The sequence below is a fragment of the Rhinatrema bivittatum genome, chromosome 19 (genome assembly GCF_901001135.1).
Source record: "Rhinatrema bivittatum chromosome 19, aRhiBiv1.1, whole genome shotgun sequence".
Lineage (NCBI taxonomy): Eukaryota > Metazoa > Chordata > Amphibia > Gymnophiona > Rhinatrematidae > Rhinatrema > Rhinatrema bivittatum.
This window is the reverse complement of record NC_042633.1, coordinates 15,414,204-15,484,179: the sequence shown is the minus strand read 5'-3', so window position 1 is coordinate 15,484,179 and position 69,976 is coordinate 15,414,204. Positions and strand designations below refer to the sequence as shown.

The 69,976-nt window shown below is 48.4% G+C and overlaps 3 protein-coding genes across 6 annotated transcripts; 1 reads left to right on the top strand and 2 right to left on the bottom strand.

Annotated features, from left to right (window-relative positions):
* Positions 1–11,949: 11,949 nt before the first annotated feature.
* Positions 11,950–20,502, bottom strand: LOC115080838 (zinc finger protein 782-like). Its single transcript, XM_029585279.1, has 7 exons — positions 20,244–20,502; positions 19,609–19,735; positions 18,398–18,511; positions 17,930–18,043; positions 17,429–17,536; positions 17,045–17,155; positions 11,950–16,418 (listed from the first exon to the last, which is right to left on the bottom strand). The coding sequence occupies exons 1-7, from the start codon at positions 20,265–20,267 to the stop codon at positions 15,010–15,012; spliced, it is 2,007 nt and encodes a 668-aa protein (XP_029441139.1). The 5' UTR covers positions 20,268–20,502; the 3' UTR covers positions 11,950–15,009.
* Positions 20,503–20,858: 356 nt separating this feature from the next.
* On the top strand, positions 20,859–24,182 carry LOC115080839 (protein ZNF783-like). 2 transcript variants are annotated; one of them, XR_003853682.1, is made up of 4 exons: positions 20,859–21,093; positions 21,692–21,818; positions 23,002–23,166; positions 24,075–24,182. XR_003853682.1 is itself a non-coding variant. In XM_029585280.1 (3 exons), exons 1-3 carry the CDS (start codon positions 21,070–21,072, stop codon positions 23,112–23,114), a joined length of 264 nt encoding a protein of 87 aa, XP_029441140.1. In that variant the 5' UTR covers positions 20,859–21,069; the 3' UTR covers positions 23,115–23,206. The 2 variants fall into 2 exon arrangements, 1 of the variants encoding a protein (XP_029441140.1); XM_029585280.1 differs by lacking the exon at positions 24,075–24,182 and having other exon boundaries at positions 23,002–23,206.
* Positions 24,183–32,092: 7,910 nt separating this feature from the next.
* LOC115080985 (CD209 antigen-like protein E) lies at positions 32,093–61,390 on the bottom strand. Of its 3 annotated transcripts, XM_029585480.1 has the most exons (7): positions 61,104–61,386; positions 60,089–60,175; positions 42,126–42,221; positions 41,223–41,306; positions 39,641–39,792; positions 34,025–34,131; positions 32,093–32,581 (listed from the first exon to the last, which is right to left on the bottom strand). In XM_029585480.1, the coding sequence occupies exons 1-7, from the start codon at positions 61,207–61,209 to the stop codon at positions 32,425–32,427; spliced, it is 789 nt and encodes a 262-aa protein (XP_029441340.1). In that variant the 5' UTR covers positions 61,210–61,386; the 3' UTR covers positions 32,093–32,424. The 3 variants fall into 3 exon arrangements, with proteins under 3 accessions (XP_029441340.1, XP_029441341.1, XP_029441342.1); XM_029585481.1 differs by lacking the exon at positions 34,025–34,131 and having other exon boundaries at positions 61,104–61,390; XM_029585482.1 differs by lacking the exon at positions 42,126–42,221.
* Between the last annotated feature and the right edge of the window lie 8,586 nt (positions 61,391–69,976).

Below are 69,976 nucleotides of genomic sequence, written 5' to 3'. Positions count from 1 at the left end.
GGTTTATGTAAGGAAACCAAAATGGATTCTTCCTCGGCTCCGACACAGCATCCATACCAGGGACACCCAGCTGTTTCAAGGTCTGGGAAATCGGGACCGGCAGTTCATCTCTATGAAAGAACCGCATCATGGTTCGATACGGTTCCAGCCCTGGAGGAATTTCCCCATCTTCCAGGGAATCTGGATCAACCTCATCAGTGCCATCCGGATTCCTATTGGGAACATCCACAGGGAGCCATGGTGAGCTCCGGCACTTAAGCATAGGACTGGAAGGAGGAGCCACCGGCTGAGGGTCCGACCAGACAGAAAAGAGGGAATCGCAGGACTGCGCCTGGAGAAAGGCTTGTAAGCCTTGAAAAAATTCCACCCAAGAAAAAACAGCCTTGTCCAGACCAAGCCCAGAAGGAACTGAAGCTGGTCCTACAAAATTGTCCTCATCAACCAAGGAGCCAGTCAAGGGAGAACCAAGATCTGATGCACTTCCAGCCAAAACTGTAACCAGACCATCATCAGAATGAGAGGATCCATGTTTAGCAAAATGCTAGGAAGACAACTCTCCCTGAGCATCTGTAAAGCGATGACACAGGTTAGAAGCCAGGGCAGGCTGAGAAGCCCTAATATGACAGGCAACACAGATAGGAAAATGCTTCGGCTTCTTGTTTATTGGTGCCATAAACGGCAGTAACTGTGCGTCCAAATGGCTCGCGCTCAAAAATGTTAGGTGCACAAATTATAGCAACAAGCATGGCAAGGCACACGCACTACTAGTGCACCCTACTGGAGCATATCACCATACAAAGTTATGCACATAAACGTTGCGCCTACCGCAGCATGCACAATGAATGCGCAGAGCTAATGCACTGTGCACACCGCCGTTCTGTAGAGAACAGAAAACATGCACAAGCGCTCAAAAACGCCGCTGCGGCCTACCATGCAGCATGCCAAGAAAAGCCTGCTGCAGGGCCTAGCCCACCTGGGCCGTTCAACCCACCAGGCTGCCCAGTTCCCCTAACCCCAATGGGAGCGGGAACGATGTTGGGATGCTATGCCAAATATAGAAAAATACTGTAATCCTTAGGCTTATAAATCCTCTTACTGTAAATCTACAAATTCAACAACCCCAATCATTCATTAAACACTCTCAAAATTATTTTGGGAAATTGTATCAGAAAAGCAATGTGCTCTTACAGTCGTCTGGCTCTTGCCCACAAAGGGCTGCAACCAGTTTCATGTATATAGCACTCACAGTCACCTCATTTACTCTTTCCCATCAATTCCAACTTTTTTTTTTTGTTTTTTTAAAACCCCCACTCATGTGACCCAAATTTAAAACCACTTTTGCACTACTTATCTTGACTGATGCCCAACACCTAAGTGCTCCTGACATCGGCAATGTTTCGGCGCTTGTGCCCGCCTTCTTCAGGGGAATCTCCTATCACGTAAGACACATTGAACTTACTATTCACACAAGAAAGCATTTTAAACAATTTTTCTTTTCGACTAATGGCATTGTAACGCAAACAGTCCGACTTACTTTCAGTTTTTCGGCCGTACCCGGCACCTTCCCACCGCCCACTAATTAAAAAATGGCGCCCCTTGCTCAGACCCTCCCCACCAGAACCAAGTCCTTTTAAACCGATCATACTCCTCTACTTCCCACCAATCAGCTTCCTGTTAAATTTACCGACCAATCGACTTCTTTGTTAAATCCTTCTGGCTGGACCGTCCTTAATTTGAACATCCACTTTTGTTCTTTCTGCACCAGCCTTAAGTTAACATCGCCCCCTCGTTGATCCTTTTTCACAACGTCAAGCAATGTACATCTAAGCTCTTCAAAGGTATGACCCTTTTCTGTGCAATGCTGCACTAAGGGTGCTTCCATTTTTGAACATTTTAAAGCTTATAGAACATCTATGGAAGAAAAACTTATCTTTCCAAATAACACTAGAGCTTAAGAGCATTTGGCAGAGCAGAGCCAATGAGCTCTTAAGCTCTAGCGTTATTTGGGAAGATAAGTTTTTCTTCCATAGATGTTCTTTCATAATGAAATTGTTGGAGCGAATGTTAAAATTTAATATATAACAAATAAAATTTAAAAAAAAATTCTTCTTTGCCTAAAAATAGTGGCATATTCTATGTAAAATGAAGTGCGTCACCCCATGATTATATTTTGAGCAAGCACAATAGCAACAAGTGCATAAACGTTAAAACGCTTTGAAGCGTAAGTGTGCAATTGCTCATTTATGAGGGTTTACCACGTTCAGTAATTCACGTATATGTGATTTTTCTATATTTGTCATACATTTTTTATCACATATAATACCGGCTTTTCTATTTTTGGGATGGTATGCCAAGCACGGAGACTGAAGGAAGGTGTAAAAACCCCCTGTAGGTAAAAGTTCTTTTTCTTCTTTCCTTTCCTTTTTTTTTGCAAACTTACCAGAGCTCAATGCTTACCGGCTGAGCACAGAGACAGTCTCCAGCTGCGGGGGGAGAGGGTATCTGCCATCACCACCGTGCCTGGCCTTCTGCACCCACTGCCTTTCAGCTGTACAAACAGCTTAGTCCACATCAGGAACCAGCTACCAGATCAAGGCACACCTCTGAGGGACCACGGAAATCACCTCAGGAATTGTCAACTGGGGGAGGGACCCGCAGGAGAGAAGGGCTTTCTTTTCCTCAATTTAGAATTTCAAATTTCTCTTTCCAAAAAGCTCAAGGCAATCCTTATAGGGAGATGCACATCCACCATCTGCTGGAGACGGAGAATACTGGCAAGCTGGGGTCACTGCAGGGCTATATATACTGTGACGTCAACTTGCTCCGTCTCCATCTGTTGGCAGGGAAGCATACACCCACTGGTCCTGAGTTCATCTGATTACACCAGCGCTTCTCAACTGGTGTGTCGCGACACACTAGTGTGTCGCCAAACACCAGCAGGTGTGTCACATCTCCCCGTGTCCCACTGCCTGTTGCACTTCCCTTCTCCATTTTTCCAGCCCCCGTGGGCCAATTGGATGCCTCCTTTCTTCCTACCCCCATTGCCCAATGGGAAGCCTCCTTCATTCTGCCTGCCCCCGTACAGGCCAATCAGAAACCTCCTGCCTTCTACCTACCAGTGGGAGTAGGAAGAAGGGAGGAAGCCTCTGATTGGCCGGTGAGGCAGGCATCACCTAGCCCAGGGGTGGGATGGCAGAAATAGCAGTTTCGAACTCCGAAGAAGCAAGACTGCCACAGCCCGTGGCAGCGGAGGAAACCCGACCCTGCCCAAGGCCATCACGGGAGCCCATTCCCATGGTGGCGCAAAAAGAAGGCCTGCCGGAGTAAAGCCGCGGCGGAACTGGATCCCATCCCTGCAGTGAAGAAAGAATATGTTTTTGGTAAGAGCGGGTGTGTCTGTGGGTGTGAATGAGTGCCTGGGTGTCTGTGTGTGAATGGAAGCCTGGGTGAGTGCTGGTGTGAATGGGTGCTTGGGGGAGAGCCTGGGTGAGAGCTGGTGTGAATGGGTGCCTGGGTGAGAGCTGGTGTGTGTGGGTGTGAATGGATGTCTGGGTGAGAGCTTGTGTCTGTGGGTGTGAATGGATGCATGGGTGAGAGTTTGTGTCTGTGGGTGTGAATGGAAGCCTGGGTGAGAGCTGGTGTGAATGGGTGCTTGGGTGAGTTCTTATGTGTGTGGGTGTGAATGGAAGCCTGGGTGAGAGCTTGTGTCTGTGGTATGAATGGATACATAGGTGAGAGCTTGTGTCTGTGGGTGTGAATGGGTGCCTAAGTGAGAGCTTGTGTGTGGGTGTAAATGGATGCATGGGTGAGAGCTTGTGTCTGTGTGTGAGTGTGAATGGAAGCCTGGTGAGAGTTGGTGTGAATGAGTGCTTGGGTGAGAGCTTGTGTGTGTGGGTGTGAATGGATGCATGGGTGGGAGCTTGTGTGTGTGGGTGTGAATGGGTGCCTAAGTGAGGGCTTGTGTCTGTGGGTGTGAATGGATGCCTGGGTGAGAGCTTGTGACTGTGAATGAATGCATGGGTGAGAGCTTGTGTCTGTGGGTGTGAATGGATGCCTGGGTGACCGCTTGTGTGTGTGGGTGTGAATGGATGCCTGGGTGAGAGCTTGTGTGTGTGGGGTGTGAATGGGTGAGAGCTTGTGTGTGTGGGTATGAATGGGTGCCTAAGTGAGAGCTTGTGTTTGTAGGTGTGAATGGGTGCTTGGGTGAGTTCTTATGTGTGTGGGTGTGAATGGAAGCCTGGGTGAGAGCTTGTGTGTGTGTGTGGGTGTGAATGGGTGCCTAAGTGAGAGCTTGTGTGTGGGTGTGAATGGAAGCCTGGGTGAGAGCTTGCGTCTGTGGGTGTGAATGGATGCCTGGGTGAGAGCTTGTGTGTGTGGGTGTGAATGGGTGAGAGCTTGTGTGTGTGTGGGTGTGAATAGGTGCTTGGGTGAGAGCTTGTGTATGGGTGTGTGAATGGGTGCCTGGGTGAGAGCTTGTGTCTGTAGGTGTGAATGGGTGCCAGGGTGAGAGCTGGTGTGAATGGGTGCTTGAGTGAGTTCTTATGTGTGTGGGTGTGAAAGTAAGCCTGGGTGAGAGCTTGTGTTTGTAGGTGTGAATGGGTGCCAGGGTGAGAGCTGGTGTGAATGGGTGCTTGGGTGAGAGCTTGTGTGTGTGGGTGTGAATGGATGCCTGGGTGAGCGCTTGTGTCTGTGGGTGTGAATGGAAGCCTGGGTGAGAGCTTGTGTCTGTGAGTGTGAATGAATGCCTGGGTGAGAGCTTGTGTCTGTGGGTGTGAATGGAAGCCTGGGTGAGAGCTTGTGTTTGTAGGTGTGAATGGGTGCCAGGGTGAGAGCTGGTGTGAATGGGTGCTTGGGTGAGAGCTTGTGTGTGTGGGTGTGAATGGATGCCTGGGTGAGAGCTTGTGTCTGTGGGTGTGAATGGATGCCTGGGTGAGAGCTTGTGTCTGTGAGTCTGAATGAATGCCTGCGTGAGAGCTTGTGTGTGTGGGTGTGAATGGGTGCCTAAGTGAGAGCTTGTGTGTGGGTGTGAATGGAAGCCTGGGTGAGAGCTTGTGTCTGTGGGTGTGAATGGATGCCTGGGTGAGAGCTTGTGTGTGTGTGCCAGGGTGAGAGCTGGTGTGAATGGGTGCTTGGGTGAGAGCTTGTGTGTGTGGGTGTGAATGGAAGCCTGGGTGAGAGCTTGTGTCTGTGGGTGTGAATGAATGCCTGGGTGAGAGCTTGTGTCTGTGGGTCTGATTGTATGCCTGGGTGAGAGCTTGTGTGTGTGGGTGTGAATGAATGCCTGGGTGAGAGCTTGTGTCTGTGGGTGTGAATGGATGCCTGGGTGAGAGCTTGTGTGTGTGGGTGCGAATGAATGCCTGGGTGAGAGCTTGTGTCTGTGGGTGTGAATGGAAGCCTGGGTGAGAGCTTGTGTGTGTGGGTGTGAATGAATGCCTGGGTGAGAGCTTGTGTGTGTGGGTCTGAATGGATGCCTGGGTGAGAGCTTGTGTGTGTGGGTGCGAATGAATGCCTGGGTGAGAGCTTGTGTCTGTGGGTGTGAATGGATGCCTGGGTGAGAGCTTGTGTGTGTGGGTCTGAATGGATGCCTGGGTGAGAGCTTGTGTGTGTGGGTGCGAATGAATGCCTGGGTGAGAGCTTGTGTGTGTATGGGTGCGAGAGCATTTGTGTGTGATCGAGAGCTTGTATATAAGACCATGAGTGTGATGGCTGAGGGGGGATATGATAGAGGTCTTTAAGATCATGAGAGGTCTTGAACGAGTAGATGTGACTCGGTTATTTTCACTTTCGAATAATAGAAGGACTAGGGGGCATTCCATGAAGTTAGTAAGTAGCACATTTAAGACTAATCGGAGAAAATTCTTTTTCACTCAACGCACAATAAAGCTCTGGAATTTGTTGCCAGAGGATGTGGTTAGTTCAGTTAGTGTAGCTGGTTTCAAAAAAGGTTTGGATAAGTTCTTGGAGGAGAAGTCCATTAATGGCTATTAATCAAGTTTACTTAGGGAATAGCCACTGCTATTAATTGCATCAGTAGCATGGGATCTTCTTAGTGTTTGGGTAATTGCCAGGTTCTTGTGGCCTGGTTTTGGCCTCTGTTGGAAACAGGATGCTGGGCTTGATGGATCCTTGGTCTGACCCAGCATGGCAATTTCTTATGTTCTTATGATTGAGAGACAGACTGGTCAGGAAGATGACTGGTGTGAGAGAGACCGAGACTGGTCATGGGGTCTAATTGGGTGTGTGTGTGTGAGTGACTGGTTGTGGGCGCTAAGGAAGAGGACTATGAGGACAGAGCTTCAGCAGCCCTTGCTGCTTCTGGTGAGTGCTATTGGTCTGGAAGGGAAAGGAGTAGGAGAGTTGCTGGAGAGGGTAAGTAAAGGTGGCTTTTTAAATTTATTTTTTTGATTGACTGCCATTTTAATTATTGGGTATTATGCGATGTCTGCTGTTTTGAAATATTTTATTGATATTTGGACATGTTTTAATAATTTTTATGAGTTTTTAATTGTTGGATATTATTCTGTTCAGCAGCTGTTTTGTAACATTTTTAGTATAGCTTTACAATTATTTCTGTGTGGGGCTCTATAGCATCTTGGCTTATTCTGTTTTCCCAATAGGAAATGTATTAGTGTTTAGGGGCCTGGTTTAATAGTTGTGTTTCTTAGATAGGGTTGTTACTGTTGAGTGTGTTCCATAATACAGGTGTAAGTTTGTGCAGGTTAGTTTGTGTGCATTATTGCAAATCCTGAGAGTCTGTTAGATGCTATATTTCTCTTTCCATTTCTCCAGGTTCGCACTGCATGCAGTGGCTTTTTTGGTTTTCCGTTCCAGTTTCTGTCTCCATATTTATAATTTGTGGTCTTTCTGTACTTGGTTAAGGGTCAGTTCTGGGTGTGTGACCGAGGTGAGGTATTTTACTAGCATGTAGGCATTTGTATCAATCTTATTTGTTGTGTTTTCTCAATAGAACATGCATTGGTGGTAAATTACTGTCTTTTCATAAGGAGGGCTATTGTGCCTGGTAGTAAAAGGAGTTTGTTTTGCTTTTACAGAGATGTCATCAGAACCAGAATATCTTTTATGTATGGCAAAGTTGTACAGGGTAATGCCCTAGATCTGCTCTGTACTCATTGCTGGGTTTGAGGGGATTCCTGTGGATGCAGAGTGCATGTTTACATTTAGCCCCGTGATGGTCACATGTTCAGTGTGTCACGCATGTGAGAACCATCTGTCAGGTGTATCCCGGCCAAAAAAAGGTTGAGAACCACTGGTCTACATGATAGGTAATTGGATTTAGCAAAGCTTTTGATATGGTCCCACATAGGAGACTTGTGAATGAAATAAGAAGCTTGGGAGTGAGCGCCAAGGTGATGGCGTGGATTACAAACTGGTTGAAGGATAGAAGACAGCGTGTAATGGTAAATGATACCTACTCTGAAGAGAGAATGGCGATAAGTGGAGTGCCACAGGGATCGGTGTTGGGACTGGTTCTGTTCAATATTTTTGTGAGCAACATTGCGGAAGGGATAGAAGGTAAAGTTTTTCTATTTGTGGATGATGCTAAGATCTGCAACAGAGTGGACACGCCAGAAGGAGTAGAGAGAATGAGACGGGATTTAAGGAAGCTTGAACAGTTGTTGAAGATATGGCAGCTGGGATTCGATGCCAAGAAGTGCAGAGTCCTGCATCTGGGATGCGGTAATCCAAAAGAGCTGTTTGTGATGGGGGGTGAAAGCCTGTTGTGCATGGACCAAGAAAGGGATCTTGGGGTGATTGTGTCTGGTGATCTGAAGGCGGCGAGGCAATGGGACAAGGCAATAGCTAAAGCCAGAGGGATGCTGGGCTGCACAGAGAGAGGAATAACCAGTAAGAAAAAGGAGGTGATAGTCCCCTTGTACAGGGCCTTGGTGAGGCCTCACCTGGAGTACTGTGTTCAGTTCTGGAGACCGTATCTCAAAAGGGACAGAGACAGGATGGAGGCGGTCCAGAGAAGGACGACCAAAAGGGTGGGGGGTCTGTATGAGAAGACCTATGAGGAGAGGCTGAAGGACCTAAATATGTACACCCTGGAGGAGAGGAGGTGCAGGGGAGATAGGATACAGACCTTCAGATAGCTGAAAGGGTTTAATGATGCACAACTGACAACAAACCTTTTCTGTTGGAAAGAAATCAGTAGAACTAGGGGTCACAAAATGAAACTACAAGGAAGACGACTCAGAACCAATGCCAGGAGATATTTCTTCACGGAGAGGGTGGTGGAGGCCTGGAATGCCCTTCCAGAGGAGGTGGGGCAAGACAAAAACAATCAAAGAATTCAAAGGGACAAGGGATAAACACTTTGGATCCCTAAAGGCTCGAGGATGGAAATGAAGCAAAGAGTGCATGGGGGTAACTTGCTGGTGTGGCGGTTACTACCCTAAACCAATAAGCCTTGATAATGTTGATGCAACTTCAACATTGCTCTCTGCTTCAATGGTAGAGTGGAAAGAGGAAAAGGAAAATTGGATTCAGACAGCAAATAACAAGGACCCTTAGTTTTATGGTCTGGGGAAACAAATAAGAATGGGGGTAACTCGCTGATGCGGCCGTTACTTCCCTTAACCAATAAGCCTGATACTTTTGATGCAACTCCAACATTGTTCTCAGCTTCAATGGCAAGAGGTGACGGGGAATTGGACTCAGACAGCAATGAACAAGGGCCCTGACTTTTACAGTGTGAGAAACTGATAAGTATAGGGGTGACCTGTACGGCACGGCGGGTGCTGCCGTGAGCTTGCTGAACAGACTGGATGGACCGTTTGGTCTTTTTCTGTCGTCATTTCTGTTTTTCTAACTCCCACTCAGGTTAACCCCTTGGTCCGTTGGAGGCTCTTGCAAAGCACTGCTCAGCCCCTACTTGCACACATGCCACTATAATGGCAACCTCCCACTTGCCAACTGGATTCCTTCTTGCCTGTGGACAAGAACCCTGCCCTATTAGCTATTCCTTGCTGGTTTCTAGGCATACTGTGACCCCCACAGAACTCAAGACTTATACAGTTCCCAGAAGGGAAACCACAGACTAAATGCAAAAATACTGGGATCACCCAGTGACATCTGCCACTCAATGCTCAGTCGCAGACACAGGGCTAACAAGAAGGATCCAACAGAAGAAAATAGAATAAAGCATAAGCGTTGGCAAGTTAAATGTAAGACATTGATAAGACAGACTAAGAGAGAATTTGAAAAGAAGTTGGCTGTAGAGGCAAAAACTCACAGTAAAAATGTTTAAAATATATCCGAAGCAGAAAGCCTGCGAGGGAGTCAGTTGGACCGTTAGATGATCGAGGGGTTAAAGGGGCACTTAGAGAAGATAAGGCCATCGCAGAAAGATTAAATGATTTCTTTGCTTCGGTGTTTACTGAAGAGGATGTTGGGGAGATACCCATAGCAGAGAAGGCTTTCATGAGTAATGATTCAGATGGACTGAACCAAATCACGGTGAACCTAGAAGATGTGGTAGGCCTGATTGACAAACTGAAGAGTAGGAAATCACCTGGACCGGATGGTATACAACCCAGGATTCTGAAGGAACAAAAAAATGAAATTTCAGATCTATTAGTAAACATTTGTAACCTATCATTAAAATCATCCATTGTACCTGAAGACTTGAGGGAGGCTAATGTAACCCCAATATTTAAAAAGGGCTCCAGGGGCAATCCAGGAAACTATAGACCAGTGAGCCTGACTTCAGCGACAGGAAAAATAGTGGAAAGTGTTTTAAATATCAAAATCACAGAACATATAGAAAGACATGGTTTAATGGAACAAAGTCAGCATGGCTTTACCCAAGGCAAGTCTTGCCTCACAAATCTGCTTCACTTTTTTGAAGGAGTTAATAAACATGTGGATAAAGGTGAACCGGTAGATATAGTATACTTGGATTTTCAGAAGGCGTTTGACAAAGTTCCTCATGAGAGGCTTCTAGGAAAAGTAAAAAGTCATGGGATAGGTGGCGATGTCCTTTCGTGGATTACAAACTGGCTAAAAGACAGGAAACAGAGAGTAGGATTAAATGGACAATTTTCTCATTTGAAAAGGGTAAAAAGTGGAGTGCCTCAGGGATCTGTACTTGGACCCATGCTTTCCAATATATTTATAAATGATCTGGAAAGGAATACGACGAGTGAGATAATCAAATTTGCAGATGATACAAAATTATTCAGAGTAGTTAAATCACAAGCAGATTGTGATAAATTGCAGGAAGACCTTGTGAGACAGGAAAATTGGGCATCCAAATGGCAGATGAAATTGAATGTGGATAAGTGCAAGGTGATGCATATTGGGAAAAATAACCCTTGCTATAATTACACAATGTTGGGTTCCATATTAGGTGCTACAACCCAAGAAAGAGATCTAGGTGTCATAGTGGATAACACATTGAAATCGTCGGCTCAGTGTGCTGCGGCAGTCAAAAAAGCAAACAGAATGTTGGGAATTATTAGAAAGGGAATGGTGAATAAAACGGAAAATGTCATAATGCCTCTGTATCGCTCCATGGTGAGACCGCACCTTGAATACTGTGTACAATTCTGGTTGCTGCATCTCAAAGATATAGTTGCGATGGAGAAAGTACAGAGAAGGGCGACCAAAATGATAAAGGGGATGGAACAGCTCCCCTATGAGGAAAGACTAAAGAGGTTAGGACTGTTCAGCTTGGAGAAGAGACGACTGAGGGGGGATATGATAGAGGTGTTTAAAATCATGAGAGGTCTAGAACGAGTAAATGTGAATCGGACAAGGGGGCACTCCATGAAGTTAGCATGTAGCACATTTAAAACTAATTGAAAAAAGTTCTTTTTCAATCAACGCACAATTAAACTCTGGAATTTGTTGCCAGGGGATGTGGTTAGTGCAGTTAGTGTAGCTGGGTTTAAAAAAGGTTTGGATAAGTTCTTGGAGAAGTCCATTACTTGCTATTAATCAAGTTGACTTAGAAAGTAGCCACTGCTATTACTACCATCAGTAGCATGGGTTATACTTAGTTTTTGGGTAGTTGCCAGGTACTTATGGCCTGGATTGGCCACTGTTGGAAACAGGATGCTGGGCTTGATGGACCCTTGGTCTGACCCACTATGGCATGTTCTTAAGAAAATGAAGGAACAGTGAACTAAAAGATATTTGCAACTTGCAGACAACAAGCCAGGTAAAGGACAGAGGATTACACAACTAAGACTACCTAATGAAGCTTTACTTTAACTAGCCAGTGACCTGGCAGTTCAGTATCAGCCTGTACATGGGATGTGACATAGAGATGTGATGAGGTCCAGACTGCAGGTCTGATCAAATGGACGCCAGTCCAGGCTAAAGAATTTTTAGCAAATTCCTAGCCAGCTCAGCTTGGGCCAAGTCTGTAACACCAATTATATAGGCCAGGACGCGGGCTCCCTAACCATGAAAACTGCCTGACAATAAGTAACATACTCAAGGTTAACGTTGATGTTACTCTAGCAAAAACTGTAACAGGTAGTCCAAGTTTTATTATGCCCTTTCAGTCCTGGCAGACGCATAAACTGCAAAACGCTACAGCAGTCCGGATGTCCCCTGCATCTTTAAGGTATGGGTTCGCAGTGGGAACGTGAAGGGTTCTGGAGCAGACAAGGGATGACAGCAGCACAGAGCCCCCCTTTCATCACGGGGCTCAAGGCCAGGAGCATGGCTATATATATGAGTCAGGGCAACAAGGAGAGTGGAGGAAAGCACACCGGGGAGTGAGAGCAGGACTGGAAGCAGAGCATGGACACCACTCCTGCCCAATTCAGGTCCTCCCTCCATTTCCAGGCCCTCCCTTTTACCTACTCCCAGATCCCCTTCTCCAGTCTCTCTCTTCTTTCCCTATCTGCAAGGTCCCCCCTCCTCTCACCGAGATCCAAGATCCCTTTTGCCCCTACCCGAAAAGAAGAAACTGAATTCAACACACAAGCCAACTACTTTTATTTTTAGAACGTAAAAGAAAATTAACATTGCAAACGCACGCAAAGGTGATGCAAACTTCCCGAAACGCTGTGGCCGAATCTTCCCCTCACCGCAGAATCTACCCCGTGCTGCCGCAGGAATCTGGGGGGGGAGGTGGGCACATGGCCAGAGAGGAGAAGGTTTCTCAGGCTGCCGGGGGGGGGGGGGGGCTAGAAGAAGCAGGGGAGCAGAGCAGCAGATCTTCAGCCCCCCCCCTGCACCAAGAGGAGGAACGGCAGCAGCGGCGGCAGCAGCATTGCTTTTCAGTCCCTACAGGACCCCACTGGACAGAGAAGCGGCCCGTGTCAGCCCCAACGGGAGGGGGAAGGCGACACTGGGAGGAGCTACGCCTGTCTTCAGCCTCCCCCCCCCCCCCACCCAACTACAGCAGCGCAAGGTGGAAAACCTTTGGTGCTACCTGCCCGCCGCCCCCCTGCAGGAATTCAGACCCGCACGGCGGCAGGTCTCGAGCCCAACAGGCGCCACGGGAAGCTAGGAAAGGAGCCAGGCCGCCAGTCATTCAGGCCGGGACCCAGAAGACAGGCCTTCGGCCCCCCACAGACCACGTGGGGGGGAGCACTGTAGCGGCCCTTCTCCAGCCCCGTGGCTGTCAGGATTTGCCGTCTCCCTCCCAAGCCCTGCTCCTTTCGTCTCCCATGTGCCGCGCCCAGATCTTTGCCACTTAGGCACAGGCCTCGTGGGCCTGCTGTGCGTCTATTGGCTGGCTCTGGGGCTTTGATTTTCGTTGGCTTCTTTGTCACATTTTTTAATCCCAAATCACTGACCTTCCTTCTGCTTTCAGAGTCCTTCTCCTGTCTTTCTTGAAGTTTCTTGCCCTGCCTATAAGAACATTTCCTTCCTTGTCTTTCTCCCTGGTTTCACCCTACAATTCTGGGACTTGTAACGTGATGAATGGTGGAAGGCCGCGCCGTTTGTCTAGCTCTTTTGTACAAAAACAGGTTTCTTTCGCGATTTCCCCCATCTCTAGTTCCTCACCTTCCGAACTGCTGCTGGCACCTCTCCGCCGTTTCTTAACTTTTCCTCTCGTACTGTGGCACTTTGCCTCCTCCGGTCCATTCTGGCTGGTGGAGGCAAGGGTCAGCTCAGGGCCAGTGACCACGACTCCTTTCTTCAGAGCTGCCGATGATAGTTTCAGGGCCTGTAGGTCGTGAATTCCTAACATCATCTTCACCTCGCTCTTTTTTTTTTTCTTTTCTTTTTAGTGATCGACGACAACAGAGAAAGAATAGGGAGAACAACATCGGGCGGGTGTATATTGTTCCCAGAAGGGGAGGTCACAGTTGTTGTATTGAAAAAAAAACAACTTTGCCAAGCAACCCCTGCCCTTCCCCCTGAGACTCTGGGGGACAGCCGTCTGAGCCAAAAACATTACCAATAGCCCCTGCCAGTGCCGTTCGGCAGCGATTGCATCCCAATTAATACAGACCATATGTGCACACAAGGTAACCTGTGATCCATTTCCAAGCATTGCTTCCCTCCCGCCTCCCCCAGGGGGCGCAGGGAAGAGCTTAAAGAAACTCAAAATACAGGATCTCAATACTACAATCTCTAAAATCAAATCACAATTCTTAATCCTAACCCTGGGCATTTTCGCTATACGCTACGGGCTAGAAACACAGCAATTCTAACAAAGAATGAACACAGAGAAATTCCACTTTTGTCCGATATCCTTTTGATTACAGAGAGAATTTAAGGGGTGGGGGCCTTCGGGAAAACTCCCCCCCCCCCAAGTAAACCATTCCCAGGAAAGTAGATCTGGGGAGTTTCGCTTTGCTGATAGTCATCAGAAAACCTGTGCATGCATCAAACTCTCACACATGGGACATGACTAACAGCAGCAGCCGAGGAATCACCACATGGATAGAGATTAAAAAAAAAAAAAAAAAAAAAGGAAGGACGACATGTAACCATGATACTCCTTATTGCCAAAATGTAAAAATATAAAAAAGATATAGAGTCTCTTATCTAAAAATAGAAGGATGACATGTCCGTCAGTTTTGCAGTGTGCAAGAGTTACGTGATACCGAACAGGCAGTGTTCTACCGGGCCCTTCCAGCTGGTTTCCACACTCTTGTTCCAGACTAGGGTCACCGTTCCATTAGAGAGAAGCTGCTCCTGCACAGGGCAAGGATCTTTGCCATTGAGAATTGGCGGGATGCACTACCAAGGTTCTCTTTTCCAAGTGAACTGCTGTCTACAATCAGGACAAGCAAGTGGTTTCTCTCGTGAGTGACCCCCCCCCCCTCCCTTTTAATACAGTGAAAGATGCGATCCTTATGGAAAACATTTTTTTTCCCCCCCACATTCAGTGCATTTACGTGGCTTCTCACAGGGCAGCATCTCCAAATGGGGTAGATGTGCTTAACCACAATAGGAACAGATCTCGCTCGTGAGGCAAGGTACGATGGGTCAGTTTTAATCTCTCAAATTTACTGGTAGTGCTTGACTTAATATGTGCTTTGTGCCAAAGAGAGCTTCCTATACAAGTAACATATCAAGGTGCATCTGGATGTCCTTCTTAATTGGGCTAATGATGCCCAAATGAAACTAGGACAATTTCTGTATCTTTTCATGATCTCTGATTGCATTTCATGGTGCCTGATGAGCTTCTATTTCTCTCCATACATGGTAACAGAATAATCACTTGGTGCTTACACTTCTACTAGTTAATAACATTTCTAAGTTTTCCTCCTTTACCGTTGGCCAGTTTTCTGGAATCAAGCTTTTTATCTGTGGGTTTGGGAATTTCTCATGTGATTATTAATTACGTGGTTCATGACACCTAAACTCAAGTCGTGATTCCTGGCAAGCTTTTATCACACTTGGAACATCTGAACAGTTCCTGAGCTATGTGGTTCCTCTCAAGTGTTCTTCGATTGTATAATTGAACTTTTATCACACTCTGAACATTTAAAAATGGTTTCTCTCATGCGGGTCATTTCATGTGGCCTCAGGTCGCCGATCCAATGGAAACATGTATCACTCTCAGAGCACTCAAGCTGTGTCTGTCTTGACATGGATCTTATTATGTCTTATCAGACTGGATATATAACTGAAGGATTTATCACATTCGGAACATTTAAATGGTGTCCCTATGGCATGGATCTTTTCATGTCGTCTCAGACTGGATATATAGCTGAAGCTCTCATCACATTCAGAACACTTAAATGGTTTCTTCTCCATGTGGGTCATTTCATGCTGCCTCAGATTGCCAAGCTGAATGAAACGCTTATCACATTGAGAACACTTAAATGGTTTCTCTCCAGTGTGCGTCATTTCGTGCTGCCTCAGATTGCCCATCTGAGTGAAACATTTATCACACTGAGAGCATTTATATCGTCTCTCTCGGGGAACTCCCATGTGGGTCACTTCATGTTGCCTCATATTGCGTATCTGACTGAAGCACTTATCACATTCAGAACATTTAAATGGCTTCTCTCCCCTGTGAATCATTTCATGACGCCTCAGGCTCCCCATCTGATTGAAACATTTATCACATTCAGAACATTTAAATGGCGTCCCTCTTGTGTGGATCCTTTCATGCCGCCTCAAGCTGAATATATAACTGAAGCGCTCATCACATTCAGAACATTTAAATGGTCTCTCCCCTGTGTGGGTCATTTCGTGCTGCCTTAGGTTGCGTTTCTCACTGAAGCATTTATTGCATTCATAACAATTATACGGTTTCTCGCCTCGGTGGCTTCTTTCATGTCGTCTCAGGCAGGATATATAATTGTAGCTTTTGTCACATTCAGAACAGGCAAATTTCTCTCCCAGGTGCGTTATTTCATGTTGTCTCAGGTTGCCAATTTGACTGAAACATTTCTCACATTCAGAACAGTTGAATAGTTTCTCTCCAGTGTGAACCCTTTTGTGCACTTTAAGAGTTGAACTGTACGCAAAACACTTTTCACATTCAGTACATTTATAAGGTTTGTGTTGTGTCTCATTTCTTCTGTGTAGCATATGGCTGGGCAGCTCAGGAAACCACTGTTCACATTCCACGTATGTAAAGATGTCCCCGCTTTTCTCGTTTTGTTGGCTGAATTGATCGCTTGACTCCTTGGTATACGGAACCGTGTATTCGGACATTTGCTGGTGTTCGACAGACTGAGGGTGTGCGCTGAAGCTCTTCCCACATTCGGTATACCTGAAGGATGTCTCCCTCTCCTGCAGTCTCTGAGGCTGTACGAGCTTTGAGACGTAATTGGAATTTCTCTCCCATCCCATGCAAGGGCTCGGCCTCTCTCCCTTTTGATCTCCGTCTTCAACGCGACTGCCGCCTCCTTCGCAGTCAGTCGAACGATCTGGGCCATCTCTGGGGAGGTCTCGGTGTTTCCACTCCTCCCGCCATTGTCCGTCGTACATTATCTGTATCTCGCTGCTGTTTCTGGACCCGTCCTCTGTGGGACAAAAATAAGAGAGTTTGCAGCCATAGAGAAGGAAACTTTAACCCCCATGGGATTCTTTAAAAGTCTTTGCTTGACTCAGCCTCTGTAAGACATATAACATTATTTTTTTTTATATCCAACTTGATATTTTGAAAATACACACAAAAATACAGGGGTAAATATTCAGCCGGATACACAGTCAACTAACTTAACTGGGATATTCCCGGATAAGTTCAAGTTAGCCGGATATGTGGTATCCGGCTAACTTTAGACCTGCCATCTCTATTTTTGCTAGAAGGGCAACAGCATATAACCAGAAGGAAAGAGACCATGTCCGAGGTCAACCGGCTGGGTGTATGCATCCTGTCCTCACCTCCAGTCTCTGCAGCGTTTCCCTGCACTCAGATCACAGTCACTAAACCAGAAACCTCTGGAAGTCCTTGCTGGGGACCTGGGAATCATTCGGGGCCCTGGATTCCTGGCCTTCAGCCCTGCCAGCTGAAATAAACTACTGCAGTTCATAAAGATTTCATATGACTTTGTTTTTTAATTGCTATAGCGTGAGCCTTATTACATGTAAATGGATATACTATCGCATAGTGCACAGGGAGTATTTTTTTTTTTTGCTTCTGTCTCACCTGTAACAGTCTCGATGGTCTCCTCTCCCCGCTCTGGTGGGTTGCTGACATGCAGCTCTTCCATTTTCAGGGTCTGTATTGACAGGTCAAGATTGTAATCTGGGCTGCCAGCTAGAAAAATGGAAAATACCTTCAGGTGCTTCAGGATCCGACTTAAAAAAACCCAAAACAACCCCAAAACACAACATACAAGTGAACATGCGCTCCTAATTCTCTGAATGTCCTGGCAGGAGGAGTTAAGGGCATTAGTAAGCTGAGCCAGTCTAATTCTGGATCATAGCCGTCAAAGGGCAGTAAGCGGGAGAGCTCATGTTTTGACAGGTTGGGTTGTCCCATCGTTACGTGTAATCCAAAGCAGATCACCCGCGCCGGGCGATTACTCACATGGGACTCTGGTATGTGCGTTTCCTTTTTCCTCACATTCAAGGTGCTCGGTCCTGAATTCCTCTTGCTTAATACGGATTAAAATGTCAGGTCCGATGCCGGGACAATCTGTTAAGGGGAAGGAGGATTACAATACATACAGAAACATCATAAAAGTGCCTATAAAGGCCCCTTCCATACAAGCGGTGCTCCCTGACCAAGACCTTTCCCCGTCCTGACCCAGGTACTTCCAATGGCATGGTCACCGGTAATGATGAATTATTTCGGCCACAATTATAAGGTGATCGATAAGCCCGATTCTCTTAGGGAAGGTTGGGGGGAGGTCTTCTGTAACCACTGGAAGACCCCCAGAAATGTGGCCTGTGTGCAAGTCGGCACAGAGAGCCAGCGACCGAGTCGCACAAGTGTGAAAGATACAGTCAGTGAGGGGAGTCCCTGCCCCCTAGAGCCCATAAAACAAAACCAGGAAATGAAGGTGTCCCGGAAGAATCTGATACTTGCCGGTTACGGGAGGCTGAATCTGTTCAGTCTTCTCGGATTCCGGACGGCCCAGCAAATGTGGTTCCTCCTCCTCTTTAACGCTCAGCGAGAACACGGACGTTACAATCGGGTGGCCTGGGGCGAGAAAACGCAAAGTGTCTGGAAGGGACCATTGGGGGAAGAGCTAATAATCCATCTGGAAATGGCGCCAGATATTTTCCTGTGGGCTTTGTGCATCAGTGAAAGGGACACCTTAGGGGGAGACCGTGGCTGTCCATCCAGGTGAGTGCTTACCTCAGCCTCTCCCCGCGGAGGAGCTAGTATGCATGCTTGCTTAAGGAAGATGCCGATCCAGGGTCCAGGTGACGAGAGGAAGTGGCCAGGCCACCAAGAGTGCATTCCGAGCTCCCAAAGGGAAGGGCCTCGCTAATGACCCACCTCCTGGGATCCGAAACGCCCAAACCCTCTCTGTCCATCCCCTTCACTTACCACGGATGGGGTCGGTGAGCCTGTCTTTCTGCTCCCAGTCATAGTGTTTGTTGAAATATTTCTCCTCTTTCTGTTTAATCCGGAATACAACATCAGGATTAATGATTGAATAACCTGTCAATGAAAGGAATTCGATACCCAATGAGATTCGTGAGACAACAGATTCTTTGAGTGTGCGTAAACACTTGCAAAGCTTGGTTTTTTCCCCCCACTCTAACTTATAAATAGCAGCGACAAAATATTTATGATCTTAGAAGCTGGCATAATTGGGAATTGTTTAGGAGATGGTTTTGATTTTATGTTCTATTTTTTATTCTGAATGTGTAATTTTATGTTTTGTTTTATTGTCATGTCTGTTCTTTGTTTATGTTTTTATTATGGATTTTTTCTTATCTAATTTTACTGTGCTTTTAAAAACTTCCTAGAGTCTTATGTGAAAGGCTGGTATATAACTGAAAGTAATAAATAACTAAATAAGAAATACATTTAATATCCCACCTTTCTTGTAACATCAAAGCAGCTTACAAATAATCATAAAATGCGTATGTAAAAAGGGTTTGGACCAGATTCTAGTCCAGATCCTGGTCCATAATTATCTATTAGCTAGACAGTATTGGATGTCTCCACCTCAACTTCTCAGAGTGAGCAACCTGGAATGAACTGTCCTGTTGGGATCTGCCGGACAGGGTCCAGGATGATGGGCTCAATGGACCCTTGGTCTTACCACGCAGTTCTGTCCTTAAATGTGTTCAGCGTGGCTGTCCTCACTAGAACAAGGCCTGAAACACATCTGGATCCACAAGACAGCTGCACCTCCTACCCATCTCCACTGCCAACCTGCAAACTGATGAGTGCAGGACATGCGTTTCACTCCCCAGGATTGACTTTGTGTTTCTCAGACAGGCAAATCCTCCTTCTCTTACCCTTGTGGACAGCTTTGAGCTATTGCTGTACAAAGAAGCTGGTTTGAACATATGAAAGTTTGATCTTGTCAGACAGCCCCTGCCAGTTGGATTAAGTGACTTGCTGAAGGTCACAGGATGACTGGAGGGGGAAACCAGAGTGTTCGGGTCTGCGCTCTGTCTTCTACCCACTCTCCCCCCCCCCCCCCCCTAAGCTGCCCCAGCGAGGGGGCATGGGAGAGTCTATAATGGTGACGTCCACGCTCTGATGGGTCTAAGGGCGGCAGGTGACCGGAAAGCCATCCTCACCTAGTGACATCAGGACACCATGAATCTCCTTGATGACCTTCCGGTACAGCTCCTTCTGCCATTCTCCCAGGACGTCCCACTCCGCTTCCCAGAAATAAGCAGCGACGTCGCTGAAGGTGACGGAGGCCTGAAACAGCAAAAAAGACAGTCAGCTCCTCTCCTTCCAGCATCATTATAATGTGCATATAATAAACTGTGTTATATGGTCTCTAGTGTAAAGAGAGCTCTCAGATATCCTTGCACTGTGTTGTCAGCAAGGCCTTTGCCAGAAATTTCTGGACCCAGTCAACATCAGCTTTACAGGCCGCACCCCACCCCCCTCTCCATCTTTCTCCCCCCCTCCCGCTCTCCTCCCATGAGTTTGATCTCACTCCTGATTCTGGGGGGTCGCCCCTGCTTGCTTTCCTCACCCTCCACACAGTGGGGGGGAGGGCACAGAGCTTCCCGCTCCCCTCCAGCCCACTCTCCCACCCAGGGCGGTTTGGTGGATTTTGCATGCATGCAGTAGGGTGACACCAGGACTGGATTCTTATGACATGGAGCCAGGTGGCTGTGAGGGGGGGGGGGGGGGGGGCACAGCGTCCCTTTAATCCCCAGTGCTGGGAATAGAAGAGGTCAGGAAAGAATTTTCTTACTGGGTTAGAAACCAGGGCGGACATTTCCCTTCCGGATGGCGAAGCTGCGGGGAGGGATCCCTTCTCCTGGGCAGATGCTGAGAAAGAGGAATAAGGCAGGAGCAGGCTGGGCTGATTCCTGCGGGGTCCCAGATGAAAGTCTCAGCTCCTCCCCTCCCCTCTGCAGAGTGGACGGGGGCAGATCGGGGGTGGGAGGCAGGAGTTTCTGCAGCTTTCTATTGTTTGTTGTTGTTGTTGTTGTTGTTTTTGTTTGCTCTTTCCAGACCCGCAAGGAAGAAAGAAGAGCAAGAGAGGAGCCCCCACCGCCCCGCTCCTCCTGTACGGAGCATGGGCAGAGATCCCCTTCCGGGGCAGGCCCTGTTAAGGTGGAGCGCTCCGGTGCAGAGAGTCTTTGCTCGCCCCCTTCTGCATGGCTGGCCGGGCGGGCAGCTCGCTCTGACCCGGATCCAGGAGGGAGCCGCGGGTCCTGACGGTCGGCCTTCTGCCCCCCCCCCCCCCTGAGGGAGCCCCCCATGTATCTCCGCGGCGCCACCTTAAGCAGGAGGCTGGCGCTCACCAGCGTGCCCGGCAGGAAAGGAGGGGAGGGGCTGCGGCTGTAGAACCTCGAGAGCTCGCCCCCTCCTCGCAGAAGCAGGGGCAGAAACTCCTGCCTCCCACCCCCACCCCCGATCTGCCCCCGTCCACTCTGCAGAGGGGAGGGGAGGAGCTGAGACTTCATCTGGGACCCCGCAGGAATCAGCCCAGCCTGCTCCTGCCTTATTCCTCTTTCTCAGCATCTGCCCAGGAGAAGGGATCCCTCCCCGCGGCTTCACCATCCGGAAGGGAAATGTCCGCCCTGGTTTCTAACCCAGTAAGAAAATTATTTTGCAGAAATGTGTAGCAGTGATAGGAACCTCTTTCTAATTCAGGGCACCGGGGATTACATTTACACTGTGGGACCCCCCACTCCTCCATGATCTCCCCCCCCCCCCCCCACTCCTCCACTCCACCCCATCCCAACCATTCATCTTCTCTCTCCTTTGCTCAATTCTCAGTTTCCTCCACCCGTCCTGACGCCGTCTCCACACCAAGCCGATGTCCTCAACATTTTTCCCCTCCCTCCCTCCCTCCTGCCTGGTCGAGGTCTGGTTCTCTGCCGTTCCCTTTCTTGCTCAGCAGGTAGAGCTAGGTAGAGGGGAGTGTGAGGGTGACCACCAGGACCAGGAAGGAAAGAGAGAAAGAAGGGCGAGATGGAGTGGAGAGGCGGTCCAGAGGAGACAAATTGGAGGGCGCCTGCAAAAAACTGAGGTTTACTGGACCCAGAAATTTCCGTCGCTTCCCCTGTTTTGATATATTTGAGAAAAAGAGTACACTTTACACTATAGTGATCATATAACACAGTTTATTGCACACATGTTATAATGATGCTGGAGGGAGAGGGGCTGAGCATGTCCTGTTTGCTATTCCAGGCCCCCCTCACCTTCAGCAACGTCGCTGCTTATTTCCGGGAAGCGGAGTGGGACGTCCTGGGAGAATGGCAGAAGGAGCTGTACAAGAAGGTCATCGAGGAGATTCATGGTGTCTTGATGTCATGGGGTAAAGAAGCCATGCAGACCCATCAGAGAGTGGAAGTCACTATTACACCCTTTTATTGGGACGGGTGGAAGTGGGGGACCAGATAGAGGACAGAGTGCAAGATCTGAACGCTCTGGTTTTCCCCTTCACTCACTGTGTGACCTTCAGCAAGTCACTTAACCTCCCCCCCCTAGTGGTAAATGGAGACCCTGAACCCAACTAGCAGGGGTCTTCCATAAGATAAAACTTTTAATATATTAAACCAGCTGCTTTGTACAGCCAACTGCTTAAAGCTGCCCATAGGGATAAGAGGAAGGAGGATTTGCCTCCCTCTTGAGAAACACCCAAATAATTTTGACAGCTTGTATCCCAGCTGTAAGTCACTGCTGTCTCAGACCCTGCTGGCGTGAAACACCTCTAAATCTGCGGTAAGCCACAGAAGATTCACCGGTCTTTGATGGATGATCGGTAGACAGTTTCTGCTGGCAGCCAGTTTAGGGATCTGTGGGAGGCTGATTGACTGAGAAGTTCTCCGTGGTTCCCCGGATACAGTCTGTCTGTAAAACATTGTTTTATGGCCTCTCCGCCTCAGTTGACCCATTCGTTTTTGACAAACGAACTGCTTTGTTGCTGGAACCTAAGCCCTTACAGTAAAGCGGATGGATTACTTTATTAATGTTTAATTAATACTTTTATATGATTTTCTGATCTTTGAATTTTTAATAATGTAGCCGCCAATTCTTCCCTCATATCATCCTAATTTATGTTATTGATAATTATTACACTGTATTTTTATTCTTACTTTACTGCATTTTTGTTTTATTTTGTTTTATTTCGGTTTATTTTAATTATTTTGTTTTACTCTTATTTTATCATTGAAAACCGCTTTGAACAGTATTAGTACTGGTAAAACGGTATAGAAATGTGTTAAATAAATAAATAAATAAATACTGTAAACCGGGTATTAATAGGGGCTCCCCAAAACCCATATTTCTTGTCTTCGGCTGGTAATGAATATGGCAGCAAGTGGCATTACTGGTGCGACGTGTACCACACTCACGCACACTTCGTTGAGACCCTTGGCTAGTGCGGCATATCCATTTTTAAAATTAAACAAACAAAAACCAGAGAACAGATTAGACTCTCTAAGGCTTCTGTGTGAAGAAAGTTTAAAATGTAATCATGATGTTCCTTTCATTGACAGGCTATTCAATTGTTAATCCTGATGTTGTATTCAAGATTGAACAGCGAGATGGGAAAGGCTATGACTGGGAGAACAAAACGAGTACATCACTGACCCCGCCCTTGGCACGTTAAAAGAGGATGGACGGAAAGGGTCCGGGGGTTTCAGATCCCAGGAGAGGATCAGGTGGGCTCCTTTAAAGGTAGATTTTGAAAGCGCCGTGCGCATGCCCGTAAATGCAAGTATCTCGCCGGGCACCATTTTATAACCTGCCCGTGTAGGTTCTAGTCTATATAAGGACCATTGGAAGGGGGCACTTGGATTCGGGGTGAGTTTTTGGGAGGTGGGTTGAGGTTGGGGGGGGGGGGTGGGGTGGGGGTGGTGTTTCTTTTTAATCACTTATAAGGTCAAAAATTCTTTGAGGTCAATTTTACAATGGATGCCTCTGAATGTGTCTGTAACACCACCTCCGAAAACACCCCACATCAAAGTGCCCCCTTACAGTGGTCCATATATAGAGTATCAGACTGAGTCCTATAAAGAGTCTCTCTCTCTTCCCCTCCCCCCCGATGTTCTCCTGCGCTTAACAAGGAGCGGTAGCAAAGTGGCAGGAGTAACACATGCGTGCTGGCTGAGGAAAATTAGAGGCTGCGCGTGTCTGTGCTGGCTCCGCCTCTGAAAGCCCATGCCCTGCCCCTTTTCCGTCCGCTTTTTCCGTCCGCTGCGCGCATTCCTTTCCCGGCTATTTAAAATTTGCGCAGCTCCCGCTCGGGCCACTTGTGCGCGCGTAGGTGGCCATTTTTTTTTTGCGTGTGCGAGGATTTTCAAATCGACCTTTTTCGGGAGCTCTGAATGCATTCTCGGTGCTCCGTCCACTTCCTCTTGCGTCACCCCTGGACCGTTGCCTTCCTCCTGTGAGTGCATACTAGCTCCTCCGCACTGTGGATGACCTGACGAACCTGGGCAAGAGGGGCTAAGGTCAGTGCTCACCTGGCTTGGACGGCCACGGTTCTCCTCACACCGTGTTCTTTTCACTGTTACACAAAGACCGCAGGAAAATATCTGGCGCCTTGAAATGCATTTTCTCGCACCAGGCCATCCAAGTCCATGTTCTCGCTGAGCGTTAGAGAGGAGGAGGCACCACATTTCCTGGGTCGTCCAGAATCGGAGACGACTGAACAGATGCATCCTCCCGTAACCGGCAAGTATAAGATTCTTCCAGGACACCTTCATTTCCTTGTTGATTTATAAGCTCTAGGAGGAAGGGCTCCCCTCCCCCTCACCTCCTGAGGCTTTCTGGTGCCTTCCAGTGGTTGCTGAAGATATCTCCCCCTTTCTTTAAGAGCATCTAGTTTATCAGTCACCTTATAATTGTGGTAGAAATAATTTGGGTCTTCCTCTGCACTCCGGCAGGCCATTCCCCACAAGTGGATTGCACACCTCTACCAGCAGCTGGAGACGGAGTAAAAGCAAACGACACGGCCATATAGCCCTGCCCTGACTGCCCGCCAGTATTCTCCGTCTCCAGCAGATGGTGGATATGTGCTTCCCTTTGGGGGATTGCTTGTAATTGTTTTTTGTTTTTTTTTTTTCCAAAGGTGGGCGATTTCAGGAGAAAACAAGAAGTTGGATAGCCCCGCTTGTCTCCTGAGGTGATACCGGTGGGTCCTCCCTCGAGTGCCTGAAGTCCGGTAGCCTTTTCAGGTGAGGACAAAAAACAAAATTGTTTCCTAGCGTGTAGACAGATGGACTCAGGACCAGTGGGTTTATGCTCCCCTGCCAGCAGATGGAGACGGAGCAAGCTGACGTCATGGTAAATATAAACCTACAGGGATCCCAGCCTACCAGTATTCTCCGTCTCTCTTTTTTTTTTTCTCAAATCAAATTCAAGATAACATCATAATTCAGGAGTACATTCATAAAACATTATTTATGTCTCCAAAAAAAGATCATAGATCTTTCCAACCCAGAAACAAATCTCCATAATACCAAACAATAGCTGAGGGGGGAGTTTCTATTCGCAAGAGAAATCAGACATTATTAAACCATATATTGAGAGATTACGGAGTTTACTGGAATTCCTACAACACGAAGATGATGTAATTACTCTGTCTCATTACTCCTGCGACTCTCTAAATACCTCTCCAACTGATCAGGGTCAAAATAAACTTATCTTAATCCTTGTGTTTTCATTACACATTTACAAGGGAATCTGATACTAATTTGGATCCCAAAAGTTCTGGCCTGATTTGCAAGAACGAAAAATGTTTTGCGTCTTGTCTGGGTCTCCTTAGAGACATCAGGGTCTATCCATAATTTTTCCCCTAGATATAAACACGGTCTTTTATTCAGATATAATTTTAATATAGCATCTCTTTCTTCAGATAGACAAAACTTCACCAATAAAGTTCCCCGCTTTTCTATTTGGGAGCTATAAGAAGTCTCTATTAAATCAGTTGCATTTAATGCCAGGTCTTCTTGTTGTAAATTTTCATTTACTTGTTCTTCTTCGATAAAAAGTATGCCTTTAGTATCTTTGGTAATTTGTCTGACGATAGTAACAGAATTTCTTGAAAGTAATTCTTCAGTTGTTCTTTTGGCGATGTCAGTTTACACTTTGGGACGTTCAGTATCCTTAGGTTATTATACCTAAGTGAGTTCTCTATATTTTCCATCTTTTTTTCTCCAACAAAGATTCTCCTTGGATTATAGAGGATTGTGCTTGTCTTATCTGATTCACTTCCTCATCTAACTTCACCAGATTAACTGTAGGTTTGTTTATTTCTGGAGTCCAATTATAAAGAGTTGTCTGCATTTCTTTTATATTCAAAGACAAAGTCATCAAGGCCTTTTGTGTCGACATAACTGCCTGCCAAATCAGACCCATAGTCACCACCTTAGGCTTTTCATCAAATAAAAAGGGCATAACATTTATACTTTCAGGCAGAGAAATACCTTGAGAGTCCGAAGTTCTTAGAGGCTGAGTAATCTTCGCTACTGACCCAGCTCCCATCCCGCTGGTAGCAGCTCGGTCCGCGCCGAAATCACCCTCCACTTGAGGGGAGGAGGTAAACAAATCTCCCGGTCTTTCTAGTGGCGCAGCTACTCCCGCTGTGGCTTCCCCGCTAGGGCTCAGTTCAGGCGACGCCATCCGTCCTTGTGCTGAGTCTAGCCCCACAGCGTTTTCACCGTGGCCTGGTGGATTGGGGGTTGTAGGAGCCCCGGGACTCAAGGTGGTTTCGCCCAGGAGCAGAGGTGCTTGCTCACCACCGATCTGCTCAGCGGGCCTCGCCGGGGATATTACCTCCGTCGGGGGTCGAAAGCTCGTCAGTGTTGTCTGAATCAGCACGGGTCCAGGAGGGGTCGGGGGCTCCCTCCCTCCCTCACCCGGCCTTTACGTTTGGTGTGAGGCATCTCAAAAACCTCCCCAAAATTCGCAGACCAAGGGACAAAAGAACAAAGCTATCGGAGCTTCACACACCAACGTCTCTCACAGACACCATCTTGGCCACTCCCCGATTGGTGGCTTTTTAACTTTAGTCTAGACAAAACAGAAGCCCTACCACTCCGGGATACAATAAGACCTCTGTGGGGGAGCCATTTTCCTTTCAGTTGGGCTCAGGATTCTTTCAAATATTTAGGGGTTTTGCTGCATAGAGATGTGAGTAAGGGACATGGGGTGAATTATAAACGTATGCTATTACATACTACAAATATTTTGCAAACTTGGATGGAATATCCTCTTTTATTAATGGGGCAGGTACATCTGTATCAGATGAGGATCTTTCTAAAGTGACTATATTTGTTTCAGGCAGTACCACTTTCGCTGAAAACAGGGGGGAATTTGAGGTATAGAACGACAAAAGGCAACAGTTTTATATGGCAAAAGGCAAAACCTTGTATACAGCTGGCTACGTTAATAAGGACATGGGAGCAAGGAAGACTGGGGCTAGCAAATATAAAATGCTATAACAGGGCGTGTAATTTGAGGCAGGTGGGAGACTGGATTTAAAGGGACAATGTTTTTCACTCCGGTGGAAATGGAGAGAAATTTGGTGATGCCTAAGGGTTTACGATATATTTTGCATAGGTTATGCTTGGCATTGCCGAAACATCTTCAGCAGAGTGTCCTTATCGTTTCAGTAATAAAAACCGGACAATGGTACTGTAGGAGGGCGAAGGTGGACTGTCGTATATCTCACTTTTTGCCTATAATGGGGAATGATAGGCAGGGGAGTGACTTGGTTATTTACACTTTCGAATAATAGAAGGACTAGGGGGCACTCCATGAAGTTAGCAAGTAGCACATTTAAGACTAATCGGAGAAAATTCTTTTTCACTCAACGCACAATAAAGCTCTGGAATTTGTTGCCAGAGGATGTGGTTAGTGCAGTTATTGCAGCTGGGTTCAAAAAAGGTTTGGATAAGTTCTTGGAGGAGAAGTCCATTAACGGCTATTAATCAAGTTTACTTGGGGAATAGCCACTGCTATTAATTGCATCAGTAGCATGGGATCTTCTTAGTGTTTGGGTACTTGCCAGGTTCTTGTGGCCTGGTTTGGCCTCTGGTGGAAACAGGATGCTGGGCTTGATGGACCCTTGGTCTGACCCAGCATGGCATGTTCTTATGTTCCTGGCTCTCACGCCTGAATTTTTAAAGAATGGGGGGGAATAAAAGGGGTTATTCATTAGAAAACATGTTCCGGCAGATGAGGGGCCAATATTATCCTACCCTGAGATCTGCCGGCAGTTTGACCTCTCTCTGGCGCATGATTTTTTTTTCATACTTTCAATGAAGACCCTACATGCAGTTGTTAAACCTTAAGGCCCTGGAAGGAGAGTGACGAAAGATAATGTTAGAAATACCTGGCTTGGAAGACCCCCACCCAACATTCTGTCTCTTATTGATATAAAACTCTACAGAACTTGCAAAAGAGATTAGAATCTGAACACATAGTGAGGGATTGGCGCAAAGAACTGCACATGGAGATGTCAGGGAGGGGGCAATTTCTCTTCCACTCTGTTGGGAGGATTCATTCTCTTAGACAAAAATGTGTCTTTGAGGGGAAACTCAATATAAGTTTCTTCTTTCTGCTCCTAAGCTCGGGCACACAGTCTCTAAACTACACCCATGTTTTACTTGGTTTACTCAACTATCCTATACGTTTCTACATGCTCCCCATCTACCCGTGCATTTGCATCCCAGCCTAAGTTTGGGACACGCATCGTGTCTTTGTTTGCTGTTGCGTATTTAAATTTGCTACTGTGTATTTGTTTGCCTTCTCCTTCATGCCTGATGCTCTCCTTTTCCGTGCATCTTCCTCATGCACCCCCCAGTTATCCATGACCCTGTTTTGTTTTTTTTTGTAACTGCTCTTTTCCTACTTCGTTCTCCCCCGTTACATGTAAACCGGCACGATATCTCTGATGATGGTCGGTCAAGAAAAAACCCAGTAAGTAAATAAATAAATAAATGTCTAGTCTTTGCGTGACGTGTAGACAGGCGCCAGGAGCCACTGGGCCGTGGTCTTTGGAGCTGCTCTGTTTTCACAGTGCTATCGAGCAGCGGTGCGACGGCACAGTTGGGAAGTAACTGGAGGTAACACTTGCCTCAGATGCGGGAGGTGTGCTGTTTGAGGATTTGCGAAGATGCCACATCCCAGTCCGGCTCCACGAGGTGGTGGCGTGGGAAATGTTACTGTTGGGCAAAGACATGTATTTTTTTTACAAACGTGGCGTGACGGTTGGCGGCACCCACTTTAGGGGCAGCTCAGGAGTATGGTTCCCCCAGACATGTCCCTTAGAAAAATATACTGGACATGACTACGAAGCACCTGCCCTTTCTAAAAAGTTGGGATTTGTACCGTATTTGCCGTCCCATGCCAGCAATTTGATTTTAAATGATATAACCCCCATAATTCCATCTGGTAAGACAGGGAAGGACACGGCCCCTCATGGAATGTATTGTTCTGCAAACGTTTTAACAAAAAACAGACTTAATCATAAAACCTTTTGTATGCTTTATTATCTTTTGTAAAATGCTCAGCGGCTTAGAGTAACACAGTCCCAAAAGTCCGAGACGAGTGCGCATTTATCAGCAGAATCCACCACCGCAAGACGAGCGAGGTGGCCGCATGAATTCAACCAAAACAAGACCGCCAGCTGCAAAACCGTGCCTGCTGCAGAGCTTCAGTTAGGCCCTAAGAGGATGCATTCCTGACGAAAAGCGTCTCAAAAGCAGCACGATTGTGCTTTTCAAGGAGGCCGTTCCGTTAGGGCGGGCCTCTGAGGCGTTTGGGATGTGCGCGGCGGGGAGCAGCCCCTGCTTGGAAATGGATTCCAGGTGCCCTTGCACGCCCCACCGGGTCCCCCGGGCGGTGCGTGGTAAGGGGGATGGGGGCCGCTGCTGTCCGGCAGGCTGGGCGAAGCGCGCTCCGTTTGGCTCAGAGGGCTTGGGGAAGGGCGGAGGGAGCTTCAGAATGGATGTTCTGGGAGAAATGTATCCGTTTAAATGTTCCCCCCTCCCCTCTTCTCACAAACAGGCCGATACAGTACAGTGCGCTCCGGCGGATTGGACGGCGATTGGACGCGCGTTTTCGACGCGCTAGCTTTACTCCTTATTCAGTAAGGGGTCGAAAACGCGCGTCCAACCCCCCCCCCAAACCTAATAGCGCCCACAACATGCAAATGCATGTTGTGGGCGCTATTAGTTTTTCCCACGCGATACAGAAAGTAAAATGTGCAGCCAAGCCGCACATTTTACTTTCAGAAATTAGCGCCTCCCCAAAGGCAGGCGTTAATTTCTGCCGGCGCCGGGGAAGTGCACAGAAGAGCAGTAAAAACTGCTCTTCTGTGCACCCTCCGACTTAATATCATGGCGATATTAAGTCGGAGGCCCCAAAAGTTAAAAAAAAAAAAAAAGAAAAAAAGAAAGAAATTTAAAATGGGCTCGCGGGTTGGAAACCGAGCACTCAATTTTGCCAGTGTCCAATTTCCGAGCCCGTGGCTGCTGTCAGCGGGTTTGAGAACCAACGCCGGCAAAATTGAGTGTCGGCTGTCAAACCCGCTGACAGCCACCGCTCCTGTCCAAAAAGAGGTGCTAGGGACGCGCTAGTGCCCCTAGCGCCTTAAATAAATTAATTTACTGTATCGCGCGCACAGGAGAGTGGCCTGTGCGCGCGCGCCGGGGGAGTGAGTGCTCGCCCGCTCTCCCGCGATTTTTACTGTATTGGCCCGATAGAGTGGCTTAAAAGCGTAACAAAAGAGCGGACAATCAATTTGACACAATTTCTAAAAACAATCAAAATAGTTAACCCTTTTACACTTTTCAACATCCAGTTACAGCTGTGTGCAAAGGAGGTGTTCCTCTCCCTACGCTTTAGCTATAGATAGGCGTTTATTTATTATATTTATAACCCAATAAATTGTAAGAAAAAAAACCCAACCCATTATAAGCAGGGAAGAAGAAAGTAAACGTTGCTACTGAGAAAAAGGAAGGGGTTAGGATACTGTGTAGAGCTTCACCACTTGCAGGTCCTAAACCTCTCACTAATAGGTAAAGCAAAGTCCCTGTTGGCGATTGCTTGTGGTATTAAAAAATAAAAAAGCAGAACAGAGGCTGAGGGAGTGCCCGGCAGGGAAGGCTTGTACTCTCTCCCCTCGTCGCCGGGGACACGATCGTGCTCTCGGCCTTGGAGAGCTGAGCTCAGGTTAAAAAAAACAAAAAAGCATAAGGGACGTTTTAGGCCTCCTCATTGTTTCCTTTCCTTGGCGTTTCCCTCTGTCTCTTACCCCCTTTTCCCCTCTCACTTCTCCGGGGAGTTGGTGGAGAGTGGAGGTGGGTCGAGCAGCTTTTAGCTAGGCCCTGCTTTTCCGGCTCAGTTCGGTCAGCTGGGTGGGAGGCTGCGGCAGCGGCTTCGTTTCCCGTGCGCGCACATTCTCACCACGTGCCGGTGTCCTGACGTGGGCGCGCATGTGTGCGGGTGCTTGTGTGCATAAGGCCGTGGCCTAGATTTGAACGCGTAAGGAGGCTGCATAAAACAGAGTTCAGAAAAACTATGGTGCCAGTGATAATAAAAAAAAGGTCTAAGCTTGCTATATAAGGGCAATCCAGCTAAAGCCTAAAGGGTTGGGACTTTTCAGCTTGGAGAAGAGACGGCTGAGGGGGGATATGATAGAGGTGTTTAAAATCATGAGAGGTCTAGAACGGGTAGATGTGAATCGGTTATTTACTCTTTTGGATAGTAGAAAGACTAGGGGGCACTCCATGAAGTTAGCATGGGGCACATTTAAAACTAATCGGAGAAAGTTCTTTTTTACTCAACGCACAATTAAACTCTGGAATTTGTTGCCAGGGGATGTGGTTAGTGCAGTTAGTATAACTGTGTTTAAAAAAGGATTGGATAAGTTCTTGGAGGAGAAGTCCATTACCTGCTATTAAGTTCACTTAGAGAATAGCCACTGCCATTAGCAATGGTTACATGGGATAGACTTAGTTTTTGGGTACTTGCCAGGTTCTTATGGCCTGGATTGGCCACTGTTGGAAACAGGATGCTGGGCTTGATGGACCCTTGGTCTGACCCAGTACGACATGTTCTTATGTTCTGAGGGCCCGCACCCTTTGCTGTAGAAGAGGACCGGAAGGCTCATCTGCTTTCTGCTCCCAGCAGTCCCTGGGAGAGGAGTCCAGAGGTCACAGCAAACGATCCAGGGATTGAACTCCACAGCCCCAGCTTCCAGAGGCCCCACCCCCTGGAAGCTAAGGAAATATTTCTTTATAAACAGGGTGGCGGATGCAGGGAACAGCCTTCCGGTGGAGGTGGTGGCTACAAGGACAGTGTCTGACTTCAGGAAATCATGGGACAGGCACAAGGGATCTCTGAGGGAGTGGTAGGGACTGTAGAACTGAGCAGTTGGAGTGGAAAGGAAGATTAGATAGGCTAAGTGATGTTTTCCTGCACTCATGTTTCTGTGTTTGTACAGTGCCCTGTACAGTTCAATCTGCTAGTCCAGCAGCAGAGGGGGAGGATGTGCCCGGAGGAGTGAGGTGAGTGTGCTTGCCCTCCCACTGACTACTCTTGGTTTCTTACAGTGCCACAGAGGCCAGACCATTATTCGGAAAATGCCAGATTGTATTTATTTATTCCAATTTGATAGCCTACTTTTCCCAGCAACAACAACAACGTGGGTTATAAAGAAAAAAACTATGCAAAACCGTCCAAACAGTAAAAGCTCAATAACCTCCCGCTACTGAACCTTCTCCTTTTCTAGTATACGGGTAATAGATAAATCTATCGGTCAGGTGCCTGGCCATGGATCTGCACTTTTATTTGGAAGGGGCCTGGTAATTTTAGGCAGTCGGGACCCATGGTTGCTTCCTGGGCGAGGCTGTAGGACCTGGTCTCCCCCCACCCTCATTCCCACCCGGCTAGTTCTGAGCGCAGCCTCATCCCGCGTAAAGCCCAGCCCCCCACTCGCAGATGCTTGGCTTCTTCCTGTAGCAGGCGTCGGTGAGCCAGCCCCGCTGCGTTACAGTTCTCCGGAAAATCGAGACGCAGTCCTCCGCTCCATTGCTGTTGGCTGTCATGTTGGTACTCCAGAACCTGAAGGGGAAGGGGGGGGGGGGAGGGAAGGAAGAGAGAGAAAGAACGGGAGATCATTTCATCGCTATGTAGCTCACAATGCGCCTCAGAGCATCCAATGTTCAGCAGGCCCCCAAGGCTGCAAACACTAGATGTGGGATGGAGGAATAGCCTAGTGGTTAGAGCAGTGGGCTACGAACCAGAGAGACCAGCGTTTGAGTCCTGCTGTCACTCCTTGTGACCTCGGGCAAGTCACTTTACCCTCCATTGCCTCAGGTACAAAACTGAGATTGTAAGCCCTCTGGGGATAGGGAAAGACCTACAGTACCTGAATGTAACCCGATGTGATATCTCAGATCAAAATAAATCAATCCTGGTTTTCTAGGATCGGCCTGCGTCAGAGGGAGGAGGGCCCTGAAATGGCATAAACTGTTTTTTTTTCTTTTTTTACTTGAAACTTATTTTCTTTTCTTAAATTCTGGCGTTCAGAGCCAGAAAGGCACCACCACCACCACCATTCTCGCTGCCTGCTTAGGATTATGGGGAATGCGATCTCCTGCACGACGCCTCCCATGGTGCCGGACCTCTACTACACTTTGCTGCTGGTGGTCAAGGGGAAGAGCAAGAGTTACCACATGGCCTAGTCCGGGGAGGGAGAGTGTAGTCCAGTCCTGGATTTCTGACAACCCCATTCTGATGCATCAGGCGACCTGCAGCTTTGAATCGAAAGGGTGAAATGTGCCAATGCCACGTTACTGTGGAATGTGGGTTCAAAAAGTCTCCCTCCTGGAACTGGGGAACGTAGCGGCTCTGGGGGGAGCGGGGGCAGGTGGCTAGGGAGTGGGGGTGGTTTAGGTGGAACCAGAAACAAATCAACTTTCTCAAACTTGATCTTTGCTTTCCGAGCCTCCCTCTCTTCTTTTATCGTTCCCTTGGGGTTCTTGCCTGGCTCTGATTGGGGGGGCGGGGGGGGGGGGGGGAATAAAGGAAAGGTCAGCGAGAGGGAGGGGAATAGAAGCTATGAAGATGATGCACTGGGAAGGGGTGGGAGGTGATGTAAGGGGACGGATTTCAAAGGGAAGAGGTGCGAATAGCGAAGAGAGGGGAATGGAGTGAAGGCATTCAGAGGTGAAAGAAGCTGTGGGGAGGGGCATAAGAGAATGAGATGCATGGGAAGATGAGATATTGGGACATAGGATGTATGGAGAAAGGAGTGGAGGATGAAGGAAAAAAAAAAACCTCTCTCGGCAGGATCAGCAGCGAAGTGAAATGTTCTTTGAGGGCATTACTTCTCCTGCCCTAAATCTCCCAACCTAAAACGCAGTAGGATCCCAAGACCACCGCTGCCAGAAGGTAAGACCAGGACTGTCTCAGCCCATCCCTGATGACCTAGAACGTGTTGGAGACCCCCGCCGAGGAGTGGATGTCAGCGCTGTAGATCGGGAAGGCAATCCCGTCACTCACGTGTTCTCGTTGGCCAAGGTGGTGCCGTCTACCCAAGTCCAGATGCGTCTCTCATTTCTGGCCAGTCCAAGCCAGGCGGCAGAGGGGACTCGCTCTTCCACAAACACCTGTGAACCACAGGAAAAGAAGCTAATAGTGGGCCTCATCCAAGACCAATGCTTTCCCCTAGCAGTCTAGAGGCTTCGCATGGTGTCCCTTCCTAAGGACTAATGAATGTGATAAATGTGAAAAGACGATTTAAAGATTTTACTGGATAACGAAATACACTTAATAACATAAAAAAAAAAAGGAATGAATAGAAGTTTGTAAAAAAAAAAAAAATCAATCAATCAATTTAACCCCCATATAAATTTCATTGTAAGGAATTGTAGTCATTGGAATGTAAGAGCATAAGATGTGCCATGTTGGGTCAGATCATTAGTCCATCAGGTCCAGCCTCCTGTCTCTGACAGCGGCCAGTCCCTTGAAGATCCCCTTCTTGTTGCTCATTCACTGATGTAGGAGATGATGTCTTTCATGCCCATTAATGGACCTATCCTCCATAAAACTTGTCCAAACCTTTCTTAAGTCCAGCTATGCTACAAAATTTGACCACATTCTCTGACAACTGAAAAGTTACTTTCTCAAATTCATTTTAAATCTGCTACTTCTTTAGTTTCATGGAAGATTCCTATCCACTTGCCACCTTCTCCTCCTCTGCTGCCCTCCAAAGCAGCAAGAAGCTAGGACGGACTTGGCCTGGCTGCTGTTGGCGTACAGGCCTCCAGCCCTGGTAAGAGCACCTTTGTTTTAGGGTTGCAGTAACTGGAGTTCACAATACAGCAATCGGAGTAATTGGGTGGGGTGAGTATCTTTCGTTTGGGAGTCTGAAGCCTTTCAGCAGCGGAGTTGAACATGGGGGAGCCTGCTCATGTTTCAAGGCTTTGCCACTGACTGGCCCCGACCAGGCCATAACTTCTGGTGCTAGCCTTTTTGCTGCCCTGTGCGAACAATTACCAAATACAGAATAGAGCAACCATAAAGTAGAAATACAAATGTGCAGACAAAACTGAACTGGAAACCACAAGACGCCGGACTCTCTATGCAGTGCAATAATGAAAAAACAGAACCATCACCATTCCTCAAACATAAAATCAAGAAATAAAATAAATACATAATCATAATACTAAAAACATACTAATAATATTATTTCAAAAAAATCTGATGAATAAAAGATCAAATAATTAAAAACTAATCTACAAGTTTTTTTTAAATGTCTCAAACACCAATAAAATATTTCAAAACAGCAGACACAGCAAATCACACCTGAAAAATAAACCTAAAAAGGATTTAATAAATTCATGCTCTCTAAACCTGGGGAACTTTTGATTTCCAGTCACCCTGGGATTGTGGTGGAGTTGTGGGAGTGGGACGCACAAACTTTCTCTTCTATTCCTTATGCACACACACATACTCAAATAACACATATAGGCTCCCTCTCAGACAAACCTGCAGGCATTTCCAGCTCTTCGTTGGTTGGGATTTCAGCTGCTGGCAAGTTGGAATCCACCTGCAGCCCCCGTTCTCTCTCTCTCTCACACACACGCACACAACCTAGGCAGCTCCCATTCTCTCTCTCTCACATATACACACACACACACCGCAGACAAGCTCCCATTTACACCCACACATCCCAGGCAGGCTCCCATTCACATCCACCTAAATCCAAGGCAGGCTCCCATTCTCACACACCCTGCTCATCCCAGGAAGGCTCTCAAGCATGCGCATACACACAGACCCCAGGCAGGCTCCCATTCACACACACACCCCTATCCCAGGCAGGCCCCCATTCACACACACACACACACACCCCTATCCCAGGCAGGCTCCCATTCACTCACACACACACACATTCACACACACATCCCTATCCCAGGCAGGCTCCCATTCACACACACACACATACATCCACCCCTATCCCAGGCAGGCTCCCATTCACACACACACACCCCTATCCCAGGCAGGCTCCCATTCACACACACACACCTATCTCAGGCAGGCTCCCATTCTCTCTCACACACACACCCTATCCCAGGCAGGCTCCCATTCACATACACACACACACACCCCTATCCCAGGCAGGCTCCCATTCACACACATACACACACACATTTATTTATTTATTTTTATTTAAGAGTTTTTATATGCTGTCATTAAGTTATTCACCATCATAACGGTTTACAATAGGGCACCAGTAAAAAATATATTGGTCGTACATTACATAGGTGGTGCCCGTAGTATTCGGTAACAATAAGGCGTTTATTAGGGGGGTTAAGTGTTTCATAGCAATATGTCCTGAAGGTTGCCTACAGTTAAAAAAAAATGTTGAAATAATTCAGTAAGGATTTATAAAATTAGGCATTTAGTGCTTTATTCCGCATAACTTTTACTTCATTTCCCGCATCACACATCCCAGGCAGGCTCCCATTCGCTCACACACACACACACACACACCCACCCTATCCCAGGCAGGCTCCCATTCACACACACACACACACACACCTATCCCAGGTAGGCTCCCATTCACACACACACACACACACACACACACACACATCCCAGGCAGGCTCCCATTCACACACACACACACACACACACACACACACACACACCCCTATCCCAGGCAGACTCCCATTCATACACACCTATCCCAGGCAGGCTCCCATTCACACACACACACACATCCCAGGCAGGCTCCCATTCACACACACACACACACACACACACACCCCTATCCCAGGCAGACTCCCATTCATACACACCTATCCCAGGCAGGCTCCCATTCACACACACACACACACACCTATCCCAGGCAGGCTCCCATTCTCACACACACACACACACACACACCTATCCCAGGCAGGCTCCCATTCTCACACACACACACACACACACCCCTATCCCAGGCAGGCTCCCATTCACACACACACACGCAGATCAGGCAGTCAGGGTCCATGGCTCATTCCTCCTCCTCTGCTGCTGCCAGCCTGTTTCTTTGTGGAAAAAAGCTGTTCTGCAGCTTCTCTTCATGTGCTGGCCCCGAGGTAATTCAACACTCATGATGCTAGCACTTCTTGTATTCTCATCTCGCGAGAATACTAGAAGTTCTAGCACCGCGAGTGTTGAATACTGCGGGGCCAGAACCAGAGGAGGAGCTGCCAGACAGGTTTCTTCTGCGGTGGCCTCCTGCTTCTGCTGCCGGTGGGATCCGGTCCACCGGTGGCACCATGGACATCTGCCGCCCATGGGATTGGGTCCACCGCAGCACCATGGGCCTCTGCTTCTTCTGCCGCTGGTGGGATCAGGTCCACTGGTGGCAGCAAGGGCCTCTCCTTGCTCCTGGCGCTGCCCCAACTGGTGTGCCACCCTGTGCAATTGCACGGTTTGTACACCCGGTGGCATTGGGCCTGCTTCTGGTGAGTGAACTACCTTGGTCAGGAGGACATCATATGCTGACCTTGTGGTTGCCAGAGGACAGATCCATGAGTTTACTGTCTGGAGCTGGGGGTGAACAACAGAGAATGAAAATTTTTTTTCCTGTTATTCAGAGCTTTGGTTTTGTAGGGGTGTGCATTTTTTTTTCGTGCCTTTTTGTTGCAGTTATACCATTCATTTTGTTTTGTTAATGTGTTTTTTACTTGTTTTTATTTTATTTAGATTTATATTCCACTTTTCACACTTTTTTCAGCGCTTCAAAGTGGATTACATTCAGGTACTGTAGGTATTTCCCTATCCCCAGAGGGCTTACAATCTAAGTTTCTACCTGAGGCAATGGAGGGTAAAGTGACTTGCCCAAGGTCACAAGGAGCAACAGTGGGACTCGAACCCTGGTCTCCTGGTTCGTAGCCCACTGCTCTGACCACTAGGCTATTCCTCCACTCTTGTACACATACTTGTGTACATATTTGCACATGTGCATAACATTGATTTTATGAGTATAAAAAATGCATGCCCATAAAAGTGATGAATGCACATCTCTAAAATCTTGTGTTATGCTGCCACCCTGTGGATTAGATTATTTGCCTTTCCAAATCTGAGCTACAGTCAGTACTTTCTTGCAAGAGGCCTGATTTTGGAAAGCATTGCCATGCTTAAAATTGGGTTATATATGTGTAGATGCACTTCCCTTGAGTAAGTAGGCTTTTGAAAATAGCTACAATCCATGCCATTGAAGTGTCCATAGGATTTTCTCGCGTAAGTGCACTTTACACGCGTAACGCCTTTGAAAAATTACCTCCTACGTTTATACCTATGGTGCTGGAGAGGGAAGTAACGTCCCTAGAGTCATAAGGGTGGGCGGTGGGATTTAAATCTTGGCCTCCTTGCTTTTCAGCTTGCTGTCCTGCCCACTAGGCTACTTCTCCACTCCTGTGAGTGTTTGATTGATCGGTGTAGCTTCTAGGGCAGCTGTAATCTTTACACCGACCGCTCATGCAAGCTCTGTATCCTGGGAGATTCGCCTTTCTGTAAAAACACTCCCACTGTTTTCCGTACACTAACTCGGGATGTAACTTTTACCCCGACTGCTTCATCTGCAGGGCATTATGGGAAATTTTGTTTTTGCACTGGGGAAGATTTTCCATTTTTCATAGAAGCTTTGAGCTGTGTCTGCAAACCCGCTCTTACCCCAAAGAAAACACCGTACATTTTACCCTGATTCAATTAAGTAGTCAAAGAGGGTCCTATCACATCAGTGAGACTTTGTTTGAATTACTCATTTCCATTTCATCCTCTAGTATTATACTTCTAGTTGTATATTGAATAAATGTTTATGGAGTTTAAGAAATGGTCTGTCTTCATGTATAAAGTTGAATGAGAGCTTGGCTAGCACTGTAGTCATGCAGCATGACATTCAACAAGGACAGAAAAGATTTCCCTTATTAAGATTTATTGGGTTCTTGCTCCAAATGACCCAGATTGGCCACTGTTGGAAATAGGATACTAGGCTTGATGTAAATGGACCATTAGTCAGACCCAGTACTGCTCAAGTCTCAGTGGCTTATATTAATTCCATAAACAACAGCTGGACATCAGGAAATATCAACAAAGCTTTGCCACAGTCCCTAAAACAGCCAAGGTTTGTAATTGAGAGAAATGGGTCCTGTAGACCAGTGGTCCCCAACCCTGTCCTGGGGGCCCACCAGCCAGTCGGGTTTTCAGGATACCCACAATGAATATGCATGAGAGAAAATGTGCATGGCATGGAGGCAGTGCATGCAAATTCTCTCTCATGCATATTCATTGTGGATATCCTGAAAACCCGACTGGCTGGTGGGCCCCCAGGACAGGGTTGGGGGCCACTGCTGTAGACTTGCCTTAGCCATCCGGCTCCTCCCAATCTGTTTATAGGAGAGACAGGACTGCAAACCAAGAGATACAGTGTGGGGGTGCAAATCTAGGTCCCTTATGGCTCGTTGGGAGCTTCTCCTCCCTACCTCGAGCATGGCACACACATTCATTCCCATACTGCTGCCAAGTGCGGAGCAGGGTGAGGTGGGGTAGCGTCAGATAAAAAAAGGATTAGCTCACAAGCTGCAGAGTCCAAGGGCAGAGGCTGGCCTTCCCATCATCTCCTACCTCTTCCTCTTTGGTGTCAATCACAGTTAGGTGAGCCCCCTTCTGTTCGCACGCTTCCTTGCTGGACGGCCAGTCCAGGTGCACCACTTGAAAGAAATAGCACTTGCCGGCATGGAAGTGCCAGTTCATGGGGCAGTATTCACAAACATGCCCTGCAGAATTCAGAAAAAAAAAAGGGGGGCGTCAGAATTGCCAGCTTGTGGGCAGAGGTGTTAAGTCCCTTGCTAAAAACGTTTGTTTCCCCCACTGTGCTGGGTGCTGCAGCGGGGGACCTGGAGTGGGAAGCTCTGGCCTGCGCGCTTTCCTAAACTAAACTTGTAAAGCTGGGGTCATCCCGTCGACCCTCCCGCCCCCTTCTGTCCCTTTGCCATTTCCTCCCCCAACCCTTCATGTCTTGCTTCTCATTGTTGTCCAATGATTACTGGGTCCTGCTTTCTGTATCATGATCACCATGGCATCTGGGGCGAAATGTATGGTCGCTCTACCGTCTTCTGTACAAACCAAGACAGCATCACCTGTCCACTAAGCCACCTAGCCTCCCCAGTGCGCAGCCTTAAATTTCCAAACTCTCTGGGGGCAGATACTGTAATTTCATGCACCCTCTACTGGTTCTATGATGATAAGTACGTCAAGGTCTTCCTCTGTCTGAAATATTTTCACATCATTCTTCCTTGTTCTCCCTCCCAAGCAATTTTGTTCTTCAGTAAATCGGGGCGAGGGCAGAACAGCGCTGGTTCCTGTCTGTTGATCCCCCAGATTGGGGGGGGGGGGTAAGAGCAGTCCTAGTCTGGGTCACTGCATAGACTGGGGGCCCTTATCACTCCTGCGGAAAACTGCGCGAGGAGAGGGACTGGGGAGGGCAGGATTTTCTTGGCCTAGGGAGGTGATGTAAAGATGGGCGTGCAGTGTAACAAAGCAACGGGGAAAGCTAGAAGGATGCTTGAGTGTAGAAGAGGAGAGATCATTGGTGGGGAAAAAGAAGTTTAAAAATGCCGTTGGTGTAAAGGGCACTAGCAGGATCCCCACCTTGAGTACGATGCTCGGTTCTGGAAGCTGCACTAGCGTAAGGACATCAGGAGGATGGACGTGGTGCAGAGAAGGACTATAAAAAAAAAAAAGATGGAAGGCCTGCAACGCCAACTCTGCAAAGCAAGGCTTGAGGCACTGTAGAGGGACTTTGCTGAAGGAAAGAAGGGACATGGGGCTATGAAAGAAACACTGAAACTTTTAGCAAACTTCAATAAAGTACAGGAAGGTGACATTTTCCATAGTAAAGAACACGGGATCATGCCATGACTTTGGAGGGAGGAAAGGTCAGAGGAAACATTTCTTTACAGAAGGGAGAGGGTAGGGGGATGCCTAGAATATGGAATGATATCTTGCAGGCGAACAAGCATGTAGACTTGACAGCGGGGAGATATCCTTAGCTAAGCAGGAACAACTGGGAAGAACTGGTGGGACAATGTATCCTTATCTGCGGTCACCTATGTCTTCTGGGAGCTGGCCTCAGGCCCACCAGCAAGAGACCTTCAGACACGCATTATCTGGACCGTGATAAATCTATCAGGAAGACGCCATTTACCAGGACTGGCGCAGACGGATGCCTTCAGTTGCTGCAGCCCTGATAGCGAAGTATCATTTGAGAGACAGCTTGAGTTAACGTGCCCTAAACAGGAAGAAACAACACAGTTATAGGAATGTTTTTGGGTACCAAGTTTGCAGCAAACAAGAAATAGATCATGGAATCTCTGTATGGGAAGGCAGATCTCAGAACAAGAACTGGGGTGCAGGAAAGCCACAGAATACGGAGTATTCTAATATGGCACTGCAGAGGACTCGGTGTCCTTACATGGGGTTAGGGGATGCTCTTCTCTCTCTGTCCCAGCCTGGTGTTAGAGATTCTTCTCTCTATGAGCCAGTACTGTCCCAATATCCCAGGTTGAAATGGGGGCAAAACCAGGACCAGCTCAGACAGTTCCTTCTGAGATGGAGCACTCTGTGACCATAACTTGGCGAGAAGCAAGGAGGGAGACACAGGCGGTTACGGTGAACCTGCCAGTGATCAGCAGGGTGTGAAGTTCAACAAATCAACTAGGGAACAGCAGCAGCAGCTGAAACACTGACAGATAGCCAGTGCAGTAGAAGCATTAAGGCCCTCTACAGCAAATGATACGCAATAATATTCTGCGTACAGAGAGGAAATAAAGCAACGATCCAATCCTCCAGCAATACAGACATATGCTTTGGCTCTTCGCTGCATTCTTCCCTTCGAGGACATATTTGCCTTGACAAATGCCTCTCTCGCCACCTTCCTGGCCCCGGCACCCAGCCTGGTTGGCTTCCATTTCCCTGCCCTGCACCGCATTTAAAACCGGTTTCAAACCAGTTCCGAGGGCGACTGAGGACTCCTCATTTTGCATGGTGAGGGAGCAGTCAACGGCAGGCGTCCACGGCAGGCGTGTGCTCTTTTCTGGAAGGTACTTACTTGCGATGAAGATTATTAACAGCCCGGTGACCACAAGGAAGAGGATTATGGCGAGAATAGCCACAACCTTCCACCTTCGCAGTGCCTTCTCAAATTCTGTGAAATAAGGACACGAGGGAAAGAAAAGAAGACGGGAAGAGGGCAGCGATTAGTCTTGGGGCCTGCCACCCCTAAATCGTTGGTGACAGATGACTTCAGGCCATCTGGGAATAAAACGAGGCAGTTCTGGTTGTACCGCCATCATGTGCCGGCATGTCTGATTCCCCTTAAAACAACAAAAAAAAAAAAGAAAGGCTGAATCTCCTTGGGTAAAACCAGGACTGGCTTTGCCTATTCTTGAAGACAAGAAGTCACCTGGCAACCTTAAAATGAAAATGAAGATTCTCTGTCCCTGGGTGCTCCTGGTCATAGCAAGGCTTGCCCGAGGACAGTTAAAGGTTAAGGACATAAGAAAGTGCCATGCTGGGTCAGACCAAGGGACCATCAAGCCCAGCATCCTGTTTCCAACAGTGGCCAATCCAGGCCATAAGAACCTGGCAAGTAACCCAAAAACTAAGTCTATCCCATGCTACTGATGCAATTAATAGCAGTGGCTATTCCCTAACAGTGGTGGAGCGCACTGTTAGCCGGCATTTGGACGTGCGTTTGATGCGCTAGCTTTACCCCTTATTCAGTAAGGGGTAATAGCGCGTCCAACCCCAACCTCCCCCGAACCTAATAGCGCCCGCAACATGCAAATGCACGTTGATGGCCCTATTAGGTATTCCAGAGCGATTCAGTAAGTAAAATGTGCAGCCAAGCCGCACATTTTACTTTCAGAAATTAGCGCTTACCCAAAAGGTAGGCGCTAATTTTTCTGGGCACCGGGAAAGTGTACAGAAAAGCAGTAAAAACTGCTTTTCTGTGCACCCTCCGACTTAATATCATGGAGATATTTTTTTACTGTGTCGGCCCATAAGTAAACTTGATTAATAGTGCACCCTCCGACTTAATATCTCCATGATATCATGGAGATATTAAGTTGGAGGTCCCGAAAGTTTAAAAAAGTAAAAAAAAAATAAAAAAATAAAAAATTTGAAATAGGCCCGCGGCTTGAAAACCGGACGCTCATTTTGCCAGTGTCCGGTTTCCGAACCCGTGGCTGTCAGCAGGCTTGAGAACCGACGCCGGCAAAATTGAGCAGCGGTTGTCCAACCCGCTGACAGCCGCCGCTCCTGTCCGAAAAGAGGCGCTAGGGACGTGCTAGTGTCCTTAGCGCCTCTATTTACCGCCGGGCCTAATTTAAATAAATTTATTTACTGTATCGCACGCACAGGAGTGTCCTGTGCGCGCGCTGGGAGAGCGGGCGCTCGCCCACTCTCCCGCATTTTTTTACTGTGTCGGCCCATAAGTAAACTTGATTAATAGTCGTTAATAGACTTCTCCTCCAAGAACTTATCCAAACCTTTTTTGAACCTAGCTACACTAACTGCACTAATCACATCCTCTGGCAACAAATTCCAGAGCTTTATTGTGCGTTGAGTGAAAAAGAATTTTCTCCGATTAGTCTTAAATGTGCTACTTGCTAACTTCATGGAGTGCCCCCTAGTCTTTCTATTATTCGAAAGTGTAAATAACCGATTCACATCTACTCGTTCAAGACCTCTCATGATCTTAAAGACCTCTATTATATCCCCCCTCAGCCGTCTCTTCTCCAAGCTGAACAGCCCTAACCTCTTCAGCCTTTCCTCGTAGGGGAGCTGTTCCATCCCCTTTATCATTTTGGTTGCCCTTCTCTGTACCTTCTCCATCGCAATTATATCTTTTTTGAGATGCGGCGACCAGAATTGTACACAGAATTCAAGGTGCGGTCTCACCATGGAGCGATTATAGAGGCATTATGACATTTTCCGTTTTATTAACCATTCCCTTCCAATAATTCCTAACATTGATGTGAAATATAGGATACGTGGAATCTTTAGTAACACTGGAGTGCCATTGCTAGGGAATATATTTCTCAGAGATGTTTTTAATCTGTTTTAATTTTGTTCTAGTGCTGTTTCTTCTGTCTCACTAGCTGAATACTGTTGGGAATCCCGGCCGCGGGTTGCCGCAGCTGGGCCCCCCTACCTGCCTCGGCAGGCAAAGACTCCGGGCTCCCTCTCCTATAGCGCAGGGCAGCCTTGTCCTGAATCATGCCGCGGCATCTTCTGCACGCGGCTTCAGATGCCGCCGACTTCCTCTCGGCACGCGTTCCCCTAGGCGCGCGCACATGGGACTCGCCGCTACTTAAAGGGGCCGTGGCAGGAAACTTCGGCCCGGCCCCCGAAGAGGACATCATTACACCGGGCTATTTAAGGCCAGCTCACTCCCCTGTTATCCGCTTTGGCAACAGGTCCTGCTCAAGAGAGAGTATGTTGTTGCTGCGTACCAGTGTTCCTGATCCTGACTTCCTGCTTGTTCCTGATCCTGAGTTCCTGCTTGTTTCCGGCCCCGAGTTCCTGCCTGCTCCTGATCCTGTGGTTCCGCTTGTTCCTGTTACCCCGCTCCTCGAATGGTCTTTTTGGTCTTCACTTCGGCTTGGTATCCTGGTTCTGCTTGTCTGCTGCCCATCCTGACCTTTGGCTTGCCTCCTCGTCACTGTGTGTCCACCACCTGCCCTGATCTCCGGTCTGGTTCATCGTGCTGCCTGTTCGCTGCCTGCCCCGACTTCTGGACTGTCCACGGTCACTCTTGATTTCCGCCAGCCTCGACCCTTCCTCAGGAGACCCGCACCTAAGTCCTGTCGGCCGGGTCTTCTCCTCCAGTACCACCTCCCGGCAATGAGGTCCACTGGAGGCCTTCCCATGGTGGTGAGTCCAAGCCTTGTCCTGGCTCAAGGGTCCACACCAATAACAGTTTGCCAAGGCCATGGACCCGGTGGACCTGTCCAGTCTCCTGGCCATTCCGGGCCTGGCTCAATGGCTCCAACAACAGCAGCAGTGCCTGGATGTCCTGGCAGCCACAGTCCAGCGCCTGGCCAACCGACTGGACACCACCCCCATGCCAGGGGTTCCGTCAACGCCACCTGCAGCAGCACCAGTTTCCTCCGCCTCTTTGCACCTCCCCGCTACTCCAGGGGACTCGAAGCAGTGCTGGGGGTTCCTGAACCACTGTTTTATGTGCTTTTCCCTCCAACCGGCGCAGTTTACCAGCGACCAGGTTAAGAAAACCTTCATCCTATCCCCACTTGATGGTAAAGCTCTGGCATGGACCTCTCTCCTTTGGGAGCATGGAGATTCCTTACTTGGGGACCTTCCGCATTTTGTCCAAACCTTTAAACAAGTCTTTAATGAACCGGGTCAACGATCAACGGCCACCTCGGGGCTCCTCCATCTCCGCCAGGGGTCTCACTCCTTGGTGGATTATACTGTGGAGTTTCATACCTTGGCCTCGGAACTAGGCTGGAGGGAGGACAGCCTCCGTAGCATTTTTCTAGAGGGCCTGGCCTCTAGAATTAAAGACGAGCTAGCTGCCTTGGCACTGTCTTTCTCAAGGCCCTTGGTCACACCCCCGCTTCCTGAACCGGCTCCTTCACGCAGCGAAGAACCCATGCAACTTGGCCATAGTCACCTCACATCGGAAGAAAAGCAGCAACGCCGGACACTCGGACTGTCTCTATTGTGGCGGCAAAGGCCACATGCTGGCCCACTGTCCTGAATGGCCGTGAAACTCTCGAGCCTAGGCGTCACAGGGGGAGCTGACCCTAGGCTGTGTAAACCCCATTCCCCAATGCACCGCTCCAGTGACACTCTTTTACCCCAGAGGCTCTTTTTCAACGTTGGCCTTCATAGACTCCGGGGCTGGAGGGAATTTTATCCTGGCTGGATTGGTGAAGCAACTACAGCTTCCTGTGCTTCCCAGGGTTCCTCCATTACTGATCTCTTCAATTCAGGGAGACCCACTATAAGGCGAGTCACCTCTTCACCGCCCCGATGACGCTCTGCACTGGGATCCTCCACGAGGAGATTACCTTCTTCCTGCTCGTGAAGGCCATTTACCCAGTGGTGCTGGGACTCCCATGGCTCCAGAGGCACACCCCCCACATCGACTGGGAGACCCTGCAGATCGCCTCCTGGGGGCCCAACTGCTTCTCCTCGTGTCTCCAGGACTTGCCTCGGTCTGACTCCCGCTGGACACAACCGCACCGGCCCTGCCAGCCCAGTACGGAAACTTCGCAGATGTGTTCTCAAAGGAAAAGGCAGAAACACTCCAAGACCTTTAGACTGCGCCATTGACCTCCTGCCCAATACTACACCTCCTCGAGGTCGGGTGTATCCGCTGTCTCTTCCCGAGACCCAGGCAATGTCGCAATACATTTGGGAGAATCTGGATAGAGGGTTCATTCACCCTTCCACCTTTCTGGCGGGTGCTGGGTTCTGTTTCGTAGCGAAGAAGGATGGCACCTTAAGACCGTGCAAGAACTATCGAGGTCTCAGCGCTATTACCCGCCGAGACAGGTACCCACTCCCGATTATCCCGGAACTGCTCAACAGTCTCCAAGGAGTGAAGATCTTCATTAAATTAGACCTCCATGGGGCCTACAAACTGGTCCGCATCAAGCCTGGGGACGAGTGGAAGACCACCTCTAACACACGTGATGGCCACTATGAATATCTAGTAATGCCATTCAGCCTATGTAACGCACCAACGGTCTTCCAAAACCTTATGAATGAAGTTTTCCAAGACATGCGCCACACCAATGTTATTGCCTATTTGGACAACTGTTAGGATCCTGCCCACATCAGCTGTGGGCAGTCCCCTACCTTCCGCAGCCAAGGAGGTCACTGACGCCGTCCCTCACAGCAGGCCGTGCCGCAACGTTCCTGGGTTTCCCCGCTGTCCTAAAGCCGCCGGCGGGGTTTTTCTTCATCACGGCATGTAGCCGCCGCCGCTGTCTGTCTCCATCCGTTTTGCGGCAGGGAGCCGCCTCTTGTCCTGCTTTCCACGCGGCAGGGATGCCGCTGACATGTTTGCTCCTTCCTGCTTCTTCTTAGGCACGGGCCCGCGCCTCTCTTCGATATTTAAAGGGCCAGCAGCAGGAAAAGCCCGTGGCCCCAACAGATGATATCATCAACCTGTTCCTGCTTCAGCCCTATAAAAGGGCTCAGTTCCTGTTCCTTGGGACCTTCGATCCAGTCTTCACAGCATCTGTGGTCTTCTTTGGATCCAGGTCCTCCGTGGTCTTCCTGTGCCTTGATGGATCTTCGTTCCTTGACCTTTGTGTTCCTGAAATTTGTCTCCTTGATGTTCCTGGTCTCGTTCCTCCTTGCTCCCTCGTCGCCTGTCTCATGTTCCTGATGTTCCAGATGCTCCATGTCCAGATGTCCTGATGTTCCGTGTCATGAGGTGCCATGCTCCTGATGTCCGATGTTCCTGTCCTGACTCCATCTCTTCGTACAGTTCCCAGGTCCCTCGTCTGTCCACCTCTCCTGGCATGCCACCGTCGTGGTCCGTGACCAGCCCATGGGGGGGCTGTGTAGGGTGCTTCATGGCAGAAGGCCTTCTTCTCGTCTGCAGTGCAAGCCTCCAGAAGACTCCTGTTTTTAATGCCTTGCTTCTGAGAATCCTGAGTCTTGAATTCTGAGTCTTGAATCCTGTCCCGGTCTTCAGAGCTCCTTGTGTCTGCTGTCCATGCCCAAGACTCTGCTAGAACCTGCTCTGCTCCAGCTTGGTCCACGACCAGCCACAGGCGGCTGTGTAGGGCGCACCCAGGTGCAACCTCTACTGAATCGTCATGTTCTAGTCTCAAGTTCCATGTCTTCACCTGAAGTCTGCTTCGCATTCAGCGTGGTCCGCACCCAGCCATGGGCAGCTGTGTAGGGCATGCTGCGATGCAGTTCTCACCTAGTACTTTCGCCTGACTCCTGAATCCTTGCCTGAAACCTCCGAGCAACCTGAATCCTTGTCCGAGTCTTCGTCTGAGTCTCCAAGTCTATGTCTGAATCCTCCAAGTATCCTGAGTCTTCTTGTTCCTGCCCTCAGCCTCCGTCTGGCCTCACGCACTCATCGTTCCCAAGCGGCGGATCCGGAAGGGCTATCGAGTGGCCAGAGGGTTATTCTCGAGACCAGCATTGCATTGCTGGGTCTCATTGGTGCGTGTAGGTCCAGTGGAGGGCTGAGCCTGCCTTGTTCCTGTTCCGGATATTCCTCGCCTTGTCTTCAGTCCAGCCTTGCTTCTGCTCCACCCGTGTTCGTACCTGCTTACCTCTCGCGGTGTGTCTTGGAGCTCCTCCCTGAGCCACGCCGTGATCCAAGGGCTCACATTCTCCTTTGAGATGGGACCGCACCTCTGAGCTCCTAACAGGGCCTGAAGGGCGCGCTCCCTAACAACAACGTACTGATCTATTCTAAGGACCTATCCACTCATCGCTTGGAGAGACACCGAGTTCTACAACGCTTACGAGAACATCGCCTCTTTGCCAAACTAGAAAAATGCCTCTTTGAACAAGAGTCTCTTCTCTTTCTGGGCTTTATTGTATCTACTACAGGCTTCTACATGGACCCTGAGAAGGTTGCTAGCATCCTGGACTGGCTGTGCCCCATGGGGGTCCATGCTCTCCAGCACTTTCTTGGCTTTGCCAATTTCTACTGACACTTCGTTCCACAGTACTCGCATATGGTAGAACCTCTTACCGCCCTCACGAAGAAGGGATCCGACGCCAAACACTGGCCGCCAGAGGTGCTCCAAGCATTTGAAGAGCTGAAACAAGCCTGCCTTTGCAAGCCCTGCCTCCGCCACCCTAACCCCTCACGCCCGTTCGTGGTGGGAGGTAGATGCCTCAGACATCATGGTAGGGGCTGTCCTCAGCCAGCATTTCAGCAACGGGGCTCTACTACCTTGCTCCTACTTTTCCGTAAATTTACACCTGCCAAAAGGAACTACGGCATTGTAGACAAAGAACTTTTGGCAATTAAAATGGAATTCAAGGAGTGGTGGCAGTGGCTAGAGGGGGCACATCACCCCGTCACAGTGCATACCGATCACAAGAACCTGGAGTATCTCAGCCAAGCTCAGTGCTTAAACCCCCGCCAGGCCCGCTGGTTGCTGTTTTTCAGCTGTTTCAACTTCGTCCTGCAGTACCGACCTGCTTCGAAGAATGCTAGAGCTGACGCCTTCTCCAGGATCCATGAGATGGAGGACATGCCCATCATCCCCCAGTACATCTTGGACCCAGCTAAAGTCCTCCTCACTGCCACCAATACGGTACCCCTGGGGAAAACAGTTGTTCCTCTTTGGCTTCGTTGGAAGGTCTTGTCCCGGCCCATGACTCGCTCACTGCCGGCCATCCCGGCAGGGTCCGTACTCTGGAGCTCTTGTCCCACTACTACTAGTGGCCACAGATGGAACATGACGTCCAGGCATACGTCAGCTCCTGCCCGATCTATGCCCAGCAGAAGCCATTGTCAGGTCGCCCCTGGGGTCTCTTGCAACTGCTGCCGGTACCCAAAGAGTTGTGGACTCACATCTCCACAGACTTCGTGGTGGACCTGCCCCCATCCAATGGGAACCAAGTTATCTGGGTGGTTATCGATACGTTTTCAAAGATGGCACACTTCGTGGCCCTTTCGAAACTACCCTCGGCAGCCGAACTCGCCCAGCTATTCGTCTCCACGGTCTTCCACGACACATAGCTTCTGACCATGGCTCTCAGTTTACGGCAAAGTATCGGTGCTCCCTATGTAAAAAGTTTGGGATACAACTGGACTTCACATCTGCTTTTCACCCTCAGGGGAACGGCCAGGCAGAACAAACTAACCAGGCTCTAAAAACCTTTCTTCGTTGGATACAGACAAGATGATTGGGCCGCTCTGTTACCCTGGGCAGAATTTTCCCATAACCTGTATATCTATTCCGTGACAGGAGTTTCTCCATTCCAGCTAGTCTGTTACGCTTGGGCTCCGGTCAGGAGGCGTGAACACCACCCAGCAGGGTGGCTCCAGGTGGAGAGAGACAGGAAGCTAGAAACAGTGTCTGGTTCCAGGCTGGGTCAAGGCAGGCAGCAATAAGCAGTGTCTAGTTCAGGCTGGGTCAGAGCAGGCGGCAAGGAGCAGAGTCTAAGTTCAGGCTGGGTCAGGGCAGGCGGCAATGAGCAGAGTCTAAGTTCAGGCTGGGTCAGGGCACAGTAAGCAGGGCAAGGCAGGTCAGAAGGCCCGTAGGCCACACACACACACACACACAAGGCCCGTAGGCCACACACCATAAGCGGGGCAAGGCAGGTCAGAAGGCCCGTAGGCCACACACACACAGAAGGCCCGTAGGCCACACACCATAAGCGGGGCAAGGCAGGTCAGAAGGCCCGTAGGCTCCACACACACAGACAGAAGGCCCGTAGGCCACACACCATAAGCAGAGCAGGGCAGGTCAGAAGGCCCGTAGGCCACACACACACAGAAGGCCCGTAGGCCACACACCATAAGCGGGGCAAGGCAGGTCAGAAGGCCCGTAGGCTCCACACACACAGACAGAAGGCCCGTAGGCCACACACCATAAGCAGAGCAGGGCAGGTCAGAAGGCCCGTAGGCCACACACACACAGAAGGCCCGTAGGCCACACACCGTAAGCAGAGCAAGCAGGTCAGAAGGCCCGTAGGCCACACACACACAGAAGGCCCGTAGGCCACACACCGTAAGCAGAGCAAGCAGGTCAGAAGGCCCGTAGGCCAGGTGAGAACAACGAGGAAGGAGGCCCGAAGGCCGCGCAAGGCTAGAGCAGGGAGCCCAGGTGAGCTCGATGCCGAAGCACCGAGGCAACTGTCAGGCAGGGTTATAAGGACACACCCAGAGCACAGAGTGGACAGATAAGATGGACTGGGCCTGTCCGGAAAGCCAGCACTAGAGGGACCCCTGGTGGTGAGGCGGTTGCACTGCAGCCAAAACTGTAACAGTACCCCCTCCTCAAGGCCTCCCCCTCCTCCTGGGTCCCATCTTAGCAGGGGGTACTCAAAGATGAGATCTGGCCCCTCCGAGGGCAACAACAGCTGGAGCCATTCAACAGGCTCAGATGGCAGAGTTAGAAAGTCTGTTAGTGGTACCGGTTTGAGCCCCTCCGGGGGTGGCAGCAGGACCGGTTTAGCAGGCTCTTCTCGGGGTAGTGCAGCAGGTTCGGGCCCCTCTCGGGATGAAACAGCAGGCTGGAACACCTCTCCGGGCGTTGTAGCAGGATCGGACCCCTCTCGGGGCGATGCAGCAGGCTTGGCCCCCTCCTGGGGCGAGGCAGCAGGCTTGGCCCCCTCCTGGGGTGATGCAGCAGGCTTGGCCCCCTCCTGGGGCGATGTAGCAGGCTTGGCCCCCTCCTGGGGCGATGCAGCAGGCTTGGCCCCCTCCTGGGGCGAGGCAGCAGGCTTGGCCCCCTCCTGGGGCGAGGCAGCAGGCTTGGCCCCCTCCTGGGGCGAGGCAGCAGGCTTGGCCCCCTCTTGGGGCGAGGCAGCAGGCTTGGCCCCCTCTTGGGGCGATGCAGCAGGCTCGGCCCCCCCCTGGGGTGATGCAGCAGGCTTGGCCCCCCCCTGGGGTGATGAAACAGGCTCAGATGGCAGAGCAGCAAGGTTTGAAGCAGTGCACATAGAAGACACAGATTGCACTGCTGTGGGCTTGATACCTCGAGCCACACTCTGAGGCTCCTTATTTTGTTTCTGGAGGAGCAGTTTAGAGAAGGCACAGGCAGTTCTAGGACGTCTAGGGAATGTGCTCGTTAGTGTCTCAACAGCAGCTGTGGGCAGCAGAGCCCTGCTAGAGTTCATCAACTCTCTCCGTTTGAGAGAAACCTGTTCCTGAGGCTCTAGCACTGGTGTCACAGAAACCTTCTTGGCCAGGTAAGTCCTGGGTTTTTCTATCCACAAACTGCCAGCAAAAATGTCTGTTTTAGTTGAGCCAGAAACAGAATACTGGTTAGGAGAGCTGATAGCTTTTTTTAATGGCACAGCTGGTCCTAGAGCAGAACACAGGGGGCAGGGTTTGCCTGGTGGTAACAAACACGGAAGACAGGAGCATTTTCACCACCCTGGTTTAGGAGCCAGACAGTTCAAACACTCCTGATAGACAGAGACATTTTTCTTGTTGCAATTATTGCATGACCAGTGTTCCTGACCATCAAGTTCACAGGCTAGACAGTTCTGATAGCTTGGATAATTCAAAGTCTGACAGGAATTGCAGGTATAAAACTTTAAAGAAGGAGGCATCTTGAATTAGTGAAAAAGTTGACTCACCGGCAGGACACAGACCATCTCTTCCCCTGGAAATTTGATGGCTTCGGCATACTGTTACGCTTGGGCTCCGGTCAGGAGGCGTGAACACCACCCAGCAGGGTGGCTCCAGGTGGAGAGAGACAGGAAGCTAGAAACAGTGTCTGGTTCCAGGCTGGGTCAAGGCAGGCAGCAATAAGCAGTGTCTAGTTCAGGCTGGGTCAGAGCAGGCGGCAAGGAGCAGAGTCTAAGTTCAGGCTGGGTCAGGGCAGGCGGCAATGAGCAGAGTCTAAGTTCAGGCTGGGTCAGAGCAGGCGGCAATGAGCAGAGTCTAAGTTCAGGCTGGGTCAGGGCAGGCGGCAATGAGCAGAGTCTAAGTTCAGGCTGGGTCAGGGCACAGTAAGCAGGGCAAGGCAGGTCAGAAGGCCCGTAGGCCACACACACACAGAAGGCCCGTAGGCCACACACCATAAGCGGGGCAAGGCAGGTCAGAAGGCCCGTAGGCCACACACACACAGAAGGCCCGTAGGCCACACACCATAAGCGGGGCAAGGCAGGTCAGAAGGCCCGTAGGCTCCACACACACAGACAGAAGGCCCGTAGGCCACACACCATAAGCAGAGCAGGGCAGGTCAGAAGGCCCGTAGGCCACACACACACACAGAAGGCCCGTAGGCCACACACCGTAAGCAGAGCAAGCAGGTCAGAAGGCCCGTAGGCCAGGTGAGAACAACGAGGAAGGAGGCCCGAAGGCCGCGCAAGGCTAGAGCAGGGAGCCCAGGTGAGCTCGATGCCGAAGCACCGAGGCAACTGTCAGGCAGGGTTATAAGGACACACCCAGAGCACAGAGTGGACAGATAAGATGGACTGGGCCTGTCCGGAAAGCCAGCACTAGAGGGACCCCTGGTGGTGAGGCGGTTGCACTGCAGCCAAAACTGTAACATAGTCTTTGGAAAATAACCTGTGCCACCACTACCCATACTGCTTACCCTCTCCTGCAGCTCAGCTTACTGCCCAGCAACTCCACTCACTCTGGAACACCACTCAGGCCAATCTCCAACGAGCTACCGAGGCAGCCAAAAGAGGCGCTGACAAACACCGCTGTCCAGCCCCATTCTTCAAGCCTGGAGACTGAGTTTGAACACTCGCCATATCCACCTTAGAGTGCCCTCCATGAGGTTGGCACTTAAGTACATTGGTCCCTTTACTGTAAGCAAACGCCTGGGTCCAGTCTCCTACCATCTGCACCTACCATCTAGTTTGAAGATACACAACGCATTTCATGTTTCTTTGTTGAAACCATTGGTGCTCTCCCCGATCCACCGCAAGCCACCGTAACCCTCGACATAGCCTCGGATGAAGACCAGGTCTACCAGGTCAAGGACATACTGAATGTGAGACGCAACCACAGACACTGGGAATACTTGATCTCCTGGGAGGGACCTGGGAACCCGCCTCGAATATACTGGACAAATCCCTTCTCCGACAGTTTCATCAAGCACACCCCGGCAAGCCTGGTCCTTCTGTGAGGGGGCGTAAGAGGGGGGGTATTGTTGGGAATCCCAGCCGTGGGTTGCCGCAGCTGGGCCCCCCTACCTGCCTTGGCAGGCACCGACTCCAGGCTCCCTCTCCTATGGTGTGGGGTGGCCTTGCCCTGAATCATGCCACGGCCTCTCCACACAGCTTCAGACACTGCCAACTTCCTCAGCATGTACCCGGGACTCGTCCCTACTTAAAGGGGTCACAGCGGGAAACTTTGGCCCGGCCCCCGAAGATTACATCATCACACCAAGCTATTTAAGACCAGCTCATTCCCCTGTTATCCACCTTGGCAACAGGTCCTGCTCAAGAGAGTACATTGTTGCTGCGTTCCAGTGTTCCTGAGCCTGAGTTCCTGCTTGTTTCCAGCCCCGAGTTCCTCCCCTTTGTGGGAGCATGGTGACCCATTACTTCAGGACCTGCAACATTTCATGCAGACCTTCAAACAGATCATCAACAAGCCGGGTCGACTAACCACAGCTGGCTCCGACATCCTTCATCTCCGGCAGGATATCCAAGATGCTGGCGGAATATGCCATCAAATTCTGCACTCTGGCTACTGAGTTGGGCTGGTGGGAGGACAGCCTCTGAAGTATCTTCTTAGAAGGCTTGTCTCCTAGGGTCAAAGATGAGCTCACTGCCCAGGATCAATAGGTTGGATGCCCTAATTGACCTGGCGGGAAGAATCGACGGTCGCCTTCAGGAACGGCTTTGGGTATCCCAAACACCTCACCGACCAGTACTGCTGGTTCCATCTTTTTTGCAGCCCCTGGCGCTGAGACCCACAGCCAAGTCCGGTTCTCAGCTTCCTGAAGAGCCCATGCAATTGGGCCGGACCCGCCTCTCACCAGAAGAGAGTCAGTGGCGGCATTCCCTGGGCCTCTGCCTTTGTTGTTCCGGGAAGGGCCATCTCTTGGCCCAGTGCCCAGTGCAGCAGGGAAACTGCCAAACCTAGGTGTCAGTGGGGAGATGACCCTAGGTTGTGCCTCCTCGGCTCCCCAATGTACTCTATCAGTCTTTCTAGTCCTTCCACAGCTCACCTATCCTACCCTGGCACTGGTGGACTCAGGCGCTGGTGGGAACTTTATCTCCAGTGAACTGGTGACTAAGCTGGGCCTATCTGCTCTACCCCAGATTCTGCCCATTGTTATCTCCTCCATCAATGGGGAATTCTTACTGGGCCAGATTACCTGAGTCACTATCCCAGTATGGCTATGCACCGGTGTATTGCACGAAGAGATTATTCCATTCTTCATCCTCGAGAAATCAATTCATCAATTCATTGTGCTGGGACTACCGTGGCTTCAGGCACACTCCCCCCCCCCCCCCCCAATTGACTGGAGCACTCTCCAGCTGACTTCGTAGGGGTCATGGTGCCAGTCCAATTGCCTCCTCCAGGTTCAGCATGCTCCTGTCTCCTTGGCAACCACCTCCATTGGCCTACCTCCTCAATACGCAGACTTCGAGGATGTTTTTTCTAAGAAGATGGCAGAGACGCTCCCCGAATATCGGCCCTTTGATTGTGCTATCGACCAGGCACCACGTTTCCTAGGGGTTGCGTCTATCCCCTATCTCTCCCTGAGACCTGAGCCATGTCTCAGTACATCAAAGAGAACCTGGAAAGGGCATTCATTCAGCCATCCACCTCTCCCACAGGAGCCGGGTTCTTTTTGTCGCAAAGAAGGACAGACACTCCGGTCCTGTATTGACTATCGGGGTCTAAATGCCATCACCCGAAGGGATCACTATCCCTTGTGCCTCATCCCTGAACTTCTTGACCGCCTGCAGGGAGCTAAAATTTTTACCAAGCTGGACCTCTGGAGTGCCTATAACCTGATACGAATTAGACCCAGAGATGAATGGAAGTCCACATTCAACATCAGAGACTGCCACTATGAATACCTAGTCATGCCGTTTGGCCTATGTAATACCCCCACTCTATTCCAGCACATGATGAATGAGGTCTTCCGAGACTTGTTGCATACCTCGGTAGTGGTGTACCTGGACGATGTCCTTATCTATTCTAAAGATCTCCAATCCCATCGCCGGGACATCCAATTGGTTCTCCAATGGGTCCGTACAAACAAGCTCTAAGCCAAGCTCAAAAAGTGTCTATTCAAATGTGAGTCTCTCCACTTCCTGGGGTATATTATATCCAATACTGGGTTCCATATGGACCCGGAGAAACATAGAAACATAGAAATGACGGCAGAAGAAGACCAAACGGTCCATCCAGTCTGCCCAGCAAGCTTTCACTTTTTTTTTTTTTCCCCCATACTTATCTGTTACTCTTGTCCCTTATAACTATGTGCAGTTTGGGGTGCTACTGTGCTGATCTTCCTCAGAACTCCATGCAAGCTTTATACCTAGGGCTTCTAATTATAGGCGTTTATAAATTGTAAATTTAGGTGTGGTGTTTACTGTTAAATAGAGGTTCTTTGGGGTGCTAAAAAAATCAGCGTGGGCTGGTGTGTTCACAGCACAGGCACTAGTGCTGGATGCCTCTTCCAGTTAATCAACTATGTGGCTTGTAGCATCCCCCACAGCCTGGTTTCCCCCTCTACAGCTGCAGCACTCACATCCCTCATAACCCATGGCAACTGAAATACGCAGCGGCCCTCCTAATCCCAATTTGTCCCGCAAAGCTGGAGAATAGAGCAAGCCAGCCTGTTGTGTTCCTCCGCTGGTAACTATTTACTGCCCCTGAGCAATGCTGAAAACCAAAAAGGAAGGAAATGGCGGTGCCTCTGCCCACTCCTCCCCCCCCCCCCCCCCCCCCCCCCCCCCCCCCCCCCCCACTGCTGAATATTGTTGATGCTGTAATATAGCATAGAATTCTCCCTTTATCTACAAAACTAGGAGCAAGTTTGAAAATCAGGTCCTCTTTAAAGCTGGCCATATAAAAAAAATAGGACTCTCACATCATTGCCAATATGCTTTCCGTCCTCGTTAGCTTTTCTCCATCGACACGAATGAGAGCTTAAATGATGCTCTTTCAGGGAAGAGCAGTCGGTGGGCAGCAGTCTCCTTCTACTCCTTTGGGCTGCCAGCTCAGACAGAACCAGAGTTGAGATCCTGTGCATGAGTCCTTTCACTGACAGCTACCTACACTTTTGTTTTTCCTCCTATTTTATATCCCTTCCCTACTTGGTCGGGGAACACGTACCAGGGCTGCTTTCGGTTCGTTCCTGCAATCATGGGCCCTGAATCCAGCCATTAGGTGTCGCTATAGCACGATGACTGGGGCTCCCTCTCCCCAGAGGCTATAAACGCTGCCTGTCTGGATGGCCCATGGAGCAGAGGACCTGAGCCCAGGAATCAAATGCAGATCCTCTGCTTGGCACTGCACTACACTGCCACTGGGCCCCCAAACTCTTTATTTAAATACATTTTCCGCTCTTTTTTTTTTTTTTTTTTTTTTTTTTAAATAATGCTTAATTTAGTTTTGCTAGTTAACATAATCAAGTGTTAAGATAACGAGACACATTTTTAAATTTGTTGTTCGTGAATGGCAAGTCTTTGGTATGGAGGTATGTCAAATCTTTCAATTATGTGAAAACCTGGAATATTACAATTCAAGTAATTATTAAAAACATAAATAATTAAACATAATATATCTACAATAACAACCTAGGTACTATATGTAAATTATAAGAACTGCTTAAAAAAAAAAAAAAAAAGGTCTCTGATGGGAAAAGAATCCGCTAACCTGAAAACGCTTGTAAAAAGAGCTGAGTTTTTAAAAACTTTCTAAGTTTGCTATAGTTTTTCTCCAAACATAAGACTAATGGAAGTGAATTCCAAAGGCCTCGGGGCAAGATACGAAAAACAAGTTTCTTGCCAGCCTGAACATCTCAGGTGAGAGAAGTGTCAATAACTCTTGTTGTGACGAATGAAGATTTGGGTGCTTGCCAGGTTCTTGTGGCCTGGTTTGGCCTCTCTTGGAAACAGGATGCTGGGCTTGATGGACCCTTGGTCTGACCCAGCATGGCAATTTCTTATGTTCTTAAGTGACTTTTTTGTTCTATTTCCCTTCCACCCCCGCCATCGATGTAGTTAGTAGTGCTGGAGCTGCATCTAAGTGAAGTACCTAGCTAATTGTTTAGGGGTAGAAACCGCCATCATAGCAAGCTACTCCCACGCATGTTTATCCAGCCTGTGCAACTCAGTCCTTCAGGTCAATACAGTAAAGGACGGCCGCGGTTACCCTGCTTCTAACCCGCCTTCTACTCACAATTTGGCCGCGTTAGTCCAACCCGCGATTCACTATCCCCTTTAACCCATTCTTACCGCCTCTTTAAATCAACGAGTAACCCCTTCCGCCCGCGGCATGTATAGGAGATGTAAACGATCGGATTAGCTATTCCACCCCATTCAGTAACGCGCGCCCCGACTATCGCCTTTTTAACCTGCAGTTTAGCCGCGCATTTAACCTGCTAATTTACCGCCTACCCCTACCCCTGCGTTAGAGGCAGGGGTAAGGGTAGGCGGCAAACTTTCCCCCAAAAGGAAACTTAAAAACCTAAAACCCCCTCCTCCCAAAGCGACTCGACATGTAAAATATGTGAATAAGTGTAACCAACTTACTTTTTGTTTCTTTTTCAGCCCTTTCAGCCATCTCTGCCGTCCTCCGGAGGGAGCAGCCGGCAGGGGCAGCCGGCGGCAAAAGCGGCTTCCAGCGGCCCCCGCCGGCGAAGACGGACGAACGCACGCCCGTAGTGCACGGGCGCTCAAGCCAATGAAAGCACATGAACGCGCGTGCGTGACGTCACGGCGTACGTCACGCACGCCCGTCCATGTGCTTTCATTGGCTTGAGCGCCCGTGCACTACGGGCGTGCGTTCGTCCGTCTTCGCCGGCGGGGGCCGCTGGAAGCCGCTTTTGCCGCCGGCTGCCCCTGCCGGCTGCCCCCTCCGGAGGACGGCAGAGAAGGCTGAAAGGGCTGAAAAAGAAACAAAAAGTAAGTTGGTTACACTTCACATATTTTACATGTCGAGTCGCTTCGGGAGGAGGGGATTTTAGGTTTTTAGGTTTTCTTTGGTTAAAGTTGGGATCCTCTTCCTGGTGCCTGGCATTTGAAATGACAGGCACCAGCGTGGCCGTGAAGCGTTAGGCCAGCGCACCCAGGATACTGTATAGCGCTCTATACAGTAAAATGGGTTGCGCGGGCCTAACGCTTCACGGACGCGGCTTGCATTTGCAAGCTATTTAAATACAGTATCGAGCGGTAGGTGAGCCGGACTGTGTGTGCGGCAAACGCGGGTGCGCCCGGCACTAACGCAGCTCTTCCTACCGCTCCTTACTGTATCGGCCTGTCAGATAATAGAAGGACCAGGAGGCACTCCATGAAGTTAGCAAGTAGCACATTTAAAACAAATCAAAGAAAATTCTTTTTCACTCAGCGCACAGTTAAGCTCTGGAATTCATTGCCAGAGGATGTGGTTACAGCAGTTAGTGTAACTGGGTTTAAAAAAGGTTTGGTAGGTTCCTAGAGAAAAAATCCATAAACTGCTATTAATTAATAACCAATAGTAGCTTGACATTTATTTAATGTTTGGGTACTTGCCAGGTACTTGTGACTTGGATTGGCCCCTGTTGGGAACAGGTTACGGAGCTTGATGGACCCTTGGTCTGACCCAGTATGGCATTTTTTATGTTCTTATATAATACCCTGAAGAGAAACATGGGGATAACTGCACGGAGCGGCAGTTTTTACCATGTATGTTTTTTAACCCTAACCTGTGCTCTAGCTGTAATGCTAATTTTATTTATTTAAAAATACTTATATTTCACAACTTCTGAATTTACTATTTGTTTAGGGGCAGATTACATAAGTACATACATAATACATAAGCATCAACAAATATATAGCAAATAACCTCCATATATTACATAAACATTAGATTAATCTTAATTATACCTTACACTAATCCTAATTCTAACTTCTGTATTAATGCTAAACCTACCCCTAACCTTAACACTAAATTTAAACCAAACTTTAACTCTAATCCTAGTGCCCAGCACTAAAAGTAACCCTGACCCTTACATTACCCAATCCCCTAATCCTTTTACATTTATTTCCAACTCTTGTCTCTATCGCTTATCCTTATGCCTGACTCCAACTTTTACCCTAAAGCTTATTCTAACTCTAACCTGAAATTTGTACCTGCACCCTAACCCTTACCCTATCCCTAATTTTATTCCTAATCCTGAGCCCTGTCTTTACCTTTCCGGGTTCTTCTCTCATCCCTTGCTGACTGTTGATCCTGGAGTGTGCCCTGCTGGTCTTGTAACTGCAGGTTCTGATAATTCCCTTTAGGAAAAGAGAAGGAGAGAGAGGAACCTGAAAACGTGCCTGCCCTCTGCCCTGCCCGCCTGCTGTGAGACTCTCCCTCCTCCTCAGAGACCTCCAGCTTCTCCCTCCCCCTCACAGTATCCCCCTGCCCAGATCATCTCAAGCCCCCTCATAGCACCCCCGACCTATTGCCCCTGCCTACAACCTCTGCTCCCCACCCCCACCCCCAAACTGCCCCGGCTACTGCCTGTGCCCTTCCCAGCACCAGCTCTGCATCGGCTGTTCCAGATGCAGCCATTGCTTTCGCCTTACATAGAGGTGATACCTTCTCCAATGCTCCCAAGTGACAATGTCAGAGCAGGGAGATCCACCGGAAGCAGCTGCAAGTGGATCCCCTTTCTTCTCTGGGCCACTCATCTCCTCTTTTTCCAATGGCTTCACTGTCCTTTTGCCGGGATGCTGGGGGCCTGGATGGGTGACCCCGAATCTCCCATCTGCCTCGCACTCTCCCACCAGTTCTCCTTCCGCCCGCCGCCGTTCAAAACCACCCGCTTCCTTTTCTTCCCACGTCCCATGACCTCACACCCTACCCCCGTTTTTCCTTTGTCCGCTCATTCCCTTAACTTCTTACCCCCCCCCCCCCCCCCCCCACCCTTCCCCTCCCCCTCCCCCTCTGCCGCAAACTCTTGACAAATAAACCTTTAACCCTAGATCAGAAAAGAAGTTGTGTGGAAGGAAAAAACCCCCAAAAAAACCTTGTATAAAAAAAAAAAAAAAAAGAGAGAGCCACAGGAATTGTTTGCCCCAGATGGGTTAAATGTTTGAATGGGGCACAACCCTGAACATTTTCACAACACTATTTGTGTAAACATATTTTTTTGGACTCTTGCTCTCTTCACCCAGCAACCCTGCTGGATCGGTCTGGCCGCCACCCCCTCTCCCTCACCTTTGTTCGCCGCTTCGCCCAAGGTGTTCGCCGGGGCCTCATGGAGATCGGCGTAGACGTGCTGATCCTGGAGCTGGAGCTCTTGGTAGGGTTTCTCAAAAGCCATGTCCCGAGCCGCGCCACGCCACGGCCTGGGTTATTTCCACGTGAACCGTGGAAGGGGAGTCGCATGGGTTGTGGGCTTCAGCCACCACCAGCTTCCTCTCTGTAATGCTTTTCTCTCTGCAGAAGTGCAGGGAAGAAAGTGGCTTTATAATGCTCTTGCCCTCGGAGAGAGCTGTGGTCAGATAGCACGCAGGCGGTTTCGGGAGCGGGGGAGGGGGAGGAGTCTATACCAAAGCAGTTTTTCTTGAAATTCATCTGCATTTTCCTCATGTGGCATGCACTTCCCTGATATTTAGTAATATCCATCATCTCTCTTATCACTGCATTTATATATATATATGTGTGTTATTTTTTTCACAATAAGCCCAATTGAAACCACTGTATCAAATCAGGTAAAGAGTTTGTTATGAGTTAGAGAAAACCCAAAGCTGGTAAATCTAAGGGCCCCACTGACCCATCTCCATGAAAGTACATCAGACCCTGAGCTCCTCTGGGCAAGGGCGCTTATTTGTCTGAGGCCTGGATCTGAGGGAGGTCTGGGTTTGTGGATTTGGTGCAACCCAGTCGGGTGAGAGGCCTTATAAGCACCAAAATCTGCGATGCACGATATCTAGCAAATGTCAGCAGATCAGGACTGCTTGGTTCCCCCCTGCCCCAGTCTGCTCTGCTATCACAGACACTACTTACATGGTAACATAGTAAATGAAGGCGGATAAAGACTATAAAAGCCCTCTCTGTCTGTCTGTCTAGCACCAACGTTATGTGCATCTACTCAAAGTAGATCAAATTCCCACATGGATGCCCACTGCCTGTCCCATTCTGTCTCCTTTGGGTCTGCAGCTGCTGCTTTGCTGAGGTTAACCCCATGCCTTCCAGGATGCACAAACTGCTGCCCTGGGTTGCAGCCGTCACTCAGAGAAGGGTGCCCCATTACTTGACCACCAAACTCCTTCCTCCCCTGTCCGATCTCTGTGCTCCCTTTGTGCTTGTCACATGCAGGCTTCAACTCTGCACTGTTTTGCTTCCAATAAGCTCCACTGGGCATCTGGTCCAGGCGGCATCCTCACATCAGCGAAACGTATTTTCTCACATCCCCTCCTGGCCTTTCTCCCTCCAGGTTTGTATGATGATGCCCTTGTTCTTGAGGTTTGCATTCTATGGAACATGTTCTCTTCTTGTATCTTATTGAAGTGTGCTGGATATTTGAATCAGTTTGTATCAGTCTCCCTTCGTTTTGCTAGAGAGGACAACACTGGCTCCTCAGTATTTCTGCGTGCAGTCTGTAGTGCAGGCCATGCACCATTTTGGCAGCCTTCCGTGGGATCTCCTCCACCTTCCCGGTGTCCCTTCGCAGATTTCTTCTTCCGAACAACAATCCAGCCTTGCCATCTCAGCCTCACTCGGCCTCTCCCATTGTCAAAAACACCCTCTTAACCTATTTATTTTCCTACCTGAAGGGGCTGAAAACTACATGTCCCAGCTTACAGTGGAACTGAAACCAAGCCTGAATCAGTCCACCTTCCTCAGAGGATCTGTGCTTTGATCTGAAGGACACCCCCACTTCCTCTCTGATAGGAGCACAGGAAGCCCCAATACTCTGAGTCCTACCAGAACATAGAAAGCAAGGTCTTGCAACATAACCCCACCAGTCTGGCTTTCAGTCACATGCTTCCTTTAACTGAGAATCTTTTTTTTTCAAATTTATTCTCAAAGGCACTTTAAACCCAAGACCTTATTAAGAACATAAGGAGCTACCAAACTGGGATCAGACTGAAGGTCCCCCTTGCCTAACCTCCAGTCTCCAGCAGTGGGTCAGGAGCAGGTGCTCTGAGGAACGAGGACATGTGTAGAGTCATCCAAGTCACGCTCTCCCAGTTTCCAGCAGCCATAATTCAGGGGGCTCACAGAGCCTGGGGTAGCACCTGTGATCAATCCATTTTGCATAAATGTACCTGATCCCTTTCTGACCCCTGATTTCTACTATTTATCTCCACAATGCCCCTTGAGGGCAAGCCCCACTAGGTAACTGTTTCAGATGAGGATGTGCTTCCTTTCATGTGGTATTATTTTGTTCCCTGATGGTTTTCTCAGGTCCATCCCCAGTTCTTGCTTCATGGGACATGGGAGAAGAGACGGCTGAGGGGGGATATGATAGAGGTGTTTAAAATCATGAGAGGTCTAGAACGGGTAGATGTGAATCGGTTATTTACTCTTTCAGATAGTAGAAAGACTAGGGGGCATTCCATGAAGTTAGCAAGTAGCACATTTAAGACTAATCGGAGAAAGTTCTTCTTCACTCAACGCACAATTAAACTCTGGAATTTGTTGCCAGAGGATGTGGTTAGTGCAGTTAGTATAGCTGTGTTTAAAAAAGGATTGGATAAGTTCTTGGAGGAGAAGTCCATTACCTGCTATTAAGTTCACTTAGAGAATAGCCACTGCCATTAGCAATGGTTACATGGAGTGGACTTAGTTTTTGGGTACTTGCCAGGTTCTTATGGCCTGGATTGGCCACTGTTGGAAACAGGATGCTGGGCTTGATGGACCCTTGGTCTGACCCAGTATGGCATGCTCTTATGTTCTTATTTGGAGTCTCTCTATTAGCAGGGCTGAGTGTAGAGTTGTGAACTCGCTCCAGGTTGACCAAACCTTGTTTTCCTCTGTTGCATGCAGAGAGTTGTAGTTCTGGTGGTCCCATTGATTTCTCTTAGATAGTCAAAACTACAACTCCATGCATGCAATAGGGCAAAGCCAAGACTGGGTCAGCTTGTTTTGTTGACCTACAGTGAGTTGGCAACCCTAGCGATCACTGATGGGCAGCCAGCAGAACTGGGGAGAGCAGAAAAAGGGCCGCTTTACCTTGATCATGGTTAATCCCCAACAGGCCAGGCCAGTTGTGGTTCCAGTTTGTCTAAGGAAAATGGGAAACTACAAATCCCAGCTTGTAAGAGGGGGGTCTAACTATGACTGGACCTTAAGGAAGGCTCAGATACCATGAAAGATAAAGCTGGGAGAGTCCCATGAACACACTTCAGCATAGATGCCCTATAGTGCAGGCCATGCACCATTTTGGTGGCCTTCCTCGGGACATATAACTTCAGTACTGTAGTAATGTGGCCAATCATGGCTTAGGAAACAGCCAAGAGGAATAAGGCGGCAGGCTCTTGCTGTTTCTGTAGATGCAATTTTATTTACAGTGCAAAACAAAAACACCAAAGAAAAATTGCTCACTTTGCAGTTCTGACAATAACCAACCACAAACGTAATAGGTCTTCTCTTAGTCTAGATTCCTGCCTGCTCCCCGGGGCCTGTCTAACCCTTCTAGGCCCTGAGTTCCTATACTCTGGTGAGCGGCTCCTCCCTTTACCCAGGATTCCTTGTGGGTCTGGATCTTAAGGAGGACCGGGAGAGACAGCCGTGCCTGGTCCCTTAAGGTAGTTTGAGGGAGTTTCCTATAGACTTCCTTACATATCCTCCCCCTCAGCTCAGCCTTGTGGGAATGAGCACCTGCCTATACTAGGGGCACTTCTCTAGAGAGGAAATATGCATTGGTATTTTCTTGCCTGCCCTATGATATATTTTACAGCTGAAGGGCTGTAGGGCCAGGAACCATCTCATCACCCTCACATTGGACTCCTTTTTTCCATTTATTTATAGGAGCAGTTGGTGATCCCTTATGAGTGTGAGGATTTTTAAATATATCCGAAGCAGAAAGCCTGTGAGGGAGTCAGTTGGACCGTTAGATGATCGAGGGGTTAAAGGGGCACTTAGAGAAGATAAGGCCATCGCAGAAAGATTAAATGATTTCTTTGCTTCGGTGTTTACTGAAGAGGATGTTGGGGAGGTACCTGTAATGGAGAAGGTTTTCATGGGTAATGATTCAGATGGACTGAATCAAATCACGGTGAACCTAGAAGATGTGGTAGGCCTGATTGACAAACTGAAGAGTAGTAAATCACCTGGACCGGATGGTATACACCCCAGAGTTCTGAAGGAACTAAAAAATGAAATTTCAGACCTATTAGTAAAAATGTGTAACTTATCATTAAAATCATCCATTGTACCTGAAGACTGGAGGATAGCAAATGTAACCCCAATATTTAAAAAGGGCTCCAGGGGCGATCCTGGAAACTACAGACCGGTTAGCCTGACTTCAGTGCCAGGAAAAATAGTGGAAAGTGTTCTAAACATCAAAATCACAGAACATATAGAAAGACATGGTTTAATGGAACAAAGTCAGCATGGCTTTACCCAGGGCAAGTCTTGCCTCACAAATCTGCTTCACTTTTTTGCAGGAGTTAATAAACATGTGGATAAAGGTGAACCGGTAGATATAGTATACTTGGATTTTCAGAAGGCGTTTGACAAAGTTCCTCATGAGAGGCTTCTAGGAAAAGTAAAAAGTTATGGGATAGGTGGCGATGTCCTTTCGTGGATTGCAAACTGGCTAAAAGACAGGAAACAGAGAGTAGGATTAAATGGGCAATTTTCTCAGTGGAAGGGAGTGGGCAGTGGAGTGCCTCAGGGATCTGTATTGGGACCCTTACTGTTCAATATATTCATAAATGATCTGGAAAGAAATACGACGAGTGAGATAATCAAATTTGCAGATGACACAAAATTGTTCAGAATAGTTAAATCACAAGCAGATTGTGATAAATTGCAGGAAGACCTTGTGAGGCTGGAAAACTGGGCATCCAAATGGCAGATGAAATTTAATGTGGATAAGTGCAAGGTGATGCATATAGGGAAAAATAACCCATGCTATAATTACACAATGTTGGGTTCCATATTAGGTGCTACAACCCAAGAAAGAGATCTAGGTGTCATAGTGGATAACACATTGAAATTGTCGGTTCAGTGTGCTGCGGCAGTCAAAAAAGCAAACAGAATGTTGGGAATTATTAGAAAAGGAATGATGAATAAAACGGAAAATGTCATAATGCCTCTGTATCGCTCCATGGTGAGACCGCACCTTGAATACTGTGTACAATTCTGGTCACCGCATCTCAAAAAAGATATAATTGTGATGGAGAAGGTACAGAGAAGGGCTACCAAAATGATAAAGGGAATGGAACAACTCCCCTATGAGGAAAGACTAAAGAGGTTAGGACTTTTCAGCTTGGAGAAGAGACGACTGAGGGGGGATATGATAGAGGTGTTTAAAATCATGAGAGGTCTAGAACGGGTAGATGTGAATCGGTTATTTACTCTTTCGGATAGTAGAAAGACTAGGGGGCACTCCATGAAGTTAGCATGGGGCACATTTAAAACTAATCGGAGAAAGTTCTTTTTTACTCAACGCACAATTAAACTCTGGAATTTGTTGCCAGAGGATGTGGTTAGTGCAGTTAGTATAGCTGTGTTTAAAAAAGGATTGGATAAGTTCTTGGAGGAGAAGTCCATTACCTGCTATTAAGTTCACTTAGAGAATAGCCACTGCCATTAGCAATGGTTACATGGAATAGACTTAGTTTTTGGGTACTTGCCAGGTTCTTATGGCCTGGATTGGCCACTGTTGGAAACAGGATGCTGGGCTTGATGGACCCTTGGTCTGACCCAGTATGGCATTTTCTTATGTTCTTATGTTCTTATATAAATTTACTTTGTTTTCCCTGTTTCTGTTACTTCCCCTTTTTATTGGTGCATTTTAGTGCTATTCTGGCAGATACGTTTACATTCATCCTGGCACAACGTTTGAAACAATCAGTCTTTTACCCTTGAGTGGATCTGCAAGTGAACCCTTACTCACAGCCCTGTTGTGAAATTTCACAGGATGTGCTTCAAGGATACGATTGAAATACACATTGGGGTAGATTTTAAAAGGTGCGCGTGGGTGTACCTCTGCGCGTGCTACCCCTGCGCGCACACGTACGCCCGATTTTATAACATGTGCGCGCAGGCACGTGCATGTTATAAAATCGGGGGTCGACGCACGCAAGGGGATGCACAATTGTGCACCTCGCAATTGCCGAGCCCTCTCCGAGCCGTGCTGCCTTCCCCTGTTGCCTCCCAGGCCGCTCCGAAATCGGGAGGGTGGGTGGGGGGATGCTTGAGTGTGCGGATCAGATCCCCTTGGAAAAGGTCCCTCTTGCTTTATCATGATAAAGACTTTGTCAGGGTCTTGTGTGCCAAATGGGAGGAGTACAAAGAATTGAATCTCGTGCAGGATGTGTCGGCCACTATTTTTTGGAACGCGACGAAGGCAGTGCTTAGGGGCCATATTTTGGCCTATCAGGTTTGGAAGAGGCACTTGGCTGCCCAAAAGGAATTGGAATTGTCCAAACAAATGACCTTTCTTAATCGTACTCACGGTAGTTGTATGACCTCAGCAGTTTAACAACAATTGGCCTCCGCCAAAAGGGAATTGGATGCGTTACTGGATCTCACAGCAAGCCAAAATATGCAATACTATAAATACAAATTATTTCAATGGGGTAACAAGTCAGGAAAGCTGTTGGCATGTTTATTGTGGAATGTAGGGCCAAAAGCCTTTGTTCCACGTTTGTGCTTTGGCAGTTCAGACCATGTCAGTATGGAAGTGTCGTTAAAGTTTTTCAGAGTTTTTTTCAGAATCTTTATACTACTGCACCATCCGACTTGGTGAGCCGTCAGAAGCTTTCCCAGCAGATTGCTTTTTCCAGGTTATCCTCTGATGATAAATCTAAGCTGGAGGAACGTATTTCACTGGGGGAGATCCAATTGGTGGTAAAGCAGCTTAAACTAGGAAAGGCCCCAGGCCTGGATGGTTTCGGTCCTGAATTTTTTAAAATTCTAGGGTCATGGATTTTTGAGCCCCTCTGGGAATTGTATGGGGAGGCCTTGTCTGAGGGCAAAATGAGTTTTGAGACTTACTTAGTGACAGTTGTGCTTCTCTTAAAACCAGATAGAGACCCTTTGGTGCTGGGGTCCTACCGACCCATTTCACTCCTGAATCAGGATGTTAAATTTTTTTCAGTGGTGCTAGCTACTCGGGTTAACAAAGTCATCCATACCATTGTGGCACAGGACCAGACGGGATTTATTTCTAACAGGCACTTCTCAGCTAACATGCTGAAAATGCTACTTATGGTATCGTTACATGGTTGCACAGATAGTGATGGCATGTTTGTGGGTTTGGACACTGAGAAAGCTTTCGACTGGGTAGAATGGTCTCACATCTGGTGGGTACTGGAGCAGTTTAATTTTGGAGACTTGTTCATTCATTGGGTGAGAGTTCTGTATGCCTCTCCTAGAGCTGAAATCTTGGTTAAAATGGTGCACTGTCCGAACCTTTTTGTCTAGAGAGAGGCACATGTCAGGGTTGCCCCCTCTCTCCACTGCTATTTGTATTGGCGATAGAGCCTCTCTCTATTCTACTTAGATGGCTAGCTTCTTTCTGGGGTCTATCAGTGGGTAGGAAAGAAGTTAAGGTGAGCATGGTCACTGATGATATGCTTCTCTTTTTAGCGAACCCGCAGAGCTGTTTGATGGACATCATGGGACTTATTTGGTTCTTTTTCAGGGTTAAAAATTAATTATGAGAAATCCACTGCATTCCCCCTTCGTGCCAATCTACTGACTCGATGGGTGGGAGCTTTCCCTCTTAAGTGGAGTGAAGGGGGTATGAGATGCCTGGGTATCCATATAACTTGCACGTGTCATGGTTTCTATCTAATGAACGTGGGAACTGTTATGGAGAAAGTTCAAACCCTTCTTGAAAGGCGGCATTCATTAACACTCTCCTTGATGGGTCATTGCGCTGACATAAAAATGATCATACTCCCCAAGACAGTTTACCCTCTTCAAATGCTCCCAATTTGGTTGACATATAATTATTTTAAAAGTGGAGAGAACCTCATATATGAGCCAAGGGTATCACTCTTTTTTATAAAGAGATTTGTGGCAAAAGCGTTCCCTTATTATGGTAAAACAATATGTTTATATGTTTCCAAAGTGACTGTGCACCCACTTCAAAATATAATCACTGGGCTCTCCACTTTACTTCTCTTGATGCCACCACATCTTATTTTAATGGAATTACTTATTCTTTTTTTAAAAGCACAAAAGGCACTTATCGTTTCTTTCTGCATATGGCACACGGCCTGACACAGCGCATGTTTCGTGAACCTTCTTCAGCAGCCTTAATAATAATTGTTTGCACTATTCTGAAAGATTAAAACACAATATGACATTATAGTGCCTAAATATACCCGAATAATAATCACATAAACTGTCTATATACATACGTGGCTTAGTTCCGGTATACACACTCCCATTTCAAATGGTGGCCATAGCGTTTCCAAAGGATCCGCCATTTTACCTGATTCGGTTTTTAAACCCTCCTACAACTAGACATTCAACCAATCAGTGACTGATGTGGTAAATCTGCTGGAACTAATAGAATCAGCTAACATAAGAACATAAGATTGTTATGTTTGCACTAGAACCCGATAGGGACTGGGTGTTAAATGCATTCTTTAAAAATGGAATGCAGGCTTTTCTAAATATGCAGCTTAGGATTTTTCCCAATGTCTCAAAAACAACCCAAAGGAAAAGGAAGCAATTTTTGCTCCTTAGACCATTGGCTTTACAATTAGGGGCATCTTTCCTGTTAAAATTTCCTTGTCGATGTTTACTTACATATAAAGGTACAAAATGCTTGTTTTTCACACCCTCTCAACTGAGTCAATTTCTAAGTAAAAAGAAAGAGGAACAGGAAATTGAGAAAGGAAATACCTAAAGTCTGGCTGATAAATATCTCCAGAGCAAGGCTGTGGTTATTACTG

What these genes read in the sequence shown, in the direction of transcription:
- LOC115080839 (XM_029585280.1), top strand. Translation starts at nt 21,070, where the DNA reads ATGTCCGCCCTGGTTTCTAACCCA. An exon ending in CCGCCCTGGTTTCTAACCCA is followed by an intron (nt 21,094 to 21,691) that starts GTAAGAAAATTA and finishes TTGCTATTCCAG; the next exon opens with GCCCCCCTCACCTTCAGCAA. An exon ending in TGGTGTCTTGATGTCATGGG is followed by an intron (nt 21,819 to 23,001) that starts GTAAAGAAGCCA and finishes TTTCATTGACAG; the next exon opens with GCTATTCAATTGTTAATCCT.
- LOC115080985 (XM_029585480.1), bottom strand. Translation starts at nt 61,209, where the DNA reads ATGGCTTTTGAGAAACCCTACCAAGAGCTCCAGCTCCAGGATCAGCAC. An exon ending in GGGCGAAGCGGCGAACAAAG is followed by an intron (nt 60,176 to 61,103) that starts GTGAGGGAGAGG and finishes CTTTTCCTAAAG; the next exon opens with GGAATTATCAGAACCTGCAG. An exon ending in ACCTTGGCCAACGAGAACAC is followed by an intron (nt 32,582 to 34,024) that starts GTGAGTGACGGG and finishes CTTCCCCTTCAG; the next exon opens with GTTCTGGAGTACCAACATGA.
- LOC115080838 (XM_029585279.1), bottom strand. Translation starts at nt 20,267, where the DNA reads ATGTCCGCCCTGGTTTCTAACCCA. An exon ending in CCGCCCTGGTTTCTAACCCA is followed by an intron (nt 19,736 to 20,243) that starts GTAAGAAAATTC and finishes TTGCTGTTTCAG; the next exon opens with GCCTCCGTCACCTTCAGCGA. An exon ending in CGCACATACCAGAGTCCCAT is followed by an intron (nt 17,156 to 17,428) that starts GTGAGTAATCGC and finishes CCATTTTTCTAG; the next exon opens with CTGGCAGCCCAGATTACAAT.